This window comes from Perca fluviatilis, chromosome 14, assembly GCF_010015445.1.
Source record: "Perca fluviatilis chromosome 14, GENO_Pfluv_1.0, whole genome shotgun sequence".
Taxonomy (NCBI): domain Eukaryota; kingdom Metazoa; phylum Chordata; class Actinopteri; order Perciformes; family Percidae; genus Perca; species Perca fluviatilis.
The window spans coordinates 16,165,128-16,236,430 of record NC_053125.1 but is presented as its reverse complement, the minus strand read 5'-3'; the positions used below and the strand labels follow the sequence as shown (position 1 = coordinate 16,236,430).

Below are 71,303 nucleotides of genomic sequence, written 5' to 3'. Positions count from 1 at the left end.
TAGACATGGACAAGCAATTGTCAAAAAACGAATGGACTTGAGAGGTAGGAGACCACGGGGCTATACTGTAGCTATACAAACTCATACATTGAAAGATCTCCTGCATGCTTCCTCTTGTGTCTTCTCTGATCTCAGATTATTGTTCCCAATGGAATCACATTTCCCTCTGACAACCCTACTGACTCTGAGAGGGTGAATGCTTATGCAAACAAGTATTTTGTATTTTATATTTGAAATTAATCTAGATCACGTTTTTAAGGTCTGATTTCAATTTGACATTTTTGCGTTTATCAGTGTCAAAAAAAGCCACAGTAAATCAAATTTGATTCAAAGTTATAAGACAATAAAACATGTAAACTTCCAACAAGGGGGCGATTTAAAAAAAAAAGAAAAGAAGAAGCAATAAATATGCACAAAGCCTCGTTATTTAAGCTTCTAATCCATAAATGAATGTTTGTTTCTCTTCTTGACATTTCATCAGACTAATTTCAGCATAATAAAGAATAGAAGTAAAATGGCATTAGGAAATAGGGACTGAAGAGCACGAACATGAGCGTCACTTTCCTCACTCTCCTCTGTTCGACTATGCTGTAAACATGCCCCCAGGTTGTCAGCAAGTATTTTTCCAGCCCACTGCCGGCCAAGCATAGCTGCTTCTAAAGATCACCCGCTGGAGATGTTGATCTCATCTTACCAATATTTGGCTGTATAAGCTTTTTGAAAGGCAGAGATTGCTGCCAAGTTACTTCAAAACTTAATGTTTTCAAAATGGGACCATATTTGTATTCTTTAAGGGTTATTTTTGTAAGTTAGATCTCAACTTGCTGTTTATTACGGAGAAGTAAAAGGGGGGTGATGGCCTCTTTCAAACACGTGCTATTTTTAGTGCATTGACAAAAAGAATTGGTGGGAAATAGTTACGATTGCACTTTCTCCTTATCAATCGGCACTTTACAACATGTTCTTCCGACACCCAGGCTGTGTGAATTTATGAAAAGCAGCAGAGAAAAAACGCTGAAACCATATCCGTTGGGTTACGGTGGCGATGCCAGACAGATGATCTGGTTTCGGAAGAGAGAGTCTGGATTTGGCCTAGAGGGGCGCATTAAAAACCTCAGGGGCCTCTCTCGGATGAGCATCCATTTATCAAAGTGGTTGTAATGGGCCGATGTTTAATTAGTCATGTAATGTGACAAAGACAAGAGCAAGTGCATGTCATGGGAATGTTAAACAACCGCCCCCTTTCTCCTCTAGCCGTGTGTGTTTCACTCGTTACAACCCGCCTACGCTCACTCGTCATTCCTCATTGGGAGCGAATTCTTCCACCACTTGCCTGAATCCTCTAATAACCTTTACCCTGCTCATAATCCCTCTGACATCGTCTTCCCTTCTTATACAGCCAGAGCACTGACACCGAATGAAACCAGAGACCTAATTCATCATCCGATCAACTTATCCTCAAGTCCTGCTTTTTATCAGGGCGTTCAGGTTCCCGTGGGGCATGTCTCGACACGTCAGGAATGACCAGCCGACGCATTCTGGACCCCAGGAATGCGGCTCGGTGGCACCAGGGTCACAGTTAGACCACTCATCACTGCGCTGTTTGCTTGTAGCGTTTCCTGTAGCAACACCACAAAATCAGAATCGCCCGTTAACGCCTGATGTTGGCATTTGTCCTCAACCAGGTTTGGTCGATCCACTTTCTAGCAGGTCTCTGCTTTTGGAAGGTCGGGAGCGGAGCAGTTTGTCCGAGGCAGCCGAGTGAGTGCCAGGGCCTCCTCGCAGGCCCCTCAGAGCTGTGTGGTCCCTGAGGGAGGCCTCTTATTTCGGTCGTTGGCTAATTGAGCGGGATGACGAGGCCGGAGAGGCTCTCAGCCCCGTCTTCTCCTACGGGTTTGGTTTATGCAGCCCTGCTGACTTTGCTGTCAGTGTCAAACGCTTGTTAGGACATCATTAATCTTGCAGCAGTTAAGAATATTCCCAGAACAGAATGAAGGGGGCAGGTGATAGATGGACAGGGACAAGGAAGGGTAGAGGGAAAGTTGTTTGAAAATGTGGAAGTATTGTGGTTATTGATGAGAAAATGACAGTCCTCTTAAGAAGATAAGAAACAAGAATGACCTAAAAGTAAAAGTGGCAAGTGTTGAACTTTCTTAGCAAGAAACTAATAAAAAAAAAGGGCCCGTTGGGAATGTGCTTCTGGGCTTCATGTGAGCGGTAAAAACAATAAATCACTGCTTCCATACAAAGCTCACGCATTGTTCGTTTTGTCCACATGCCAAAATTAACGCTCTCGGGTATCAAATCTTGACAGAGGAATAAATTACACTCATCAGCAGTTGTAAGAGACGGGAAGGGATTTGTTCATGCAGTGGACGTACACAAGTCTGTGGTTGTCTTTACCACGGAAGTTTCCATGCAGGGGCTCAAGCCGAACACACATAAATCATTTCCTACCATCCTCAAGACTAATCTCCTAACTCCTCTCCTTCCCTCCTCTCATTTTATTCTGTCTCTTTTCTCATCCCCTCTTTTTCTGCTCGATAACACTTCACACCGCTCATGCTCAGGCCCCTGACTCGCCTGCAGCACTGACCGACGGTAAAGTGATTTGAAAAGGAGAGCCATAAACGTGATGGATGTGGTCCAGCTCCGGGTTTAGCCCCAGCTGTCGGGCATGTTTTTTGTCATTTCAGACAGACCCACTGGGTGTGCGCCTTCTTCACCCGCACTCATCCACTCCTCTCGGGGTTGAGGGGAGTTTTAAGACAAATATGTTCGTAAAGGCTGTCAAGGCCATGGGTTCAAACCAGTGGCTGACACTACTGTGAAGATCAGGGATTACATTTTTACGGGATGAGATCTTTACTGGTATCTACTGAAAGCCAATAAGATGCCGTTTAAGTGATGCAGTGAGCTGGTATTGTGTGTTTTCAATAAAGGCACAGGTGGCCTATCTTATATTTCCTTCTTTGGCTTCAAATGCAACTCATATAAATCAATCAGTTTGTGTGCTTTTTTTCATTTTATGATCTAGCTCCAATGGTTTTCTCTTAAAAATCTTTTTTTCTTCCACAGGCTCGATGACATGATGTTCCTGCGCTTTTCCCTTCCCCCGTCCACCTCTCTTTTCCCTGTTTTCCTTCTACTCCTCTTTTTCCTTCCTCCATCCCTCGTCTCCTCTTCCCTTTCCCACACCCCGTTGAGCTGGACATCGCCTCATGACCCCTGCTACTACCTGGACGGCCGCCCGCGACACTGCCTGTCGGAGTTTATTAACGCGGCCTATGGCATCCCAGCCAATGCTAGCCCCTCCCTACAAGGGCCTGATTATGACAGCAACATCACCACCTTGACGGACCTGCACAACCCTCACAACCTCACATGCTGGATGGCTCACAAAGGTCCTGACGCCGGAGAATGGGTCCTCACGCTAGCTCTGGGCCGCCGCTTTGAGATCACCTACATAAGTTTGCAGTTTTGCCAACAGGGGGAGCCATCGGACCCAATCTCCATCTCCATTCTCAAGTCGATGGACTTTGGGCGCACCTGGAGGCCGATGCAGCACTACTCCAGCGACTGCCAAGGAAACTTTGGGTTGCCCTCCCAGACGGTGGCCCAGACAAGGCACCAAGAGACAGAGCCCCTGTGCTCAGACCCTCGCCCCCTACAAAAGCAGAGAGGCGGCATGGTGTTGGCCTTCTCCACCCTGGACGGTCGACCATCCTCTCCTGATTTTGACCACAGCCACACCCTCCAGGACTGGGTGACGGCCACGGACATCCGTGTGGTCTTCCACCAGGTGTCCATAGAGGCCAAGGTAGGCAACTCGGACAAGAAAGAGGAAGCACGATGGCGGGATGGTGCAGAAGGGACTGGGCTTCTGAGGTGGAGATCAGGCTCCAAGGGGCACACTGGAGATCAGGTGGACAAGTTAAACACAGATAATACACTGGCTTTTTTTGAGACTGAGACAAAAAACTCAGAGATAAGGGGGAAGAACAAAGGGGAGAAAGTGGACAAACATAGAAGGAAGGGTCATTATAAAGGGTCAGGACAAGACGAAGATGGACACAATGTGACTAGCAAAGAAAGGGGGGATAGTTTTAGCACGGACACACTCGCTTCCCCAAAGAAAGGCGGGAAAGCCAGAGGGCGGGGCCGCAAGAAGGAAAACAATCATTGGCTTCCTTGCCCCAATGGAGGTTGTAATTGGACAGTTGAGGGACGGAGCAGGAACAACAAGGGGCGGGAACTGAGGAAGAGGAGAAACAATAATCTCAATACAAAACAAAGCTACAGGAATCTGCAGGTGGCCCCACCCTCTGCTGTCCGAGCTCCTCTGGCCCTCTCGGACCTGCAAGTTGGCGGCAGGTGTAAATGTAACGGACACGCTTCCAGGTGTCGCCGTGATGACACAGGCCAGGCAGTGTGCATATGTGAGCATCACACGGCCGGGCCAGACTGTGATGTGTGTGAGGATTTCTACTGCGACAGACCGTGGCATCGAGCTACACCCACGCACCCAAACCCCTGTGTTGGTGAGTCCTGCATCCTATTGCTGAATTCAATTATGGGGGAAATGTGTTCAAATAGTATCAAAAAAAAGATTCCATATTTGCCATATATTTCGTTAGACCCCCCCTGAGTGACAAACACCCATGTCTTTCTAAGACGCTGGCTTTCTGCCCCGACCCTCATGGTTCAAGTCTGGCCAGAGGCTTCTGTTGCATGTCAAATCCCCATCTCTCTCTCCCTTTATTTCCTCCTGTCATCTTTCTGCTGTCGACTCTCTAATGAAAGCACAAAATGCCCAAAAAATACAGGATGAAAAAAAGAAAGAATAAAAAGACATCAGCTCCAAAGATGGGACAGTGTTGGTGCATCTTCATTACTAACCAATGATGCCACCACATAAGCATTTCTCTTGTTTTTCCCAACCCCTGAACCTGAACGTTAACCCAATCCAAAACACTGTATGGGATCTCTTGTGATTTCCTTCATTGGTAGGCTATTTACTTTTTCTCTCCCTTGTCAAGCTTGTGAGTGTAACGGCCACTCAAACAAGTGCCGCTTCAGCATGGAGGTGTTTCAGCAGTCGGGCCGGCGGAGCGGAGGTGTGTGTCAGAAGTGTCGCCACCACACGGCCGGACGCCACTGCCAGTACTGCCAGAACGGATACACCCGGGACAACAGCAAGCCGCAGAACCACCGCAAGGCCTGCCAACGTTAGTCACGTGTGTGTGTGTGTGTGTGTGTGTGTGGTTAAGGGGAAGGAGGATGTGTATTCTTGTTTGTGTATTTGTGCATATGCATAAGTGAATAACTCAAATAACTAACTGCATTCCTGGACGATGAAAAGCAAGTCATAGTGTGAGAGACGGTGTTTATGTCTGACTGTCTGAGAGCATGTGTGTCTGCGTGTGTTTACATGCCCACTCTGTCTCTGTCCGAGCGTACAGAAGTGTTTATGGGGTGGTTACATTGTGAGAGCGACAGCTATTCGTGTTAGCGATACGCACACAAAAACACTTACAAACCCCACAGAGCTGCCACCTGTATCCCCCATCGTTACCACTGACTGGCATCTGCCGTGACCCCTGACCTTTGACTAGTCACATGTCCTAAGTGACTGTGACACTCTGGCATGCTTATGTGAAAGCTTGACCACGGGCCTAATATATCCAAAGTTAATGGGTTCTCTTTGAGCTTGACACACCTGCAGGGATGAAAAATATGAGCTATGATTAAATATCCCCATATCTTATCACTTTTCAGGCATGAAACAATAGCAAACTGCAAATTCATATCCTCAACCACACAGCCATACATCTCAGCTTTAATTTATTGATGCTATATTTCACCGAGTTACCCTTCAGAGCTCAATTACTCATTTTGTCCAGTCAGGTTGTTTGGACTCATTGTGAGGATTTGTGTAAATATTCCTAGAGGGGGAACAGAGCTGCTGAAGTGTGGCTTCCTCTCTCTATCTGTCTTCTCTCACCGGGTCTTATCCCGTAATAGTAGTGGGAAATAAAAAGCTTTGCAATATAAACTGCGGCAAATCCCGGCGGTAATCATTATAAAGCATCGCATCAGCCAACATTAAGGGACCTGAATCAGAAAATAATTTAATTTAGATACAGGATTGGTATCCATCTTTGTGGGCTAAAAGCACCTAGCGATAATGATGGAAATAACTCCAGGACCATATTGTTTAATCCCTGAGAACGTTTGACAAATATACTATAACCAAACCACCCCCACCATCGTGTTGAAAGCTCTTTGGAGGAATTTGTCTTTGTTTACCCAACAAGACAGCCCAAAAAATAGCCTTTATGGTGTTAGTAGAGGTCTTGCTCAAGGACATTCCCTCAGGACGGATGCTGTCAAGCAGGATTAAACCTGGGTCCCGTCACTGATGGATGGGCTTCTTAATCCTTTTGTCCTTTGTGTAGTAGTCACAGACTTTGACACAAGTTTGTACAGTATATCGTAATAGAACATGCTTTCTTGTTGTTACAACCTGATGCAGTCTATTTACAAAGCCAGGGCAACTCAACCAAATCCGCTTACTTGTTTCCATTCTTATTTCATTTCATACAAATGAAACATATTCGCATGAGGAAGCTCCCCAGTGCAACCACTCTTGGCCACTGAAAACCTTCACTGGGCATCTGAACCAACCACAAGACTACCATGACTGTTATGTGAAGGGGGTCGATCGTAGTGATGAACCCACAGAGAATGATCACCAAACTCCCCTGAGATCTATGGAGTGTCTTTAAGCTCATTGTTTTGGTTATACGGCCCGCAGCTTTACGTGTTGGTTCACTCTCATCAGTGTCAATTTCAGCAGGCTGCTGTTTTCAGAATAAACCACTGTACGCTATCTGCCCAGCACCAAACAGCAGACAGGTCAAGTTAGTGATTAGCTAGTCTATATCCATGACCTTCCACTTCCGGGATTACCCCGTTGCCACTGGAAATTCCGCCGTATGTCCTTTTTTTTCGACCGGATTTCCGTTGCCTAACGCTTCCTTTGTGTTGGAATTCTAAACTCCGGTGGATTCATGAGGACTATGGTTAACTGCTCCTCAGATCTCTGCAGGGTAAATCTAGACAGCTAGCGAGACGCTAGCTGTCTAGATTGCTGCTGTTGAATCTGAGTTTTCTGTTGCAAGACTAAAACAACCTCTGAAAGTAGGCTACACGTTTCACCAAAACAAGTTCCTTCCAGAGGCTATTTTCCAGTGGCACCGGGGATCCGTGCAGCGCTTAGCCAGAGCACATTTTTCTTCCATCCCGGAATGCTGTGTGGACTAGCCAGACCCTCCTCCGCAGTGTTGTGGAGGAAGGTCTGGCAAAGCGAGACTAGTTATTAGCTAATGAACACAGTGGACCTAAAGAGACAGATATTTCCCTAAAGAGCGAGAGGAGGAGAACAAAACAGAGCTCCAAGGAAGGTGGATATTGGATATACAGGTGATGGACAGAGACACAACTTCAAATAAATGCTAATATTTACTGATGTGAAAGTACACCTCTGTTTGGCATGTCTAACATGTCCACATTAACTCTAAGGTGATAATATTTCTGTTGGATCTTCAGTTTGTTTGGATGCGCCCAAGTTGCCAAAAATACATTGATGCTTTAACCTCCAGGCTACAAAACAAATCCATATCACTTCTCTAATCTTCTTCTCTTTTTTCAGCGTGTCAGTGCCATCCTTTGGGAGCAGTGGGTCGCTGGTGTAACCAGACATCAGGTCAGTGCCTGTGTCGAGAAGGGGTGACCGGCCTCAGGTGTAACCGCTGTGCCCCGGGTTACAAACAGGGCAAGTCCCCTCTGCGGCCCTGCATACGTAAGTCCGGTATTAATGTTTATTCAGAATCAGAGTCAGTTATGTACCATTAAATGGAGATCTATGTCAGTGTAACACCCCCACCCCCACCATCACTTCAAGGCCGATGAAGTGGTGAGGCACCCGAAATTTTCTAAAAAGGGATTTTTAAGAAGCAAACAGGAAGCTGGATACGTGCAAAAAATGTGGTGTTTAACATACTAGCACAGGGCACAAACTGAACCCCAAGAAATACAAAAACTAATTTAAATTAAAGCAAAATAAAAACAACCAAAACAGCAAGCTGCCAAGTCCTTTCCCCTCTCTCCCCTTCTCCTGAAGTTTTTTAACTCAGCCGCCACTAACTGGAATCTACCACATGCACAGGTGATTATAGGATGAGTTAACCTGAGAAAGCAACATTAACACTTTGTTTCTGAAAATACCATTACAATTAGATAGATCAGTTACTGCTGACTGCTGAATTGCTATTTATACATATGTGCACCCACAACACTAGGCACCCCAAGTATTATAAAAATGGCATTCACTGCAGAACTATCTTACCTATTGTTCTACACCTTAGGAGTGCCCAGCCCCTCAGGACCCAATCAGGCAAACCTGCATACCCTCTCCTTGATTAAGCTGGTGAGCAGCTGATCTACCCCCCACATCACAGGCAGAAACATAGCAAAATACTATGAACCCATAAACCAAACAGGCCTATGTCAAATAATAAAGTAGCAAATGAACTACAACATGATACTGAAATTAAGGATTAAGCAGATACAAAACGTTGTTAATTTTGGGAACAGAGGCTAGTGAAAAGGAAGAAATGCAGCATTTCCACAGTCAGAAAAATGACAGCTTTGAAACTAGTTATTTGTTCAAACATTTAAAACAACCCATTAACAAGGTTATTGGTGTTCAAATAATGGAAGTTGTCTCTGAGAACCAAAGGCAGAAGTAGCATTATGATTTAGTGCTGGAAAAAAATTTGGACAGGAGGTCCCCCCCCCCCCCATGCTGGTTTCTCTTGAAAATGACTGCAGTCTTTCCCTAACCTTGTTCAAGTCGTTTCAGTTGCCGTTGCCTAATCTTATAACCAAACCTTTGCTTTGAAGGGAGCAGAAAACATATCATCATAGGAATCTCAGATCAGATGTCCGAGGACTTGTTTAATATGGATTGTGAGTCTTAACTTATTAAATGCAAAATGTTCTCTCTGCATTCAATGCATGCCACCCTGCTCAAATAAATCACAGACTTTTATTAGTTTGTTGTCAGTCACGACAAAGTGAATTTTCTCCTTCAACCTCATTTGCTTGCGGCCTTAATAGATTAAACCTCCTATCAAGCTCGCTAAACCTTTATCAAGTAGTAGCTCAATATAAAAGGGGCCGCTGCTGTCCAGACTAATTTGGCCCAATCTCCCAGCATGTCCCCTTTTCATCATCCCTAGAGAGGGTTTCCATAGCAGCGTTAACATGAGCTGACTGCTACAGAGAAACCTAATCTCCAGCTGATGTGGGATCAGCGTCAGATCAATTGGATTGTTGCTACTCATATCTCTGTGCCTGGCCAGCACCGAACCTTAGCCATGAGCGCTAATCCACGTGCACTTCCCCGGCAAACCGCACGAGTGCTGACAACTACACAGGCACTGACGCTGTGTACTGTAAGCCCCAATCAGGTGACATAGGGAGCCAGCAGCGACGAGGTTCACACCTGTTGTGCAGCTCAAAATGCCCCCCATCACAGGGCCCAGACTCGTAACTCTTCCAGTGAAAGGACTGAGTGAAAGAAAACCTTGTTTGTTTTTACTGCCAGACCATCTCAGGCTATGTATAGCATCTCTTACCCCCTACTACCACCTCTAACTCTAACACCCCGCCTCTCATCAGACAGACCAAAAGGCATGCAGCAGCCAGGCTAAACTTAAAGTTAGCTCCCACTGAACCTTTGTATCCACACCTTGAACAGCACAGGAAGTATGCGTCTCTGCTGTCCCCCCTTACAATGGCAAAACGCATTATTTGTTGGACAGACACCTAGCAAACTTTTTTTTTTAATTCCTATTAAATAATCAAAATTAAGTTTGTTTTGTTAAACAAAGAAAAAGAAAACTAAATGTACACATTTTCTTGGTACAGCATACTGCATTTTCTCTTAAAGTGCTCATATTATACTTTTGGGCTTTTTCCCTTTCCTTTATTGTGTTATATATCTTTTTTTGTACATGTAATAAGTTTACAAAGTGAAAAAGCCCAAAGTCCACCCCAAAGGGACTTACCATCTCCAACAGAAAACGCTGTTCACAAACTGCTCCAAACAGCTCGATTGTAGTCCAGCCTTGACTTCCGTGACAAACGTGCGTCACTTTTGGCATTTTTCCATTACATGCTACCTGCTCGACTCGCCTCGACTCTACTCGCCTTTTTTGGTTTTCCATTATGAAAAAAAAGTCCCTGGTACCAAAGTCCCAAAAGGTGACGTGAAAACCTGCAGACTACTGATTGGTCGGAGAGAATAGTCACTAATCACTGTGTCATCATTGCTAGCGACAGACGGGGGTGTCCTGAGCCCCCGTCTGAGCAAAAAATTGTTTAGCCAGCGGTGTTTTTTTTTGCTGCCTCCAGCTTCTTTTGAAACAAAATTTGTCTTCTGGCTGTGGCAACAACAACACACCTTCGACGTTCTGTGTGTGTGTCGCGTTAGGTCACGGCAGTTTCCTGTAGCGTTCTTCAGGCATGAGTCAGTACTAAATCTGCAATGGAAAAAGGAGGACAGGGCAACGCGACCAAGTCGAGTCGAGCCGAGCCAAGTAGAGCTGCTACTAGCAGTGGGTAAGCGCCATTAGTAACACACGTTATAATGCTCACCTAGCTGCTAGCGTGGCACACCCTCATACTCTGCTTCTGACTGGCTAGTAGTCTATGTAAACCTATTCTGGTACAACCTCTAAATACAATTATGAACCTGAAAATGAGCATAATATGAGCACTTTTAGATCCTCCAAAGTCAGAGTGCATTTTAGGTATTAGATAGGTGATGGTCACATGTGTATTCATGTTGTTTTGTATACTTATTCTTCACTCAGATATTTAATGGTTTAATTTCCCGTTTATATACAATATATTCGTGAAGGTAAAGTTTGTGTTCAGCCACTTGTGTTTGAAGAATTGGCTTATTTTATTAAAAGAAAAAATCCTCGCAGCCAGATATCCAAAAACTTATTTAAAAAAATGTCAAACGACACCCAGCACTGCTCACTCAGGTATACTGCATTTACCTAACTTTGACCCCCTCACATATACTGTACATACAAACACACGGCACCTTTCTGTCTTTTAAAAGTGGGGGTGTAGGGTGTCACTGTCCCAGTTGTGTCAGAGAGGACAGGACATAGACGGGGGGAACTTGGTAAGATATGGCAGCACTGTCACACACACTTTTACAAGAGGTCTGGGTAATGTAATGTAATGTACAGGCCAGTTACACACAGTCACAGACACACAGTCAACTTTATTACACTCTATTTAATGTTTGAGACAAAACCATACAAGAAGTGATGGTTTGACCTTATAAATTACCGAAAGTAAAGTTTGTATCTGTGCGTGTGTGTTCAAGTGAGCAGCAGATAGTGTTTCTAGGCCATAAAAGGACCACACACACCCCAATGCCCCAAGCATAGCACACAAACCACACACTCGGTCTGTAACAACCTGACAGATCATGCGGGTATGCTGAAGCTTCTCTGTGTATCTGTTCCTGTCACCTGTCTGAAGCTGTGTTTATGTTTGCAGGAATTCAAGAGGTCGCTCCAACCCCAGTGTATCAACCTCAGTACAGCATAGGTGAGGAGATCTACAGGCTGAAATTGCACAGTTGTAATTTATTCTGGATTTGTATTGTTCATTTTAGTCAAACTTTGGGTTCATCCACTCCTATGCTTGTATCTGCAATGTATCTCTTTTTATCGTTTTATAAATCACCTGGTAACAATTAGTTTGAAAAGTCGCTATAATAAAATGTGCATTCGTAATAAATCAGATGTGTTGGAAGGCTCAGCAAATTCCACTTAAAAGGAAATAATGCCTTTGCCATAATAATAATTCACGCTCTAAACTATCATTTTAACCCTGTTGATGCCACATCATGTCCAACATACCAACGTATCATCCATCTCGTGCTCTAACTCTTCATGCAGTAGCTAACCACTCCCTCCTAGTGGCGGCTTGAGGAATGTCCCACCTGCTGCAGTTGAGGTCATCTGTTAGTCACAGGATACTGTGATGACAAATAGAAGCAGCCATATTGTAATTAGGGGAAAAGACGTGCTGATATGCTTGCTATGAAATGATACCCTCTCATTTGATGCATTCCCCCTCCCTCTGTCTCTTTCTCTCCCCTTTGATAGCGGAGGAGTGTGTTTCATACTGCCAGCCTTCTCAGGTTAAAGTCAGGATGAACTTGGAGACTTATTGTCTCAAGGACTTTGGTTAGTGTCATGTTTTTTTATTTATTTATTTATTACCTTGTCAAAAAAGAAAAATGATGTTCTCAAACTTTTCATTTTTTCCCCCCTCTGAAACAAAATTGAAATAAAAATCTAACCTACTGTAAATCTGATGAATGAAACCAAATACGTGACACTAAAATATACTTTTTTTATGATAATAATAGAAAAATGTAATTTCAAAAATATTATGTATATTGCATCTCTGTCTTTCTCAGTGTTGAAGGTGCAGGTAAGAGGGATGGAGCGTTCAGGTCCCTGGTGGCAGTTCTCCATCTTAGTCCAAACCGTCTTCCGCACGGCGTCCAACTCACGCATCCGCAGGGGCTCCCAGTCCCTCTGGGTCCCCGACCGCGACCTTGGCTGCGGCTGCCCCACCCTCCACGTGGGCCGGACCTTCCTCCTGATTGGTGCAGAGGAGGGGGAGCGGGGCTGGGGCCCAGAGGAGAGGCGGCTGGTGGCGGACCGCTCCACTCTGGCCCTCCAGTGGCGGGAACACTGGAGCCCCAAACTGAGGGGCTTCCGGGGCCAGGACAAGAGGGGCCGCTGCCCACCGAAATCCCCCAACAACCATCAGCACCCACCTCACAGAAAGCCCCAGTCTGGGTACATCCCCCCTCACCTGCTAACTGAGAAACACACCGAGCCTCACAGTGTGGACACACACTCTGTGAAAGTGGAGGACACTCCAACGTCAGTGGTGCCACACACACACTCTCACACAGACGCAGAGGTTAAAGCCACAGAGGCGACCCCCTCGCCAACTACACCCGAACCGGTGTGTTCTTCTCAAAGTTCTGGTTGAGAAACAGAAACCACAAAGAGACCAAGGAGAAGAAAAGTGCTCTTTTTTTAAAAAAAATAGTTTTTTCCTGAAGGTTTCAGGACAAACAGGCGTGACTTTGCTTCCTCAGCATGGAGAAACTCCAACACTCACAAAAAAAGCATACACACCCTTTTATGTAATATTTAAATGATTATATAAAGATGTAAAGAAACACACACGTTTCCTCATGTAAAGTAGCTGTTCGTATGTGGGTTTTTTTCGGAGGGTAAAGGTCAACTTTCTGCAGCAAAACTCACAGATGATGAAAAAATATATAAAAATTCCACCAACAAAATTGGTGCTATGAAATATTAGTTGTAGAAATTTCGAAAATTTAAGTCGGACTAAACTTTGAATGAAATGCCATGCAGTATTTTTGTCTTATAAAGACTTTTTTTTTAAATAGTTTGAATCATATTTATTCTTGAAACACTGCAAACAAGGGTAAACTGAATTAAAAAAAACAACAACATAAGATACAGAATGTGCACCAAGTCTTATTTAGACATTGATTGTCGCACATTGTTTCTTTTTTTAAATAAATAAAAATAAAGGAGAGTGGCCATGTTGTTGTTTTTTATTTGTTTATTTATTAACTGTTTTGCCACAAATACAATAGAATAAAATAAAATAATATTAAATGTATTAAATTGTACAAATGTCCAAATGAAATAGCTTCAAAACTGACAAAACGGAACCAATTTATTTACAATTTAATTTGAGTGATCAATTTAAATTTTAAACTCTGGATATTTTGCCGGTAATTTGTAAACTAATATCGGAGTCAAATTCATAAAAAAAATATGTATTATGTCCACAACTCAAATTATTTTCTTATACGGTTTTGCCTTTTTCTGTTTTTGCCCTCTTCACATGTTTTCAGTAGTTGGGATAAAATATAATAATAATAATAATATAGTAATTAAGCTCCAGTTCACTGACTCAAACATGCATGCCACCACACACGCACACACACACACACACACACACACACACACACACACACACACACACACACACACACACACACACCTTGCATTCACACTGTACATTATTTGGGGAAATTGACACTATCTACAATCTGCTCCTTCATTGGACAGCTGACACAGAGACAAAACTAACCTCAGCCTCATTTTCTAACCATATAGGAATCCTCAGATAGACTATTAGGAGCCAAGATATGGATCTAAAAAGCATCGGTCCGACCTGTCGTCATGACTTCTGTTTCCATTTGGGAGAAATGGCGTCATAGCCCAGGGGAAATTATGGTGCTGTTGGGGGGGGGGATATTAAGACAGATGGAAGAGCTCCTATTTGTTGAGCAGCCATGTTTTGGTAACGGCCTTCCTTGTCAGTGATTGGCTGTGCCACCGTGTGTTGAAGCCTGCGATTGAAAATAAAAAGAGAAAAATAGACTCGCTGACTGATGAAGTGGGACTGAACATACAGTACACTGAGTGTCTGTGGGGGATTTTATACTCATGAGGTCCAAATATCGTCACATATCGTTCTTGGGGCCCACACAATCCACACGGGTCCCTATACAAACTACACTGAAAAGATGCAGTTTTATCAGAATTTTGATTATGATTTTTTATTTCCTCAGGGCCACCAAAATTAGCTTTAACCAGCTTTGCAAGTAAAGAAATCATGAAAATCCTACAATATGAAAAGATTTTACAGAGATTTTTTTCAGCTCATTGTTTTGGTTCACTCTGATTGCTTTCCTCGCCATTTCCAGTGGAAAAAGAGATCTGATAAAGCAAGTGTAGGCTAGTACCTGTACAGCACCAAACAACAGATAGACATAGTTAGCGACGAGCTGGTAGTAGTGGAGTGGAGCAGAACATTTAGCAGCTAAAGAGATAAATATTTACTTTAGGAGTTGGTGGAGACCAAAACAGAGCTAAAAGACAGTAAATATGGGATTTACATTTGTTAGTTGGCCAGAAACCAGCTCCAAATGAATGCTAACGTTGCTGCGTTACTGTTTGCTAACAAGTTCCCCACAACTTTAAATGTGAAAATATGTCTTAAGTTTAAGATCAGCAACAAAATGCTTCGGATTCTTTCACTTTCTCAAGAGTGAATGTGGCAGTTAATATTGCATATTGTTAGGGTAAGGTTAGCATTAGCACTAGTTGTAGGTAAAGAAAGCATGTTGGGAAACCTGATATGATAGTGACAAAAACTCGTAAAAGTTCAACCAATTGAGACTCAAAATGACTCATTTTAATAACAGAGCTGACCGATGAGACAAAGAGATAAGATGTGCAAGAAAAAATAACCAAACTCATGACAATAGCAGTGACCCAGTGGCTACAACAGTTAGCTTGTACAGCAGAGTGCAGGGTTACGGCTCACATCCGCACACTTGTGTTTGAGTAAATGAGAGGACCGAGGGCCAGACAAAGTGTGTGTGCATGTCAGTTCATGCACAATCATGTCTAGGAGGCTTGTGTGTGTGTGTGTGTGTGTGTGTGTGTGTGTGTGTGTGTGTGTGTGTGTGTGTGTGTGTGTGTGTGTGTGTGTGTGTGCGTGCGAACACGAAGCACCTGCTGCGTTGCTGCAGGAAGCACCTGTCAGCGGTCGTCTCCTCGGTGCAGCCTCTGTCGACATGAGGGTTTGATCCTAAAACTCCCCAAACACACACACTTACACAGACACTAACAGACAACTTAAGCCTGCGTCTTGTTCTGCTGCAGGGGGAGCACGTCACGTTCAAACCAACAACACACACTTTTCGGAGGCGCTGTGGACAAGGGAATGCCCACTGTTTTGGTGGCATATAAGATTAACTTCTTGTTCTTCTCTGGCATGGGAGGCAGCAGTGTGTGTTTGTGAGTGTGTGGTATTATGTTTACAACCTGCTGAGGGTACATTTTACGAGAGGTGACTCCTCCTCCACTGCAGCCAGAGCCAAAGTTCAACTAGACCTCTTTCAAACACACACACTTATTTTTATCCTCTCATTTCCTTTTTCTCAAACACACACACACTTCTAATTTCACTTTACTCTCAAAGTTTGTACATCTCTTCCTCACATCAAGTCCAAGTTAAGCAGGTTTTGCCCTCTCTCTCACGCACGCACGCACACACGCACGCACACACACACACACACACACACACACACACACACACACACACACACACACACACACACACACACACACACACACACACACACACACACACACACACACACACACACACACACACAGGGCTTCTGTTAACCTGAGAGGCAGAGGGTCAATCTCTGTGATCCGCAGCCTGCATGCCTTCCATACAGACACGCCGCCGACACAGCAACCTGACTCCCAGCTAGATTAGGACTAATCAAGCATGGCACAGCTCTGGGCAGCAACAACATGACACACACACACATGCTGTATACAGTATATACTGTACTTAAAACGTGCACACAAGCAATATTTGCTGTTTTACATTTCATCCAAATAATTGACGAAAGTAATGGAGTGACATGCTGTTTTGAAGAGCAAAATCGCTGCCACCCTATTTCTCTCTTTTTACACATTTCTCTCTCTCTCACACACAAAAAAAAGAAACTTCCACTCTGCAGAGTTGAATTACACATGTAAAATGCTGTCTTCAAGTATGATAATAGTCATACCAGAGGGGATCTATCCCTTACATGTAAAAAAAAAATAAATAAAAAAATAACTACATTTGAATACTGTATGTTGGTGTTTGCATCTACAAAAAGTCTGTTGTAGATCAAATGGATCCCAAACAATCACGCAACCTGATGCAGCTTAAGTGTGTCAAAACTATGGACATGTGTTAGCATACATTGTCAATATAGCAGGAAATATACCAATGTCATAAATCCAAGAAGATAAAAAAAACATATATAAGTCAGCTCCAGCTGAGGAGGGCCATGTTTGATCTGAATCCAAAATAATTGGGCATTCACAAGTAAGAGGCTCATGCTTCTGACGATTAACATTAAGTCAAAAGTGCTGCAGACGTTTGTTAAATTGTAAATTATGATTCATGGTATATTGTCAAGCTGCAGGATTTGCATTGTTAATGGTTTCTGTTCATGGCAGTTGAAGGATTGCACACTTTTCGTTAGCTTGAGAAACTTTGGTAGCTCCTCCTTGAATTTATGAAAAACATTGGAGACTCAAAAACGCACGTGGTCAGCTGAAAACAAGCTTGTTTTTCAGTTTCTATAAGAAATAAAAATTAGGATCCACCTGACCTTAACCTAGAAAATATGGAATTTCATGCTCGTCTGTTGCGGTTTTTTTTCTTCTAATAGGTTTATAGAAATGACTCTAGCGCCATATGTAGCAAAGAATTGTAAACATAAATACCATGGCTGTACAATCTTTGTAGATGAGACAGTTGAAACTTAAACTGTACGGAACAAGTGCTTTCACAGAAACTGACTTCTCCTGTAAAAATGTTCCCAGCAGCCCCAGGTGTCGACCAGTCATCTGGGCCGGTCTGTGGTCACAAACGTCTGGGACGTGTCAGGCCTTCCTCGCCTTTGTAGTCTGTAGCCTGAACCTCACTTTGTCTTTGTAGTCGTCAAGCAGAACTTTATTTTGGCAGCCACCGTGTTAGAGGGGACAGGTGATTTATGACGCACAGGGCAGCAGGGTGAGCCACCATTTTCCTTCAGTTTGTTCTGGGTGTTGTTATGGCGTCCACACAGAGTCTATTAGTGCTAGAGAGCCGGAGTCGGGGTCCAGGATTAGCGATCAAAAGAGTGAGGGGGGTAAAAGGTTGGGGGTAACACGAGCCCGGCCTGCCCAGGTGCTGTGGTTGAAAAGAGACGCCCCATCTGTGGTGTGGATGGGTCCAACATGGGCCACGTGTGTGTGTGTGTGTGTGTATGCATGTGTTGGCTTCCAACATGGTGTACATGTGTGTGAATGACTTTTATGGGGCGTACACTTCGTGGTGAACTCCGTCTAGTTGGATTTGAACCGTAACCGATTGGTTTTCAGGCTTGGCGAGGTGACCCCTGACCTACTTTACGACATTTGCACCCCTGACCACATTTTACCTTCACATTACTCCCTGTGCCACCCAGTCAATCTGCCATGTACAAAGATCACAGCACCACAAAATATATTTAATGTTTTCACCACTTCTCCTCTACAACTTAAAAATGACCTGTTTCTCACTTTTGAATTGTTTTTAAATTCAATTTACTTTCAAAAATCAGTACATACATAAATACTGCTTTCTCTGGGGTCCAGGGTGAATATATTAGTTAGTGCAGTCTGTTGATCGTGTGTACCGTCGTCCAGATTTAGTTCTTATTCAATTCAATGACTGTACAAAAGGCTTATATTTAAATATTTCACGTTGGTTTAATTCAAACTGAAAATGTTACAACTGGGTTTGCAAAAAGTGACAAAACACACAAAAATCGCAGTTCATATTTTTATCAATAAATACTTTTGTTTTAAAGTTCAAATGCAGATATTTTTCTTTACACAGTATTTCCTGCCAGGCGTGACACTGATGGTGGTCTCACATGTGGGTGGTCTCATCTTCAGGGTCTGTGTCATGTGGCAGAGAGGTCTGGGCTTCAGGGAGGTTGTTGCACTGCAGGTAGCACAAAACCACTTGGACCTAAAGCACACACACAGAGAAGCTTGTAAAGTTGCGTTTACCTCTCTGCCTAAATAAAATCTCATTTAAAAGTCAAACTTATTTTACAGTAAACAGAATTATTTGACATGTGTTCATTGTAACATATTGTACATTACTTAAATATCTTTTACCTTTTGTGTCTTGTATTTGTTGTTTATTAATATAGTTAATTTATTTTAAGGCAGAATAAATCTGTTTTATGTATCTGAAGGGTTTCTTTTCAAAAAAGTAATTTGTTTATTATGTCATTGTGGTAATGTATTTTTATAATGGAAATTTGGAGGGGGTTGCAACCTTAAGGAGTTTACAATCAAAAACTAATTGATGGATATTTTATAAATTGACTCCAGTATTTTCTTTAACATTTTATATATTTAATTTTTTAATACTTTTTGTCAACAAAAAAGGATTCCGTATAGACCTTTTTAACAGCAGACATGTTGACATGTCATAGTAGGAAAAGCACAGGTGTATTCAAAACCATTAATGATGGCTGCATTCCACTTAGGAGAGGTCCTGGTATTGTGCATGCTGACTCACTGAAATAGCTTACTGGGACACTTGATGGAACTGAGCCATCAAGGTTATCAATTTCAGCTATGCTTTTCCTACTAGGACAAGTCAAAATGTCTGCTGTGAAAAAATTCCATTTCCTTATAAATAATTGTATTCCTGTCAGTGTGGAGAAGGCTTAAAAACAGCTGCAAGATAAACATCACAACTAACTGAATGAATAAAATATAAAACAGAAAATGAGACAATACTTTTAAAAACAACAAAAAAGTAAATGTAATTTTCGCAAATGCAACTGTTTAGAAAGCAGAGACCTTATTTTGGAATTTTGAACTGTTGCAAAACCAAACATCAATTATCTTCTCTAAGTATTCAGCTGTACTTTTTGCTGCTTCATTCCCACCTGCACCACCACCTCCTGGGAGATATCCACGGTGGGGCCGTCCTGCCCCAGTCCAACCACAGGGGGGCGTATGAGGCTCGGACCGAACACTGTAGCCAGGTTCTGCAGAGACATCCTGTTGACGTCTTGCTTTTCAGACACTCTGGAGAAAAAGGATTAAAAAGAAATATGAGGTGCAGTGAACTGGAAGCAGCATAACTTACTCTGAAAACAAGTTCAGTGGGATTAGTGCCAGAATCTACTGTCTCTCCTATCATTTCCTGACAGATAATTGTGCCAGGAGTTATTATGTTGTGTGCTGTTGTCTGATTGTTGTCAGACCGTTGGAGGTGGTGCAGGAGGTACAGGAAGGTGTGGCGGTTGGGGTCTGGACAGGAGTGCAGCAGGGACAACATGGACACAAGCCGGGAGTTTATGTCCTGGATATCTACAGGGGAGAGAAAACACATGTGAAGTTCCGAGCACTTCTAAGTTCAGTTTACTTAGCTGAGAGGCCATTTCAAGCACAAGGGGGTGGAATGTATTAGAGTTATCTTATAAAATAATACTAGAGTCATTTAGAGCTGTTGTAGCCCATTTTCTATTTTACATTTTAGGTCAACCAATCTGGAAATTAACTACTGTAGCCTTAATAAAAGAAAAAGTCTTGGCTATGACATTTACATTTCTACAGAGAAATGTTTTAGGGGATTTACAGTATTCCTGCCAGATTTCAGATGACTGACATGAAGCATGAGTTTTGTTTGTGGTCCAAACACTCAACTCCAAATGTAGGCGTCCTGTTTATTGTGTTAAATTACCTGTCTATGAATGACAGCTATTTGCCTCTGAACTCTTAACATATCAATTGAGAAAAGGGGCAACTTAAAGTGTCTAATGGCCTCAAACTTGAACAACTTAAGAAGAAACCCTCCATGTTTTTGTGACGTGTCTTACCCAGCATCCTGGCCAGGCTCTGAAACATCTCAGTGGGTATTAGAGGCTGCGGCAGCTCTCTGAAGTATAGTTTGAGAACACCAGTGACGGCATTCACTTCAGCACTTCTCAGCCTGGTTACTGCTTCACGCAGATCTGAGTGGGGCAGACACAATAAAGACAGTGGTCAATACATATGCATCTTCTTTTGGCACATACTTCCTTCCTCATAGGCACAAGAAAAAAAAAATGCCTAGTCATAGTGCTGAGAAGCAGCAGCTTACGAGTCAGAATTCTTCACAGTTGCGATATGAACAAATCTGCACGAATAACAAACATGAGCCATCCATCAGAAGTGGAAGTTTCAGAGCTGCCAGGCATTTTTAGACATGCCAGCAACAATCGCTCTCTAGGCATGGCAATGTCGGTCGCACCACCACTTCGGTCCAGATTGAAATATATATTGGATGGACTGCCGTGAAATTTTGTACAGATATTTATGGTCACCAGAGGATGAACCCTAATGACTTTGGTGATTCCCTAACATTTCCCATATAGTCACCTTGAGGTTAACATGGATCAGAGTAAAATATCTTGACAACTACTGTATGGACTGCAGTGAAATTTGGTTTTCACATTCATGGTTCCCAGAGGATGAATTGCGTGAAATGATCTAATCCTTCAAACCTTAAAATAACTGCAAAACCAATAACATTCCCATCGGCCTAAATGTCTGCATGTTTACACACTAAACTAACATGGTGCACATTATACCTGCTAAACATCAGGTTAGCATTGCCATTGTGAGCATGTTAGCATGCTGATGTGAGCAAGTAGAGCCTCACAGAGCTGCTAGCATGGCTGTGGACTCTTGTGTAACCTTTCAGGAAGCTATGGTTTTGTCAGTTTGTCAGCATGGTGACCCAGTACCAAGTTTACAAAACAACTCAAAACCTTGGATAACAAAAAAACTAAAAAGGTCTGTCTGAATGACACTTGTGCAACATGTCAACAGAAAAGCTTGCAGTGTGCTTTCTTACTGCTGTTAAATGCAGTCTTGAGCATGGCGATGTCACTGGTGGTTCCTGAAATCCTGTAGATGCCCACCTCGCCCATGCCTCTCCTCTCCACCTCATCCACGCAGCAGCGCACCACATGTGGGACCAGCACTCCCTCCTGTCTGAAAGAGAATTGAAAGTATCAGACGTTTGATACGATGGATGGGGGTGTTCCATTGTAGAGTCCACTCTTGCCACACTTCTGATTTTCTTCAGCACACTCGCCCACCAAACCAAACCGCCTCACTTCTTAAAAATAACTGTACAAAACCACACACAAGGGAAATTAAACTCGACTGAACTGCAGCTTTCAGTTTCATGTCTTTTAGACACCACTATGAGCCCAGACCCGATCAGCAACAACAATTATTGTTTTATTAGGACTTACTGTGCCACAGTTTCAATGGGGATACAGAAGACAGGTTGTTGTTGAGCTGTAGAGCTAGGTGGTTTAAGCAGGTGGGGACAGTACTTCAGGGAGAGAGTCACCTCTACCTGGCCGAGGTGTAGAGTCTGTCTCCTCCATCGCTTATTCAAGGTTTTAGATTCCAACTGATAGACAAACACAAAATATTAGAAAACAAACATGACGGCACATGTTTAGAAAAGCACAACGATTTTTATTTTGAATCCAGGCCATAACAAATTTCAGTCACTTGGGGGCAGCAGAACAAGCTAAAAACACAACATGGACACACAGAATGACCTTAACAAGTTGATACGACAAACACATTTTCTATGCAAACATCCAGCAGATACACAGCAACATTAGCATTTATTTGGAGTCCAATATTTACTCTCTCGCTTTGGTCTCCAACTCCTGAGGGAAATATCTGGCTCTTTAGAGACTAAATGCGCCACTATGTTCACTAGCTATTCGCAAACTTTATGTTAGCCATTGGCAGGCAGCATATAGTCAGTTTATCAGAGCTTTTTTTGCTGAAAACAGCTGAAAACACTGATGAGAGCTTTAAGAGTGAGTCGTGGGCCATAAAGCCAAAACAATGAGCTGAAATATATGCTAAAATGTCCTGTAGAGCTGTGGGGAAAATGCAGAGTCCAGTGATAAGTAACTGTGGCTTGTCACTACAAAGACTTTCCACATTCCATAGTCATTTGACCCATCTTTGATTCAAAGCAATAAAGCGCCGTCCTTCTTGATACCTTTACAGAAGCTTTGCCCAGGACAGTATCATCCTGTCCATCTGACTGACTCACGCAGAACACCCTTAGGTGCTTTGCCCCGTCCACCTGGAACGACAGCTCCTGTTTGACAAAGAACTTGGTGTTACCACTGACAATGACAGCAGTGTCCCAAAGCTACAACAGGAGCCTTCCTGTCTTATTTTAAGCCTTTTGATCCCGGCTACCAGTTAGTGTAGATTTTACTGCCGCTGATCATGTTTAAAGCGTTGCATTGTCTGGCCACTGTGCCGACTTTTGAAATGTCCTGAAGCCTGTCGGATGCTGTCTAGACATGAAGAAGTCATATCCCACTCTGGACTAGCTGACAAAACATCTGTCTTTAATATCAGTTTTAACTCACATTTATTTAAGTTTAAAAGGGCAATATGCGTTTAATTATTTTCGTTTAAAAAAAAAAAAACTAACCTGGTCCCAATGTGGGTTAAGGCTGTGGACAGATGAGTGTGTCTGGGCTTGTTTATCGTAAAATTCATAGCCATCCACTTCCACACACACATACACACCTGAAGGAAAACAAACAAAAATGAGGTGGCCTCTAGTTTATCATTCAGATAGAGGGTGTGATCACCTCAGGACCTATCAACCAAATAATGTATCCTCTAATTGGAGATTTAGTGTAATTAAATTATATATATATATATATATATATATATATATATATATATATATATATATATATATATATATATCTCACATACAGGCTGGTTGCTGCAGGCCGCAGGCCGAGTGGATGGCAACACTCAGAGTCCCACACAAAGACTCCTCGTTCTCTACTGGTGAGAGACAAAGACAAACATCCTGAAGCTCATTGGATTTTATCATCCTGAACAAATGAATCTTAGCAAGATGAGAAAGACATAAAAAAAAGTGTTGAAAAAGGTTTGAGGCCAGCATTAAAAGATCAAAAGGTAAAACAGAGTCACAGAGTATTGTATGTCAGATACAGGATGTGATTCTGTAGTGAGGGAAAGAGGACAGAGGTTGATATATGTAGTGGTTGTACCAGTGTTTGTGCTGTGAAGTGGTGGCTGCTGGGTCATTCTCAGTTTCACACATGCACTGGTGAGGGTGAGCAGGTCTGGAGGGACAGTTTCTATGTCTGATAAACGACACAGCAAAACAGCTTACAGAACCATAGTAACTAACTGAAAGAAAAAACACCACATTAGACTGGAGTCTTTAAGAGGCTTGTTAGTAATGCTAGTGCTCCAATACTTATATTTGACAATAGACAGACTAAAATCTATATTAGTCCTGCTGTTCATCACTGTTCATCACACCCCCAACCGGCCCCGTCAGACACCGCCTACCAAGAGTCTGGGTCTGCCGAGGTTTCTTCCTAAAAGGGAGTTTTTCCTTGCCACTGTCGCAATAGCCACTTCTAATGCTTGCTCTTGAGGGAATTACTGTAATTGTTGGGGCTTTGTAAATTATAGAGTGTGGTCTAGACCTACTCTATCTGTAAAGTGTCTCGAGATAACTCGGTTATGATTTGATACTATAAATAAAATTTCAAGTGAATTAAGTAGCGTAGCAGACAGTTGCTAAAGTCTTTGGCTTCCACTTCCATTGTTCCTATTTTCAATACAATTTAATACATGTGTTATGACGTATTTTCTGGAACTGTTTTTACAGCTATTCATTTTATAAATAAAATACATTTTAAGTGTTCATTTTTACCATAGATGTGAATCACTTTTTGTATGAGCCATATTCATTTTGTATTATTTCATGTAATTTTGTCCTGTGCCACTAGGGGGCTATATGTGCTTTGTGGCTCAGCTGACTTCGGGTCAGCCCAGGTAGGCCATTTAGCCTAGAGGAAACCCAGACACAGGTGTTGCTGATTTGGGAAGCAAACAGTTTTCGACTGTGCCTTTGTGCCTTGCCTTCGTGGTGAGCAATGCAGTTTGTTGTTTTGGTTACAATTATCTCGCACCGTTTATTTACCTCCATATATCATACAGCGGCCTACATGGAGAAGGTCACAGGATGGCCAAGTATCAAAGCTGAGGACCCCAAAGCGCTTAAAGCTTATGGACTTTTCCTCCGTGAGTGTTCCAACGCTATGGATGATCTTCAGTACTTGGAGGAACTTAACATGTCATCAAACATAAAGGTTCTGAGTCAGAAGCTTCCGTATAAACTCAGAGACAAGTGGAGAGCAAAGACATGTCAGATACTGGAGAAAACTGGTCGAAGGGCACGATTCTCAGACATTGTGAAGTACTTCGAGCACCAGGTCAGAATCATTTCAGATCCAGTCTTCGGTAACATACAGGACACTTCTCCTGTTATCAAAGGAGCTATAAAAGCAAGCAAGTCGCAGGTGAAACCACAGCTGAGAAGAAAGCTTTGCAACCCAGGTGGTCATTGAGGATGGATGCAAAGCAGACGCTCATAAGAATGAGGATGGATGTAGCAAACCAGATGGTAACAAGAAGGAAAAGGCTCAGAACAAAGTGACATCCTTTACCAAGTGTGATTCTATTTCCTGCCTGTATTGTGCTGCTGGTAATCATGTTTTGGAGCAATGTTTTAAACTGGGAAGAAAGACACACAGGGAGAAACTGGACTATCTAAAGGAGAAAGGTCTGTGTTTCAGTTGCTTGTGCACAGGACACTTGAGCTAGAATTGTGACAGGCGCATTACTTGCAACAAGTGTAACCAAACGCACCCCAGTGTTGCACATAGGAGAAAAGGAAAAGGTTACTCAGAAGGATCAGAAGGATGGTGAACAGAATACTGAGCAGTCAAATACTTCTGACAGCTGTACAACATCCTCCACTTGTAGTCTTACAGGGGCTGGCCACTGCAATGGAATTCTTCCCATTTTGCCTGTTAAGGTAAAGTGCTCAAAGGGAAACAAGGTTATTGAAACCTATTCCTTTCTGGACCCAGGGAGTACAGGAACTTTCTGCACCAGGAAGCTCATTGACAAGTTGAACATGGAAGGACGCAAATTCAAGATTCATATCCGCACCTTGGGCCATAATAATGCAGTAGAAAGCTCCGTTGTTGACAGTCTGGAGATTTCAGGTCTTTCTGGTGAGTGCTTTTATCCACTTCCCAAAGTGTGTAACCAGAAAGAGATGCCTGTCTCTACAGCCAACATAATCAGCGAAAGGGAGCTGAGAAAATGGCCTTATTTAGAGGAAGTAAATATTCCCCATATAAACACTGATGTTGACCTGTTAATTGGCACAAACGCCTCCAAGTTGATGGAGCCTTCGGTGGTGATCAACAGTCATGAAGGTGAAGACGGCCCTTACGTGATCAGAACCCTACTGGGGTGGGTAATAAATGGTCCGTTAAGAGGAAGCAGCGACTGTGGAAGTGACCACCCTTCGGTTTATGCCAACAGAATTGCCATTGACAGAATTGAAGAACTGTTAACCAGCCAGTACAACTACGACTTCAATGAGCGAGCTTCTGCAGAACAGGAAGAGATGTCAAGGGAGGAAAAGAAGTTTGTGAAGATAATGGAAGGCTCTGCACAGCTTCAGAACGGACACTACACGTTTCAACTGCCTTTCAAAGGGAAAGATCTTTCGATGCCTAAAAACCTTGGTGTTGCCATGCAACGTGTTCATGGTCTGAAAAGGAAACTTCAGAAAGATGCAAGCTTTCATGAGGAGTACAACAACTTTTTTGCTGATGTCATTAGCAATGGCTATGCCGAAGAAGTGCCGCAGCATCAGTTGGAAACGGCAACAGGGAAGGTGTGGTATATCCCGCACCACGGCGTGTACCATCCACGGAAAAGAAAGCTACGAGTGGCGTTTGACTGTGGAGCAGAGTACAAAGGGGTCTCGCTCAACAGTCACCTCTTGCAAGGACCAAACCTCACCAGCTCGTTAGTTGAAATTCTTATGAGGTTCAGACAGGAACAAGTGGCCATAATGGTGGGCATAAAGGCTATGTTCCACCAGGTTAAGGTGGCAGAGGAACACCGGGACTACTTAAGATTCTTATGGTGGCCTCAAGGTAACCTGGAGCAAGATCTTGTAGAGCATCGCATGACTGTCCATTTATTTGGAGCGGTTTCATCACCCAGTGTCGCCTGCCTTGCTCTTAGAAAGACCGCTGAAGACAACCAGGCCAACTTTCCAACAGAAGTGATTGAATCTGTCAACCGAAACTTCTATATGGACGACCTATTGAAAAGTCTGCCCTCTGAAGAGGATGCAGTCACCATGGTTAAGAACCTTATAACCATTTGTGGCAGAGGAGGGTTCACCCTCACTCAATGGATCAGTAACAGTCGAGAAGTGCTTCAAAGCCTCCCAAAGGATCTCAAGTCCAAGAACCTGCATGAGCTTGATCTGGAGAGGGATAAGCTGCCATTGGACAGAGCTTTGGGTATTCAGTGGTGTATCGAGACGGACACTTTCAACTTCAAGCTGAAAGTCATGGAGAAGCCGGCAACCAAGCGAGGCATGCTATCCATCATCAGTTCCGTCTACAATCCATTGGGATTCCTGGCACCTCTAGTACTCCCCGCCAAGCTGCTGTTGCAGGAGTTATGCAGGACAAAGTGTGATTGGGACGATCCAATACCTCCAGCTTTCCAGCAGAAGTGGAAAAAATGGCTGACAGATCTTGAGAAGGTGGCATATTTCAAGATCCACAGATGTGTGAAGCCTGAAGGATTTGGGAGGACTGTCAGTGCCCAATTGCATCACTTTGCCGACGCGAGCGAGAACGGCTATGGTACGGCTACTTACCTGAGGATGCAAAACATGGATGAGAGGATTCATGTTGCTTTTTTATCTGGCAAAGCCCGGGTGGCCCCGCTGAAGCCTGTCACCATTCCCCGTTTGGAGCTCACCGCTGCGGTTGTTGCAGTACGAGTGGACAAGATGCTTCAGTCAGAGCTCCAGCTTCCACTAAAGAAGACTTGCTTTTGGACTGACAGCACATCGGTTCTTAAGTATATAAACAATGAGGACCGAAGATTTCAAACCTTTGTAGCAAACAGGGTAACCACCATCAGGGACAACTCTGAAGTTGAGCAGTGGAGATACGTTCCCACATCCCTGAACCCTGCTGATGATGCTTCACGTGGATTGAAGGCAGAAGATCTTGTGAAGCAAAGATGGATGGAAGGCCCGGGATTCCTACGGGAACCTGAAGAAACGTGGCCAACATTTCCTGTGGATACAAGTGTCACTGCCAACGACCCAGAAGTAAAGAGAAGTCTGACGGTCAATGCAATACTTGTTGACACCATCGCCACATCGCAACTGATGACCCATTTCTCTGATTGGCAAAGATTGAAAGTTGCAGTTGCATGGCTCATTAAGCTGAAAGGAACTCTGCTCAAACCGAGGGAGAAAAGAAAAGATATGGAGTAGTATTCACTTGCATAACAAGTAGGGCCGTGCATCTGGAAGTGACCTATTCCCTTGACACAGACTCATGCATCAACGCATTTCGAAGATTCATCTGTCGAAGAGGACAAGTCTCACACTTGAGATCTGACAATGGCACCAACTTTGTGGGTGCAGAAAGGGAGCTGAGAGAAGCCTTAGCCTCTTTGGACCACGACCGCATTGAAAGAACCTTGTCCAAGAAGGGAATCAAATGGAGCTTTAACCCTCCAGCTGGGTCACATCATGGTGGCGCTTGGGAGCGCATGATACGGATGATCAGGAGGATTTTGTGCTCTGTGCTCCGTCAACAAACCTTGGATGACGAAGGGTTCCATACTGTGCTCTGTGAGGCTGAAGCTATGCTCAACGATCGCCCCATCACAAGGCTGTCCGAGGACCCCAACGACCTTGAGGCGCTGACGCCAAACCATCTGCTACTCCTCAAAGGAAAACCAGTTCTCCCACCAGGACTGTTCGACAAAAGGGATGTTTACGCAAGGAGAAGGTGGAAACAAACCCAGTACATCTCGGATATCTTTTGGAAGAGGTGGATCCGCGAGTACTTACCGCTTTTACAGGAGCGTCAAAAATGGAACCAGGAGAAGAGGAGCTTTGTTCCTGGAGACCTGGTCATGGTTGCGGACTCCACAGCACCACGTGGGTCATGGATGCTAGGAAGAGTCCTGGAAACCTTCCCTGATAAGAATGGTCTGGTACGTGTGGTTCGTTTGCAGACCAAGACAAACATCACTGAACGACCCATAACCAAAATATGCTTGTTTAATGAAGCTACAGAGTAATTGGTTCCCATTTTTTAAATGGGCTAATTTTTCGGTATTTATGGCTCTTTTGAATTTGGTGTAATTGCTCTGGCAGATGCAATTAGGGGCTGGAGTGTATGAGCCATATTCATTTTGTATTATTTCATGTAATTTTGTCCTGTGCCACTAGGGGCTGTATATGCTTTGTGGCTCAGCTGACTTTGGGTCAGTCCAGGTAGGCCATTTATGGCGCTTTTCCATTACATGGTAACTACTCGCCTCGACTTTTTTGGTTTTCCATTACGAGAAAAAGTACCTGGTACCTGCTAACAGGTACTTTTTTTTAGTAAAATGGTATTGTGTCAACAAATCACGAATAGGTCCTCAACTAATGATTATTTTCATTATTTATTAATCTGCTGATTAATTACTTGATTCGTGAACTAAATCATTTGGTTTATACAATGTCAGGAAACAAATGTCCATCACCACAGTTTCCTAAAGCTTAAGATGATGCCATTAAATTGCCTGTTTGGTCTGACCAACATTGTAAAACCCAATATATTCAGTTTACAGTAAGACTGAAGCAGGCATAGGTAAAGAAAAATAAAATAGTTTCATTTGTACTGTCCAACATTAACTTGATCCTAGACAGTTTATGCAGAATTGACCTCAAGGAGGAATATAGTGTTCCTTTTGCAGCTGCTGCGCTGTGCTGACAAGACATCTGCTTTTGAGCATACTTGTCCATATCTATCATTTCTCCTTAGTGTGTGAAGTAAAGACCCATTTTGCACACTGTAATGATGCATGTGTGACATTAGAGGAAAGTGTTTGGGTCTACAATACAGGACACTTCCAGGCTTGTGAACTTACTGTCTGTGGTGAGTTTGTGAATGGCTTCTCTCCATTCTTCAAGCTCATACAGTGAGGAGAGGAGGAGAGTGTGACTCTGTATTGAGGTGAAACAGATTGTTTGATTTTAGTAATGTATTACTCAAAACTGCGACATCACTGACCATGTGTGTATGTGTGTGTGTTAGGAGTGTCACGATTCTCCAAATCCACGATTTTATTTATTTTTTTATTTTTATTTTTTTTAATATGGATGGCATCCATTTCTCAGAGTTGAATTGAATGGACCATTAGTTTAACGAGGTGCACCTAAAGGAACCATTGAGTCCTGTCGGAGCCCACATGCTTTACATTTGTTGTTTGTTTATACAACTCACTCACGGGGAAGGCAAAATGTTGCCATACCTGTGACTTCAGGGAAGCAGAAGGATTTTCCAGATCTGTTGTTTTTCTGTTATCTCTGACTCTGGTAGTAGCCATTGTGTCTGGAAAAGTGCAGCTGCAGGCTACCGGTAAGCTAACGTTACCCTGTGTATTAAGCTGCATGCTACCAGCCTGTAAGCTACCCTGTGTCTGTTTATTTTTTTCTTTGGATGTAAGCAAAAAGGCGAGTGTGTATAGAAAAAAATAAAATACTGGGGTAACTGCAGATGCTGCTTTTGACTTTGAGAGTCGAAACTGAAAGCTAATTGTATTTGATTTAAAATTGGAAACGTGACACCCCTAGTGTGTACCTTGCAACTGGGACTGTGCAGCTCCAGTGTGTAAACAGGGGAGTGCGTGAGCAGCATCAGCTCCAATTGCTCCATTTTCTTCCTGCTACGAGCGGCTAAAGCCAAGCCCTTGGACCCCTTCTTTACACAAAACACAGTTATATTTCATTCATCTGTTAAAAACACTCATCATACTCTTCTCTGTATTTGTCACATACTGCGTGTTGCTGTAGCTGTTGACGGAGGAGGTGCATCTTGGTTCTTATGGTGTGTAAGCGAAGGTTAGTGTCTAGTGAACGTTCTTGGTCTGCAATCCAGTGAAGTTTGAGACCAGCAAGAGGCACATACCAGCAGAACCTGTACTGGTCCTGCTTCCTGGAAGAATACATGCAGTGTTGTAAACTGTGGTCTCTTAAAATGTAGACCACAATTCCCACAAGCCCCTGTGCTTTCTCTTGCTGCACTCACCCTCTGGTTGCCTGTTTGAATCTGGTGCACAGCAGGAGGTCTGTGTAAAGGAAGAGATGACGCAGGCTGCGTTCCCCCTCGCTCACATCCACCACAAAGCCGTCACGCATCAGCTGACGTCTCTGGAGTAAACACAACATGTTCTGGGGTGTAAGCAAGTACACAGCAAGTAGCAAGTATGGGTGCATATGCAACTGAGCACTTTATAATGTACATCGTGGCCAGAATTTACACAGTGTAAGCCTCACCATGCCGTGACTGAGGGTGACCTCTCGTTTGCACTGTGAACTTTCGTTGACACCAGACAGGAAGCTGCGGGACAATCGCAGAGCTTCCTGTAAAAATGTGTAATCTCCATGTTCCATTGGTGTCGTGTTCAGGAGATCCTACAAGATCACAGAGGTTGCTTTAAAAAAATGCAATGTAAATAGGAAGAAAAAGTAAAGTAGCATCCGACTCCAGGCTAAGTCCTGGTACTTTTCTCCGTTTACAGTCCATGAGAAATTATTTATTCATCAAAATCTTGATGCAATATAAAAGAAAGATGAGCATAAGAGAATAACAGCAGAAGCTATAGGTTCACGAATAGATTTATTATCTCACACGCAGCACCAGTGTGGTCTTGGTTACTCTGTCCAAAGGCTTGTATAGTAGAGCTGTAAAAACAAAGACAGCAATCAGATAGTGTCAGCCAATAAGTTATAAAAAAACACTAACTTAGAGTATGTACCTTCAAATGTGTATGTGGTCCGAGTTTTGTCTGAGCCGTTACTAGACATCATGCTCTGGAGAGATAATGTGAGACTGGTTAGGATAACCTTCTACACAACCTTTTACAGGTGCTCCTCTGGAAGTGAAAAACTAGTGGTACCTGGGCCAGGGTTCGGAAGCGAGGGTCCGAGTGTGTGCACTTGCGAACAACTTCAACAGCTTTCTCATAGTTTTCGATGAAACCACCGTACAGACCAATCTGGTTCACCTGCGAAGGCAGAATAACAGATGGATGAATGGATGGATGGATGGATGGCGGGGAGGGAGGGAAAGCACCATTTAAAGTAGGTGATTGCCAAAGTGAATTCAAAAAAAAAAGTGAAGTGCCTTTCTTCCAAAACAAGATGTCTGCCATTCAAACAAATTGAACACTATGGCTGTATTCAAAACTGCCTACTACATACTACTGACAAACGCAGCATGCAGTACGTAGCAGTATGCAGTATGGAACTGTTTAATCAAATGTTTTTGCAGTATGCCAAGCCAGGCTTAAAACAAATCTCGTGATGTTCCAAACAAAGGCATCAGTGAAATCCAACAGAAACCAATGAATGTTCTTGATAAAGGTATTTCAGTAAAATTCTACTTGACTCCTTCGGTTTCTACTGTAAATCCACAGTATTGTTAATTGATAAATGTTTTTGGGCTTCCAAAAGGCAGCGTGACACAGGTGTTGTCACTTATTTGCCCAATTAGGCCTCTTCTCAGGACTTTGGGTTTGAACAAACTGTGCTTGATTGACATCTCCCTCACTCTCCTGGTAGTTTTGTTGCAGCTTTTAGGGTAGAACAACTTACTCCTTATTCCATTCATATTAGTGAATGTCATTTGGTGAGCTTACTTAATTAGAATATCATTCCACCCAGCTTTGACCAAAGTGTAATCAGCCAAAATAACAAAACCTGTGCAGGGGTGAGGGGCCATGACAAATGGCTCTGAAAAAAGAAGAAAACACATGTATCCATTGTGAAAAAATTGTAACATTTTAAGAATGGTTTTGTCATCAAAATATTAAGGTATCTCAAAAATTATATAAAACCACAACTAAACCACAATTTGTACGCCAGAAGCAGTGTGTGATCCAACAAGCAGTGTAGGGAGCTCACTATTTTTTACTTGTAACTTGGGGGCAAATCTGTTTTCCCTGACTTCATGAAGTAAGAGTTATATCCATGGTTTATATGGTTCTATGCAAGGGGGACTTGTGCTGCTGAGAGTTCATTGTGTGTAATGTTACACCATGCACTTGCCAAAGAAACATCCGTTTGTCACAGTCAGCAATGTTTTTCATTTACGTTTGGCGTGATGCACCTGGAACGCGGTCGGAAGTTGGACATTTCCACTAGGAAATTCCGACCTCAGACTCTGACTGGAACGCAGCATGACTGTGACTCGTGTTGCAAAGAAAAATTCATAGCTGTGCAAGCATGTAGGCCCACTTGCTTTATGTCAGCACATCTGATATATAATAAATGAATGACAACATCAAACCCCCACATGGGGATCAAAACCAAATACGGCCAGGACACTCTGCAGAGTGGTGTACTAAAGTTAGTGATGGAAAAGAATAGTATGCATGCTGGTAGTCTATATCAACGGCATTTCATTTACTGGACTGTTCCGGTGCCGCCGGAGGTGCCGCCTCACCTTCCGCTTTCTTTGTGTTGGCATTCTAATCTCCGGTCGATTCGGGAAACATCCTCTGAGCTACAACCAACAACAATTTTTTTTGGAGTCAAATTCTCATCATACACTCAACAGCCATTTTAATTCCAGAGCTCGCCTCCTTATGTGCACATGTTCCACCAAAACAAGTTCCTTCCCGAGGCTATTTTGCAGAGGAACCGTACCTGTGTCCAGAGTTTAGCGCCACCCAAGACAATTGTGATTGGTTTAAAGAAATGCAAAAAGGTATCTTTAAAGAATTAATTTCAGTAGTGACGGCAATGCTACACTAAGAGCCACTAGATGGCAGAAGGGCACTTTACAACGGTTTGAGTTTCTCAGAGTTTATGAGGTGCAATTGAATGCACCATGAGTTTAACGAGGTGCACCGGAAGTCCTGTCGGAGCCCACACGCTTTTCCGTTGGTTGTTTTCATTACTCACAGGGAAGGCAAAATGTTGACACACCAGTGAGTTCAGGAAGTGAATTTTTCTAGTTCTGTTGTTTCTCAGTTATCTCCGACTCCAGTATTGGCCATGGTGTCTGGAAAAGTGCAGCTGCAGGCTAACATTACCCTGTGTCTTTACCTGTATGCTACCATCCGGTGTTGTTGTTGATTTTTTATGCTACGTTTACACGTGGCCGGCTATTTTCATAAACGGACATTTCAACCTCTCGGTTTTCAGAAAAGTGTTCGTTTATATGTACCCGTGTATATATGCCGTCAATGCAGTCAAGAGCACGCCAGACCTGTAGGTGGCAGTGTAACGAGAAGCTCAAACCACGATCTCCAGTTTGGCTGGAGTTTTTAGAAATAATCGTTTTCTGTGATAAAAACGGGGTTTTCGTGTAAATGAGAGGCCAAACTGCAGGAAACAGGGCTTAAGACATGCACAAGTGCGCGGGGGTGGAGGAAAAAAAAATACTGAGGGAATTGATAATACTGCCTTTGATTAATAATTGAGATCAAACGCTTATTCCGATCGAAATAGTGACACTCCAAGTGAGGAATCACCCTCATGCATGAATCATACATCAATAATAATAAAGAAAAAATAGAAATGCATGGCAAAAAGTGGCTGGATTTTTGTTTTAGCCTGAAACTCCCTGACGTATGTCGTGAATTATTATTACTTGAAAAATAAATCAGAGTATTGGTGCTAGGTTAAAGATTTCTTAGGGGGATTTGGACTCATGGCGCTGTTCCATTAATGTTATGCATGTTATCACTGCTTGGTTTTTTACTTCATTTATTGCCTTCATTTGGACTGCCATGTCACTGCTACTACAGGTATTTTAGCAACTGGGTGTTTACCAACCAGAGGCAGAAACATGTGCTCCCAACACACTTTATCTGCTACCTGGAATAAATATAAGTTTAGTACAGCCCCAGGAGAGAGGAATAAAACAGGGACAGGGAGCCTGATAATTTACTCTGCTTTAACCCTCCCCACACACACACACACACACACACACACACACACACACACACACACACACACACACACACACACACACACACACACACACACACACACACACACACACACACACACACACACACACACACACACACACACACACACACACACACACACACACACACACACCTATCAAGAGTCATATCCAAGCATAGGTCTCTTAAAGGCTGTTATCAGGGCGTAGCCAGGCAAGCAGGTGTGTCTTGAGCATGGAGCAAACCCACAGGTGGATTCAATAACACTAACGATGCTGCACAGTTACCAGGCTTAAAGCACAGCTTCATTTTGGAGCCCTCGTTAAAGTCATTAATTACACCTGTGCTTTTATGGTTGGAAATTTTGGTTTTGTTGTATTCATATAAAACTATATGTACTGTTATTGCAAAAAATGCACACAATACACAAACATTTATGAGATAAGGGTGTTTGAGGACTAAAAACCGAATTAAAATGATCTAAGTGTAGAAAGGCAGAAATGCAGGATATTTTAATTAATTTGTTGCACAAATGTAGTCATAAAACCATGCTCGACTGCCAAACGTTTTCCTAGTTCTAGTGGATATCTAAAAGGTTTACAAAACTACCAAATATGTCAGGGTGAGTTATGGGGATATAAGTATAAAAATCTTTTCAAAATAAATATTTCCATTTCACTCATTGTAAACATTATATAGCTTAAATGAAGAGCTGGAAGGAGCTGATACAGAATATGTATGATTTTGTCACAGTGTAAAATAAAAATGTCAACCTTAAAGCTACTGATGTGAAAATAATAATAATAATAATAATAAATGGGTAAATGTTTGCTAAAGCAGTATTAATTGATTTTTTTTGTTGGCCACTTGGGGCAACGGAACAAGCTTTAAACACAACAATGACATAAAATGACAATGTAAATGACGTGAACATGAACATTAAAGCAATGCTTGTCCAATATTCACTCTCCTGTTATGTCTGTATCAACTTCTGAGGGGAGATACGACACAAAACTGTAAAGTTGCGGGCAATAAAATCAAAACAACCAGCTGAAAGACGCTAAAATGCTCAGTAGAGACATTTTTTTTTGTAGATTCCTAATTAAAGCACGACAGTGGATACAAGCACTAGAGTTAACACAGTTAGTCCTGACATACTAGAGAACTTACCATTTTCAGAAACAGGTCCCCCACCATCAGCTCAAAGCCTGCGTAGCTCATCTCTCCTTCCGCACCAGAACCGGGCTCAGTCTGGCAGTGTGCGCTCAGCCGGGCCTTCAGGCCAGAGAAGAAGCTTTGGTGCATGTCTCTGAGCTCAGGCACCTGGTAGAAAACAGTCTGGACCTGTCGACTGGACAGAACTGGCTGGGAGGTCCCGGCTGAGGCACGCAGAGCCTTCATGGGCTACAGGAAAATAAAAAATGTTTTAAACCAAATAACAAGCAGAGATGCTAAAGGCCAGCTAACGTAGGTGAGAAGAAAAGAAAAGAAAAGAAAAGAAAAGAAAAGAAAAGAAAAGAAAAGAAAAGAAAAGAAAAGAAAATAGGCAGTGGTGAGGCGAGAACAAGAAGAATCGAGTTCACAGTTCACAGTTCACATTTCACACAACCGCCCAAGCTTCACTTGCATGTGTTTCCACAGCCTCTCAACTCTGTCACATAAACCACAGCTGAAGAACAGCATGTTCGCATTACAGTTTTTTCCCATTGCTTACACACTAAAAACAAATTCTTAGACCAAAGCCTCAAAACCTAAACTTCTTGTAGCATACCTTAAACACAGTGTAACCATAGCTTAAACATATTGTCAACTTTGCACTTTGCTTGCAATTCTTTAACACACTTATTGTGAAACACTACACACGTTTTCTTACATTAGACACTTTGTTCAAAAACGAACTCTCCTGTTGTCATTGGGAAATCTCTCTGTTCAAAATATTAAAACTCATCTGGCAATTGTAGGAACTTACATACAGACCTGAAAACACTTGCACAGAAAACAGAACACCAATCGGTCAGAGCCTTAGCACTACTGAGTGACAACAGCACAAACAACATTTTTTTTTTTTAATGAGTCACGTGTCAAAATGCAGAAACGGGGTTGATGTTGCTGTTAATAGCAGAGGAAAACGTCCTGCTTTGAATATAGTTTTACTCTTATCAGGAGTCAACCCTAATAAATTAAATACAGTTTAGCATTTATTTGCTCTCATTAACTGCCAACTGAAACGCTAATAAAAGCAAAGACAATTTTACTTTCAAAGGGAATATGTTATGCTTACGCCCTCTCTAGCAGAAGTTAAACGAGATGATTGATACCACTCTCATATCTGTACAGTTAATAAGACGCTACAGCTAGCAGTTGGTTAGCTTTGTTGGCTCATGTTGTACCCCTACATAAGGGAGTTGACAAAAACAATCTCAACAACTATAGACCAATATCTAAACCGGCATGTCTGTCAAAGGTCCTGGAATCTTTGATAAATGATTAATTAAAGGTGTTTCTGTCTGGAGCCTCCATTTTGAGCCTATTTCATTCCAGCTTTAGAGCAGGGCACAGCACTACAACTACTGTTACTTTGGTCGTAAATGACATTGTATCAGCCTTTTTTTATTTTTTTTTAAGCACTGTGCTGTACTATTTGTTGATCTTTCCAAAGCTTATGACACAGTAGATCATTGCCTGCTCTTACAGATGTTACATAATATTGGCTTTGATATTAATGCTTGTAATTGGTTTAAGAACTATACTATCAGAAAGACAACAATCTGTTCAATTGGGAAGCTACAATTTTGAGTTTTTAACAGTAACAAAATATGTTCCACAGGGCTCAATCTTAAGTCCAGTTCTCTTCACCATTTATATCAATAATATAATTTTATCTTTGGTAAACTGTCATGCTCATCTGTATGCGGATGACACAGTGCTGTATTATGTTGCTGATTTTTCATTTCATTGTTCATTCAGCAATTGAAAACTTACAACTGTCCACTGGTATCTTTTTATCTATAAGGCTCTTGTTGGAAAACTGCCATCTTACCTTACATAACTTCTCTGTCACTCAGAGGGACATTATCAGACTCGCTCTGCTGACTGGCTTTTGCTTCATGTTCCATGAGCTCGCTCTGAACTTGGAAAAACTGCTTTTAACTTTAGTTCCCCTGACAAATAACAGTACTTTCTTAAAATCAACTCACTTGTGCCTTTTGGACAATTTAGAATCTGGTTTTAAACTTGCAAACTTCTACTTGTACTTGCTTTACATACAGTAACTGTACTGTATTTTGTATCCATATTATGGTACCTTATTTATCAAATTGTATTAATCAATTCTTCAATTCAGAAAGTTTTACAGTTTTATTGTGTTTTATCTTTCTCATGATGGTGTATTCTTTTCTGTGTTATTGTTTTGTTTAGTTTTTTCCAACTACTCAATGTCATTGTAAATGAGGGCCGCCCCTCAATGATCTTTTGAGTTTAAATAAAGTTTGAATTAATAAATGAGTGAATGAATGAGCTCATGAACAGGGAATAGCCTGGTTCTGTTCAAACATAACAAAATCTACTTACCGCCATCTCTGAAGCTCACTCATTAACATACTGCTGGTTTAGTAGGGGTTTAGCGTTAGCTAGCATTAGCTATATTCCTAGGCAACCAGCAGATACTTCAGGAAGTTACTGGTCCAAGCTAAGATATAGTGTGGCACATTGTCCCATAAAACAGTAAATTGTTGTTTTTTGTTTGGATTAAACAACTGAGATACAACATGTTAATTTGTGAGGTTTAGAGATGTGTGTATGTGGATTTTGTTAGCTTTGGAAAGAGCCAAGTTACCTGTCTCCCACTGTTTGCAGTCTTTGCTCTAACCTAAGCTAACTGGCTGCTAGCTGTAGCTTCATATCAACAGACATGAGAGTGGTATCAATCTTCTGAGAGACAAAAAGGGGAACCTCATCTCTGAAGGAGAAAAATCCATTTGTGGTTTAACAAGGAAGCTGAACAATAAAGACATTGGATGTGCGTTCTGCACATAATCTTGTATTACACAAAGCACATGAAGCGACAGCTGCTCATACTCAGTTAAACACATAGCAAACAAAGAAATTACCTCCTTTACATTCATGTAAAGTAAAAATAATGCATGTCTTTTTTGTGTTGTGACAGCAGAACAGCGGGTAATACAAATTATTATATCAACAGGGATGTTCCCTTTTTTTGCAATATGCAATAGAGAGATTAGAAAATGAGCTGACGCCTCAGTTTTTATGTTAAAATAAGAGAACCTATTTGTGCGTGTGTGTGTTTGTGTGTGTGTGTGTGTGTGTGTGTGTGTGTGTCTGTCTGTCTGTCTGTCTGCATGTGTGTGTGTGTGTGTGTGTGTGTGTGTGTGTGTGTGTGTGTGTGTGTGTGTATGGTACCATCAGCAGGGCCTCCAGCTCTCTGAGATAAACCTCCTCACTCTCCAGGATGCCTTTCAGGACCACCAGCCTCCTCTCCAGCATTTCCTCAGGGCTGCTAAACGTCTGAAGTCACAGACAATCAATAAATTCACTAAAATCCGTGTTCTGCCAATTCATTCAGTCAGTGACATTGCAAATGGTGCAATAGTTTTGAAACGCCAATAAGGACAAGTCAAAGAAAATGCATTCAAGAGTTAAGCTATTCTACAAAGTCAGAATTCTTTATAGGAGTGAATTAAAAAAAAGATGTTCTGAAGACAAATTTTAATTGGACAAACACTGATGACAGTCATGTTATCACACACTAAATAATTTCTCTGTGAATGACTTTGGCAAACAAAAGGAATTTGCTTATGCATATATAACACATAAAACATTAAATATGTCCTTATTTAGTGTAATAAAACTGTCACTTCTTCAATGCTTCTCTACATACTGGGGTCACAAGAAAACAAGGAGGGAAAGTCAATGTCAACAAAACCCAATGTTTAAATGTAGGCCTATTGATTTTAGTTTTTTTAGTTATTAAAGGTATGAAGTCAGTTGGACATTGAGGTATAAATGACTCCATGTACTTGCTGTACTTAGTGGTATTCTTCAAAATGCACTCAAATATAAGTCAATGATTAGCTGGTAGATAGGAGAGCTTTGAAGTATTCTTTTGCCAAATCAAAGCTATAACTCAAGGACCTGCTAATATCTTTTTTATAGTATTGAAATGTTTTAGGGTGCATCTGTACATAAAGTTCCATGTATTCCTCTCTACCTTACAACTGGTATCATAAAAATAAAAACCTTTTTACATCTGTAACGGGAAAGAATGCAAACTCACGGGGGTGTCGGGGAAGTCTAAGCTCTTAGGGAGGAGAGGAGAGAGCAAACAGGACACTGCCTCCTCCTGGAACACATCCTCCTCCAGGACTTCAGTCTCTGCTTCAACTACACCCAAACACACACAATACATAACATGTAGTACTAGTATGGAGGAATATTAAATAAGTTCCTCTATCTGCTCCCCTCCCTCCGTTAAATGTGTAAACATTAATGTTAACAAAAAGATCTTTGAATGAGGCGGTTTTTACACTTTTACACCAAAATATCACAATTTTAAACAGATAACGTATTTTCAACAAACTAAATAAGTAAATTAATACATTTTCCAGATTGGATTCTTTCCTTTTTTTTCTAGAAAAAGAGAGTGACAAAACACAAAGTCTCCTTGGCTCACCTGGTACATGCTGCGACTCCAGATAACACACAGCCTCCTGGTAGACGTCCATCGGGTTCTCGGAGGTCCTCTACTCACACTGCAAGCTGAGCTGTGTAGATGCAGCATGTGAACACACTGAAAACTTCCTCTTTCTGTTAAGGATGTGCAAAAGGGGAAAATCAAGCTTCCTGTATGTCTGGTAAAAGCCAATAAGAACTGGCACTTTCAATATTCCCATAGTTGCACTTCACTTCCTGTAAATGTGTAGATTTCAACATACTGGCTGCAGAGTATATACTATCAAAACTTCACAACTGCATATTCCTTCATCAGTTACTGAAATCATGAATCTGAAATCAATTTTAGCTAGGTGCTATTACACCGTATTTTAATTTTGATTACAGCTCTCCATTATGATCAGGATGTAGGTGTTACGATCAGTTAACAAGCTGTAAAAGTGTACACATATCTGGTGATAACAATGTAAAACATAAGGCATATCAAAATGCAATTGTCAGAGTTTAACTGCAACAACTGACAGTAGAGCAACATTCAGCCTCTGCTCATAAACACCAAAATCATATCAATTATATTATTTGATAAATTAAACAGAGAGGTTTACTTAGGGAAAAGAAAGAAGTCTGGCTGTATATTCCTGCATTGGTGTGTCCATTAAACATAAATGATAGTCACCAATAAATGGAGATAAGAGGCTTTTTATAGTCCAATGCTGCCCTCTATTGTAAAACAGATGTTAACACAGCTTTGTTTCTGCTCCTTTCATTCTTGTGTTCCAGTCCAATCTGTAGTTGTTGCTATTTAGTTTTCTTTCAGATCCTTCTTTTTACTTTTACTCGACTGATGTGACAAATGTTAAAACCACCACACCACTACTTCATCTAGGCGCATGGTAGCAATTGCTATTGTTGCTTGTGGTTTGTGGTATCATGAAACCATATCTACAGTTAACCTTGAAATTCTTTTTAAACAGCAATACATACAATTTGCTTGCAGTGTTAGCATTGTTTTAAAGTTCAAATGAGCAATATGTAATATCTGACCACATAGATTTGAGATTTATATTCCCATATTTGGTTGGTGTGTTTATATATATATATATATATATATATATATATATATATTGCCTACTACAGGAAGTGTGTGTGTGTGTGGTTTCTCCGCCTACACACCTCCCTCTGCCTTTCTCTCATTCACACACACCCGTTTCTCCTCAACCAACCCTAACTCTGACTCTGACTTTCTCCTTTCTCCACACTTCTCCAGACACAGGAAACTGAAACTTAACTGGATACTGGAGGAGAACAGCTCAATGTTTGTGATGAGCAGAAAAGAGGAGAGCTGTCCGGAAATGGCCTTGATAACTGGGTCCTTGAAAACAATAAAACAATAAGTAACTAGTGACACACAAACCAAGATACTCAGTAAAACATCAAGTACTGTACAGATAGAGAGAATAAAACAGCAGCTACATGCCAAGCAATATGTGATGAAATAGGGAAACTTCAAACGGTATATCAATAAAAACAGTGCCAGGAAACATATCCTTAGTAGTAGTACTATTAAACTATATAGGAAGTCATGAAGAGTAGCTAATGTTTAAGCTGCATTTTGCAACAAGTCAACATAAGGAATAATGTGATACATAAATTATTTATCGTGAGCCATCGCTTGATAGAACGGACATTACGGTAACTTGGAAATGTTTACTGGATGAATTAAACAAGACTGAGGAACCAAAAGGTCAGAGGAAACTAATACACCCAGATTTTTGGCAAACAATATTACATTTGCTGCCAACTTCCCTTTTCATTGTGGAGATAAGAAAAAGAAGAAGGAACAATTCAACAAGATTATTCTTTACCAAAAGATAATAAAAATAATATTGGTAGTATGTGTAAATGAATATGTTAAACTTTCTACATCTTACCAGTGCTCAGATCTCCCTACTTACAGGCCAGCAGATGAACTCTAAAGTGACACAAAATGTTCAAAACGTTCTTTGGAGCCGCTCCAGAATTTATACTTGATGCGTCACAAGTTTGAGACTTTTACTCCTCTGGTTCCTATCTTTGAGAAAGAAAAGCTCATGTTCACAAATATTGATTGAACTTTCCCAGGCCATGGAAATAACATATTGGAATTCTTAATTTAGGTGGTGTTTGTCTTATTTTGACTTTATTTTAGTTTGCATGGAAACCCCTCTATCTGTGCAGATCCTAGCATATCAGAGCAGTTGATGTTGTTTCACTACTGAAAACTCTTCTGCACAGATGTGTGGTGGTGACAGTTACAAAATACCACAAGACACTCTGTTTTTCTTGGCTTCATGGGGAATGTTTTCATTTGTGCCACCACCGATCTTATATTAATAAAATGACTATTAAATAAAAGCTAGGACTCTCTTTTATAGGTTATGAAACAAAACTGGATTTTAATATCCCTAAGGTATGGTAATTTAACAGGATCCTAACCCTAATCCATACAGAGAAATCCAACAAACTATTAGATTACAATAATCTGTGATTAACTGGAACTGTTTTTCCTGAGTGTTTTTTTCTTTTGATTACGTGGTTTACTCAAGACACTCAACTTTCCCTTTGAACTTTGGCCCCCGCATACAAAAGGAATAATTGCATGAAACATCCGTAGCTTTATTGCTCACACACACACACACACAGATTTAGCCTTTATTAGATAGCGCCAGTGGAGAGATATCAAGTTACGAGAAACTGGATTCAAATGGGGTCATTGGTGTTCATGGTAAGCTCCTTTATCTCTAAAAACGCCCCTGGTATTTTTTTTAAGATAATTTTTTTCCCTTTATTATTGACAGTGGATAGACAGGAAAGGTGGGAGAGAGATGCAGCAAAGGGCCACAGGTTGGACTCGAACCCGGGCCGCTGCAAAGGACTCAGCCTACATGGGGGCGCACGCTCTTACTGGGTGAGCTAGAGGTCACCCCGGTTCTTTGCATTTTAATCAATATAAATTGCATCCTGAGCTAACGTAACTTATTGACTTGGTTATGACTTTATCACAAGATTTGTTTGTGTAATGTATAACTCCACAAAGAGACTTCTTTAACTTTAATAAATCACCACTGTAAACACTACAAAGTTTGATAATATTGGGACACCCAACAAACACTATTTGTGAAACTTCTTTTACTCTATATCCACAATATCCCTGTTTGGTCGTTTCAACCTGTGTTCCTCTTTGTCGATTCTCTCTTTTTCATAGGTTAGCATCATTTGAAAGACTGTTCCCCCTCAAAATATTAAATCATTTTGTATTTTAACTACTGGCTTTAGAACTTAAGAGTTTCTCGATTATTTTAAAAACGTACGTATCAGTAAGTGTTCCAGACTCTCTATTACTATATCAGGTACATTCTTTTTGCCATTTAAACTACTTTAAAGTGTTTTTTTTTTTAAGTATTTACACATTGAATTTCAAGAGTTTGACCATGTGGGTTTTTAAATTACCGTTGTCTAACTTCCCCTTTCTATGTGTCTATTTCTGATGTTGTGCCAAAGCATTACTCTTTAACTGATACGTTGACCTCACTGCCTTTTATTATGTTTGGCTCAGTTGATTGATTGAATTGAATATTGATTCAATATTTAATCATTCAACAACTATGGATCGTCACACCTAATTATCAATGATGTACAAATATAGTGCACTCTCACTGACAAACTGATTTTTGATCAAATATCTCATATATCAAATCAAAATTTGTGATCTGTCATGTGTGTTGAAGGCAGGAGTCAAACCAGGAAATGACTCAGTAACCGACAGCTACAATCAAACCTTTCACTTTCCATGTATCTGAAACAGTTTGGCCAACTTTCACATCATTAGAAAAGAGAGAAGCGAGTGTGTCTCACTTCAGTATGAAGACTTCATACTGGAGTTTTAGCCGGTTGACAAAATAATAATAATAATAATAATAGTGTGATGTTGTTGTGGTAAAGATGCTAGATGGAGCTGGTTAACTGAAATAGCAATATCTTATTAGCCAGAGTGTAGCAACCAGACCTGAAGGCTATTTCACAAAACCAAGATAAGGGATTAAGCCAGGATTTCCAAGTTATCTTATCGCAATTTAGCCTTGACTCGGTTTCACAAAAGCAGACGCACCTAAGTTACCATGGAGATTTATTCACTACAGTTAGCCTGGTCCGGACCAGGCCAGGATTTATTAATCCTGGAGCCTTTTCTGTTCACTCAGCAGTGCTTTTACCTTATTGTTATCAGCCTGCATTAAAATACAATATGTGCATATTGCTGTTCATTTAAGTACTGTTATTATTTAAAGTTGTGACCATTATTTTTTATAATTATTCTTGTGACATTGTTACTGTTATATTGCTGTATGAAGACTGCTGTTCATATTGTTGTTAGAAGTTTGATGAATATATTACTGCAGATGTTGAGAGATTTATAAATTCTGCTTTTGTGAAACAGCCCCCAGACATCATACAGTATCAGAAGCTCCAAATGTTAAAATGCTAACATTAAACTCAAAACATCTGGTTTTAACAGTGAATATCAGGCTTTGAAAAGCAAAGCTAATTCTAAAAAAGAAAGAAGCTAAATCTCCTGTACGCACTACAAACGGTACATCACTACTACACAATGTGAAGGTGCTCAGTGCTAACTGCTAAAAGTTGGTGTACATGTTATGTTGTTTTGCAAAAGTACACAGTTGGAGTTGTAGGCATTATGACATTAAGGGTAACAGTCGGCAAACATGCCCTATGCCTCTTCTCAGCGCTATCCCCTGAAGACCTGTGTGGTGACCACAGCGGTGTTGCCTGGATGATTGTCCCTGATCTTCAGCTCACGATTCATCTGGCACCAGACACACGGGTAACACCAGTACAACTTGCAGCAGTCATCACAGCATGAGCCCTGCAGCAGGAGAAAGGAGAGAGAGAGAAAAAAAAAAAAAAAAAAAAAAAAAAAAAAAAAAAAAAAAAAAAAAAGGATACATCCAACAGTCGGTGAAATGAATGACAGTCTCATTTTTATTTAATCAGAATAATTACTCAGCCTATTTAAAATAGTCAGCACATTTTGTTTTAATATAGCAGGACATTTACTGACAGTATAGTGTGAGGGAGTTGGGCTGTAGTCGAGTTGATTTAAAGCAGTATTAATCTAATCTTTTGAATTGGAGGTGGTGGAAACACCCGCTTCACTATGTTCACTTGCCAACTGTGTCTGTCTGCTGTTTGGTGCTGGCCAGATAGTGTACCCAGCTTTTTTGCTGAACACGGAAACAAGGTTAATGAGCAGTGACCAGTGAACCAGAACAGGCATTATTTGCATTTTACACTGAACTCTACATGAAAACTATGAAAATGAAAACACAATTTTTTTTAAATGTTCTGCCTAGAACAGAATACATTAGCAATTCTATTCAAATAATTAATCCAGTCAAACTTTGTTAAATGTATTGAATCAAGAGCTTCGATCAAACCAAATTGTGAGCTTATTGTTTCATTGCACATCTAGGTGTTGTGACAATGATATCACATCACAAACAATCTGCTACTAACAAAGATCTCAAAATGGTTGAGAGTTCAGAGGGCGGCAGGGCAAGGCTATTAACGGTTGGATAAAACAATTTTTTTTTTTTGTTAAACCATGACTACTTCATTGTTTGCGTAGCTTTACCAATGTTTAAATGTCCTGAATGCACATCTATTGTGCATATAATGTACAGCACACAGTTGCTCATTAAAAAAGGAGTGGCCCTTAAAAAAACAGTGATTTTAAATTAAATTGCATCCCACTATGCAAATATCGTCCTCCACAACAGAAGCGAGTCTGTGTCTGTCCAACATGTAAAACTATCTTTGATGATATTGAATGAATGAAAATATCAGGGAATGGTATTATTTCTCTCTCCTTCACATTTAGAATTCAGTGCAAAATCTTAGTTATGTAGATCTATCACGTACTACACGGTGAGGAACCTGAGAACATGGTGTTGTAACGTGTTGCATCTCACAGCTGCACTCACACAATGTGCAAAGGTAACCACAACTTCAGCTTTTGTTACTGGATGTCCTTAGGAAGTTTCTTACTTGCGTGTATGTACGTTATGTTGCATTTTAAATCAACTACAGCTATTAATCTACCATACTCTTTGCCATGTTTCTTAGAGTAAGAACACTCAATCTCTCCACGTATTTACTGTATATGTAGAGGCAGAAAGGATGGATTAACCTATACCTAAACCTCAAGAACTCATGAACAAATAAAAAACTAAATCTGTCCCTCTCACCAAAGCCAGCTAGCCATCCTGAGTCACAACCGTCCTGTCGTGAAAACATGGTAGCTAACATAATCGTTATTATTAAAAGGGTGTGCTCTGTTGCACCTATAACCACACCAAACAGGGATTTTCTGGAGTACACCTGTATGTCACTGCAGCAAGGTAAGATGTTCAACCACTAAACGTCAGCAAATAAATAAAAGATTTACGTTACGTTACTATTGAAGAAACAATATTGGATCATTCACCTGATAATAAGAATTTATCAGAGGTGTTTTTACCCATCCCTAGCCAACACTAAGTGTGCACCCACTCCCCACATGTATACCCTGTATACCATGTATAATATGTGTAATGCTTCTTGCGTTCAGTGTGCTGCGGACGGCTGGTCTTTCATACTGATTGCTTCTTCTCTCCTGTAGCCAATCATTGCAACGCGGTCTGTGCGACCGCATCCGCATTGTTACAAAAATCTTGGAGGTGCGCAGCTCGGCGGTCAGGCCGCGTTTACGTCACATCGCCGTCCGCACCGCGCCGACCACGCTGAACGCAAGAAGCATGAAAGAGCTTTAAGACAGCCTTACAGGGATGCCGTGGCGTTCTCTAATGGACGAGCGGAGTAGGCATGACACCACACAACAGACGTCCAGTAGTGGCATGCAGCAGCACCAGCCATGGGCACTGGCTGTCTGACACTGCATGCAGGGGAAGCACCAAAAACCACAGCAACCTTGAGGGCAGAAGAGGAAAAGAAGAATATATAAACTCTGTCTTTATTAAGACATAACAATAAGGATATATCTCACACTTAATTTGGGTGTCCTCTTAGAGCACAGTTGTGCTGAATATTGTGTAGAAATCTTGAAATTCACGTAAATTTCATATTGATATTTCCAAGAATACTGCAACCAACCCAGTGAACCTGACTTACCTTTCTTTAACCCAACTTAAAGATGAACTTTACCAGTTTTACATTATGTAAAATGTTGATTTACTGGGTATTCAGAGTACTATTCATCTCTGGAAAGTTATCATGGCGTGAGTTTCCTGATACTTTGACAGATAATGCTGAATTTGCATCTTTCCATAAGGACCACTGTACTTGCTCTCTTGTCTTTGACCTTAAAGTGCTCAGAAAAATAGAAATTTGAACATTGAAAAACTCCTACTAACTGGATCTTATGGTGAGATTGTTTTCCTACCAGAGTTGAAATAGTTTATCCAAGGAGAGGAAAGAGTTTCTGTTGGTGGTGGAATTTCTTCCTTTTTTTTACTGGATCACTGATCATATTTGCATAGCTGTCCAAATGTTTACATTACCCACAGCGATAACGATATTAACGTCCCCACTAATGTGTGTAGTGGAACAATTAAGTGCTTACAGTAGGCTGGAAACAACATCTGTGGTGATGAATGACAGAAATTGGTGAGCAGCATAATTAAAGGTTTGTTGGGTTAACTTACAGGTGCCCATATCACTGCAGCAATCGCAGAGGCCGGTGCTCCATGTCCCAGGGCCCTGGGTAGTAGTGGTCGTCACTGACACCACATGGGCTGGCTGCTGGTAGACAGCCATGCCTGGAGGATACAAGACAGAAATGGAGAAACTGGGAAGGGGCACAGGGGACTGCTCCATTCACAAGGATTGCTGGATTTTCTAGGGTTCGGTTAAACCAGGAAAAAGGTCACAGACTGATTTGAACTCTGGTTTTCAAAAAAGTAGGCACAAAATGCTCATTTATTTCACCTCTCTCTTTGACAAAAAGTATGTGGACACTAGGTCTGCTAGATTATGAAAAGAATCATAATCCCGATTATTTTAGTCAATATTGAAATCACGATTATTTTACACAATTACTCAAAACACCATGGACTGGAAATTTCCCCTTTGCAAAAGTAATGTGCAAAATAATCGTTTTTCTCGATTATTCTGTTTTTGGGATCGTTAGGAGTAGAAATTTTAATCATGATTACGAATTACCAGATTACATAAGAAGAGCAAATTATAATTCTATATACATATGAAGAACACAGACACGGTTTTACAAGCAAAACGCAATACAGTCGCTGCTTCCTAAAACAGGAAGGAAAGCTGGCAAAAAAATAGCCGACGCTGTAGATGCATGAATCACAACGGTTATCAATATCACTTCCCCATCAGTCAGGCACAAGATCTGACCATAATTACGCTTGTGCTTTCCATAAACTGACGTTACTTTAGCCTATTATTTAAAAAATAGCCTATACGTAATTCTCTCCGTTGAAAATCTATATTTTTCATAAAAAATACCCATCAGGGAATGTTAACGGGGTTGTCGTCTCTTTAATGAGCGCACCTCTCTCTCTCCGCGCACCGAGCTCCACCTGATCTTCTAAGAACGGTGACGCCATTATCAATTGAGTATTGATTGGTCAGTAGGTGTTGCTTTTACAACGGTTGATCTCTAATCTCCAATTTAACCTGCTCCCGACCAGGTTAGGTGGTCAGTGTAAGTTACCATGGCGATTGAACCCGCCAAATCTTGCTTCGTAGTACAGGCCTCTGGCCAGAGGATTTCTAATAAGGGGAGAACTTCCACTCTTTGGAAACTTCAGCTTCTGAACTGGTTGCAGTTCCACTCTGGTTCCATATGAGGGCGCTCACGGGCAAGTGCAGAATGAATGGAGGTCTATGGAGCTATACCCCTCAAAATCCACTTTTCTCAGGATATAATTTTTTGTCTAGTAATTTGAATGTTGCATTCGAAAGGGGAGGCAAAGAAAATACACACTGCTGGGTGTAAGATTGTTTTAAAGTCGCTTTTTTTGTTCTAAAAAGCCTTTTAAAATGTCAATGACATCATACTCATTGTTCGGCCAGAGATACTGCTTTACGGCAAGCCCTGAGTCACTTCCTTTTTTCTCTCGAGGCATCGACCATATTGGACAGGTTAGGCTCTCCCTGTCAATACACGTGCTAGAAAGAGGTTTGCTAATGTTTTAAAGACCACGCCGAAATAATCACTCTGACATTCTGGTTCTGCTTCGGATGCCGTCAAGCGGGATCTCTGGTCGTAATCAGTCCTTCACTGACCAATCAGCATGCATTAGCAGAATGCTAGTGTGTTATGGGATTCAACGACTCAACCTGTACAAAATGGTCAATGGTGTTTTAAGCCCCCAACGTCTCCTTCCAGGCAACGCTGCGACCGTTGACTTCAAGGCACCTAACCCTAACCATAACCATTGCCTAATCCTAGTTAAGCCTAGGCTTAAAACACTGATAAATGTAAGAATCGAAAGGACATCAGTACTCGTTCATTCAACTTTCAACCTATAATCCATGTTGAACTTGCAAAAACTACAATCAAATCTGAGATTTCTCAACGACAATCAGGCGAAAGAGACAAATTTTGCCGTCTAGCTCCATAGAGTCCCATTCATTTTGCAATCGCCTGCGATCACCCCCAGTGGAACTCTGGTGGAACTGCAACCAAATTCGGTACAATGGAGCTTAATAGGGAGTGAACAGGCTCTCCATAGACGGGCTCTGGCCAGGCTGAAGTTGGAAGTCCCTCTAGTGGACAGAACGTGTAACAACAACCAAGTGCTTATAGTGGCATTGACAATGCATTAGCCTGAGAAGTGTAATACAAATTAATAACAGGCTGCATTTCAGCATTAAATATTCGAATATTATTCGAATATGAAAAAAAAAATTAAATTCAAATGGTATTATAGAGGAAGAGTGACACCCTTGGATTAACCCTACTAACAACTTTAAAAAAAAAAAAAAAAAAACTTTTCGCGATGCAGTGTTTTTAAGCCTATACCTTAAAATGCATTAAACAGTACTGTAATAATCAAACAAAAAAATTTAAATTGTATCTAATAGGTACGGTGGCCCTGAGAGGCCACAGCATCGCTATCAAGACAACACGCTGCAAATAGCGCAACTAATAAGACAACACGTGCGAAATAAGACAACAGTGCAGAAACACACACGCAATAAGACAACAACATCGACAATGTAAGATTATTACATGAACACGCAAGATAACACGGCGATTAAGAATATCGTGCAAATAAACAACGCAATACATACAACACGCGACTAATAAAACAACGTGCAAATAAGAAACGCGAAATAAGAAACACGCACTAATAAGACAATACGCGCAAATAAGACAACATGGCAATAAAGATAACACTATCAAGACAACACGTGCAAATAAACCACAGCACTATCATTACAACACGTAATAACAACAACACGCTAATAAGACAACACGCGAATTAAGACAACACGCTACTAAGACACCACGCGCAGCAACGAGCTACGCCCGGCAGGCGTAGCTGGCTGTTCCGCCCACTTTATGGAGCTACTCAATTCTGAAAACTTAGAAACAAATTGACAATCGGTAACGATTTTCGTAAGACTGCCTATATTCGAAATCTAAAGGAGTTCATTTCGCCCAAAACGTATTCAGAAGTGAATTTAGTGATGAATAAAATGGCAAAAATTGTTAAAATTGTCCTGTTGTTGGTCTGTCTATAACCGGAAAGCCAATGGTTGTGGCACGTGTGCATCACTTAAAAAGTGTCCCCTGGAAACACTTCCGTTGTGGTGTGGGCTATTTGCATTTGTTGTCTTATTAGTGTGTGCTGTGGTTTATTTGCATACGTGTTGTCTTATTAGCGGTTTTGTCTTATTTTAACGTGTTGTCTTATTTGCACGCTGCCGTTCTTATTTGCTACGTAGCATCTTTAATTTGCACGTGTTGTCTTATTTGCACGCGTGTTGTCTTATTAGTGCGTGTTGTCTTATTAGTGCGTCTTTTTATTATTACGCGTGTTGTCTTATTAGTGCGTGTTGTCTTTATTAGTACATGTTGTCTTATTAGTGCGGTTTGTCTTATTTGCACGGTTAGTCTTATTTGCACGTGATGTCTTATTTGCACGTGTTGTCTTATTTGCACGCGGTTGTCTTATTTGCACGTGTTGTCTTATTAGTGCGTGGTTGTGTTTTATTTGCACGCGGTTGTCTTATTTGCACGTGTTGTCTTATTAGTGCGTGCTGTGGTTTATTTGTAACGTGTTGTCTTATTAGTGCGTGCTGTGGTTTTATTTGCAGGCGCGTATTGTCTTGTAACGTGTTGTCTTATTAGTGCGTGCTGTGGTTTATTTGCACGCGTGTCGTCTTCGCGTTGGTCTTATTAGTGCGTGTTATCTTATTTGCACGTGTTGTCTTATTAGTGCGTGTTGTCTTATTAGTGCATGTTGTCTTATTAGTGCGTGTTGTCTTATTTGCACGCGTGTTGTCTTATTAGTGCGCGTGTTGTCTTATTTGCACGCCTGTTAATTGCGCGCGTTGTCTAATTTGCACGTGTGTTCTTATTAGTGCGTGCTGTGGTTTATTTGCAACGCGTTGTCTTATTTGCACGTGGTTGTCTTATTTGCACGCGTGTTGTCTTATTAGTGCGTGCTGGTTTTATTTGCAAGCGCTTGTCTTATTTGACGTGGTCTTTATTAGCGTGTTGTCTTTATTGCACGCGGTTGTCTTATTAGTGCGTGTTGTCTTATTAGTGCATGTTGTCTTATTAGTGCGTGTTGTCTTATTTGCATGTGTTGTCTTATTAGGCGTGTGTTGTCTTATTTGCACGTGGTTGTCTTATTTGCACGCGGTTGTCTTATTAGTCGTCGGTGGTTTATTTTCACGCCGTTTGTCTTATTTGCACGTGTTGTCTTATTTGCGCGTGTTGTCTTATTAGGTGCGGTGTTGTCTTATTTGCACGTGTTGTCTTATTTGCACGTGTTGTCTTATTTGCACGTGTTGTCTTATTATAGGTGCTTTGGTTTATTTGCACGTGTTGTCTTATTTGCACATGTTGTCTTATTAGTGCGTGCTTTGGTTTATTTGCACGTGTTGTCTTATTTGCATGTGTTGTCTTATTTGCACATGTTATCTTATTAGTGCATGCTGTGGTTTATTTGCACGTGTTGTCTTATTGTTGCGTGCTGTGGCCTCTCAGGGCCACCGTAAATAGGCCACCACAAACTAAGATGGCATCCTATGCATATACAGTCTAACGAAATGTAATCCAAAAACACAATTTAAATGTGACTTTTAAAAGTACACAAAACAAAAACTTGAATTTATGCTTGAATTAATTTTAATTTTAAAATTAACATACATTTTTAAATTACAATGGCTAGCTTGCACGACATGTGGTCCTGCAAGCTAGGCATCGTGGGCTATGACAAACTGACAGCATATCTTGTTCTTTCTACTTTTAGGTATCGTTAACGTTACAAGTTTTTTTAGCTGTTTTTATCACTGCAACTAGCAAGTGAATTAGCTAAAATAAAAGAAACAAATGTATCTAACTGAAATAAACGACGCTGAAGTTGGCATCCGAGTCGCAGCTTCTGATTCGGCAGTTAAGGGGAAATTTAAGGGGAACCTAAAACTGTCCGCGTTCAGCAGGGAAACTTAATTTACATTGCTAAGTGACTGATCCTACGTTTTTTTAACCTCTTATATTGTATTGAATGAGCGTTAGCCATTAAGGTAAATTATAAATTATGTCTAAAACACAATTTTGGATTTGTGAAAGCTGTATTGCAATAAATTAAATTTCCCCTTAACTGCCGACTCGGAAGCTGCGAATCGAATGCCAACTTCAGCGTCGTCTGAAATAATGTATCTATAGGCCTATGGACTATGGGCTCAGCATCGATTAACGACTTGTAATTGTCCAATTTAGTCTTATACACAAACGTATTTCTTACCTTTTCTCTGGTTCTGTAAGCTGTGGAAACTCAGAATAAAGTTTGGTCCATTCAGCACTCGACGCTGCAAGTGAGTGAATTAATGTCCGGTGTAGTGAAGATGAGCTGCACCCAGCAATCTCAACATGTTCTCACCGGCAGTCTCTGCCGCGCAGTTTCTGTTTCTCAGGAAAGCCTGTCCCCTTTTCTCGCTAACAAACACGTATAGGGGAGAGTGGGGGCGGTTGCAACACTTTTTACATTTTCTTCAGTTTCTCAGCAACCGTTTGTATTAAAAAGACAAAAAAATGATATATTAAACCCACATATGTCACCTACTTGCCCATACTGCTGCAACATGTGTACATATGATAATATGAAAGTAATTTGTACTTAAATGGATCCTGAAAAATTACAGTTGCAACAGTACCGAGGGGCAGTTGCAACAGTCATTTAGATGTAGTAAAAGTATGAAGGTAAATATGGTGCAAAACGTGAGAGCTTGTAGAATACGATGTGAGAACTTGCAGAACAAAAAATCTGAACTTGTATGTTAAAATTTGCACTGGTAAAACTAAAATTTGCACTTGTAAAAAATATTCACACACGTGATCTGAATTTGAAGTCACAAAAAGAAAAAACGAGAGCTTGTAAAAAAAATCTGAACTTGTAAATTTAAATTTGCACTTGTAGAAAATATTCACACACCTGTATTCTGAATGTGAAGTCGCAGAAAAAATATTTACAAATGTGTCGATTGATATTTGTATGAACACAATGACACCTGCAAACTTGTAATGCAACATTTACTCGTGTACTTTTTTTTTAACTCAGGTTCATTTTCCATCACAACCACAACTCAGTGATTACAACCTCTCGAATCAGTCACTGCAACTTCACATATGTTGCTCTCTCGCATCACAAAGTGGCGAATCTGCGCTTCGACTTTTGCAACACTTCTTGCGATACATTTGGTGCAAAACTAATTTGTACCTGTGGACTTAGGCTGTGGAGCTCTGAGCCAACAGAACGGGGAAAGCAGGGTTTCTATCGCCAGATGAGGGACAACTCTGTCCGGCTTATTTAGCTATGTAGCATGGAAGCCTGGTGGAATAGCAAGCTAGCGTTAGCTAACTAACCAACCAGCCTCGTTGCTGCCGAGAATTGCACCCAGGTAGCAAGGAAATGATAGTCTGATAAAACAATAACATTGATGTCTCTAAACGTACTAAAATTATAATCATCATTGATGATGCAAATTGTGCAAATTTCAATTTACAAGTTCAGATTTTTTTTACAAGCTCTGTTTTTTTTCTTTTTCTGACTTCAAATTCAGATCACGTGTGTGAATATTTTTTACTAGTGCAAATTTTAGTTTTACAAGTGCAAATTTTAATTTTACAAGTGCAAATTTTAACATACACGTTCAGATTTTTTGTTCTGCAAGTTCTCACATCGTATTCTACAAGCTCTCACGTTTTGCACCATATTTACCTTCATACAGTTCACGGCACTGCAACTGGACGAGACGGTGTATCATTGTTTGGCGCAGCTCCGTGCTGCCTTCACGGAAACGGGACGTCAGAGCATCGTCTTAAATGAGCTCCGTATTTCAGCGTGAAGCTGCGTTCAGAAAAAATAGCAATCGTATAATAGTATAGTAAAACTTTCTTGTTGAAGCAATAGAGGCAGTGATGTTACTGTTTACTGTACGGGACTCTCACACCTCCTCAAAACGCAGCACGATGTGGGGTTGCTATTTACTCGCAAGACAGGCGATAGCAAACCTCTTCTAACCTAGCATAGACTATTTTTTTTTTTTATTTACTATTTATTTACTATTTATACCAAAGAATTTCTAATATAGACCGGCTTTGCTTATACTTTGCTTATACTCTTCTAAGCATCAACAAAGGGCTCTCACTAACTTTCAAAGGTTGTAAACTTATTTCCATTCGGCAGTAGGTGTCGTTCTTCAAGTCGTTTGTCATCACCAAAATGAAAACCTTTTTTCTGTGTCTGTGCGTGTGCGTGCGTGTAATCCTGCTTTTACCCCTTGATAAGTGCAAGCTTGTTTTCCATTGGAACAATTCGATTAGAGATTTAGATTTGAATGTTAAATTGCTAGATGTTTCTGATTGGCTACTGTTAGTGTTTGTTGTAATAATAATAATAATAATAATACATTTTATTTAAAGCGCCTTTCATGACACCCAAGGTCACTTCACAACCAAAAAAGGACATTCAAATTATAGTCATCTTCTAAAGGTGCTGAGGTTCACACCATGCAGCAGGCCTTTTGATAATACCTAATTATAGTTTGAATGTTACATATCTAGTAGTTCTGATTGGCTGCTGTTATTTAATTTGAATGTCAAATGGTTGCATTTTAAAAAAAGAAAACTGTAAATATTGCTATTCACATGGCTTTTTTGATACCTGGGAAACTAATACATGTGTTGTTTGTCATTCAATGATTTGATTTATTGATTATTTTTGATAACAATAGTAACAACAATAATAAGCCTTTAATAGGGTGTAATCATTAATATTCGGGGCAATTAGCCTACATAATATTTGATGGGGGGCGTTAGGGACCTGGATAATGGATAGGGGGGCGCTGGCACAAAAAAGGTTGAGAACCACTGCTTTAACACATGGTACCTAAGTCTGTTAAGAGCTAAGAAACTGCACATTCAAACTATATAACGATAAAGATCAATACTTAAACAGTTTAGACAGTATGACAAAAAATCTGGTCTTAAAAAAAGTTACTTTTTCACCTTGAATTTCAGTTCTCCCATAAGGAACAATGGCATGTGGCTGTTCCAGAAAGATGGAGGGGACCTACTGAGCATGTGCATTAGGAGTTTCATGACTCTAGCTCATTCCTGATTGGAGAAATCAGCAATGTTGCAATGTTGAATCCCATTAAGGGAAAGTTTCGAAAAAGACCCAAATATAGCCTATTCATACGCCTATTCATTCTTTTTCTCACTTGAATAGGGTAAAGATTTTAACCTTTAGATATCGATTACTTACATCAAGACAAACAAAAAATGCATTACAAGTTTTTTTAAATGGTTTGTTAATATGGGCAAACGGTGCATAATCTAATTAGTATGTGCTAATTTGCATAAATACCACAATAGAACTAAACATGGTGTATAGCCAGGTGAAAATGTCTTGTTGAACCTTGTTGACATATAACAGCAAAAGACTTAATGTTAAGGTCGGAATGGAACCCATTTAGGCTACCCATGAGCAATACGTAAAGGCAGGATGAAGTACTTTAAACCAGCCATTCTCTAGTGGTGTACATAATTTGATTGTTTGATCCAGCCACTTTTTATTTTACCTACCTTTTGCATTCTCCTTGCCCTTGTCTCCTGTTCTTCCCTCACACTTATCCCCTAGAAACAGTCCCACAGACCCAGACCCAAACCCCATCTCTGCAATAATAATGAATAAAGGCTGGTTTAAAGTACTTCTTCCTGCCTCTATGTATTAATAGTACTTAACTCAAATATATCAGTAATTGTCTGGAATTATGGAGCAAAGTCTTTTAAATGACCTCCAGTTTCATATTTTTAGCCATTTAACAGTAGAGGTATGGGACTTTACTTTGAAAAATCTCCAAATTTGTAAAGAAAAATTGTTTGATTTTCAGTAAGGATGTAGTCAATGATGCTTTTCACTCAAATATATCAGTAATTGTCTGGAATTATGGAGCAAAGTCTTTTTAAAGCACCTCAAGTTTCAGATTTAAGGTCATTTTCCAATAGAAATGTGGGACTTTACTTCATAAAATCTCCAAATTTATATCGTAAAATGACTTGATTTTTAGTATGGGTGTAGTCAGAGGTGTCCACTGAAATAAATCAGTCATTGTCTGGAATTATTAATGTTATATTCTTGTTAAATCCAACAATACATTCCTTTCACAATTTAGTGTATTTTTATATGTATTGTATAGGGGACACAGGTTACATATATTTTACTTCTGGTGACTATAATCCATTAAGCTTGTTTTTTTATATGTACTTAGTATTAACACCTTATTTTGAGGTGGCCCGCGGGCCTTTTCCAGCCCGTTGCAGATTTAGATCCGGCCCGTATATCAATTTGGGTTGAAAATAAATTTTGGCCCTCCTAGTTGTGCGCCAAACCAAAAACACAGGAAAGTGTTTTTTAAACTGCAATTACCTGACATTCAAAGCAGAATATGGCAGATATTGCCGACTCTGAGAGTTTTCATATTCAGGCTGTGAAACAGGTCGTTGTAAAAAAAAAAAAAAAAAAAATCATTGTTTTGCTTGATTTGCTTAATTCTATGATGGCTAAGGAACTCTTTTGATGACTTTTGTAGGGCTTCATGTCAACAACAATTAGACAAAAAGCGTACAAAAATGTCGGAAAAAGCTCTCTCTTTCCATTGTGGCCCTAAGTGAAAATGAGTTTGACACCCCTGGCTTAATGCCAGTATATGAGTGAACTACAATTTTAGTGTCAGCTGATTTGACCACGGATATCCAAGTGGCTGGCTTGACCGCAGTTGGATTGTGGAGAGGCAAAAAAAAGTTGGACTGAAACTATAGTGGCACACTAACAAATCTATGAGGCACTGGTGATAATTACACATCAGACTTTTATTTAGATGAAAACATGCTGCTGCATTGGACAAAAATAGAGTTTGGGCTGACAATGGTGCCAGGTAAAGGTCGTGATATAGATAGGTCTACATTACCAAACAGGTTGAGGCCCAGGGGTCCAAGGGGTCAGGCAGAGAGGGCCCTGAGTCAGCGCCCGGCTTCTGTTAGAGGCCAGGCTGCACACCCATGGGAAACCCTACCCAGGTGATTGTAATTAGTTTGCTTGATGGACTGTTATGGAGCCACGACAGTGACAGTAACCTGTAGTATTGAAAATAAAAATTGGCATTGAAACAACAAATATTGGAACTGAAAAATGTTGAACTGAAATATAAAACACAAACATCAAAAAGTATTAATCTCACAATGCTATTATTTTATTTCACTTTGACATTTGTTTGGATTATGATAGGTTTTTCAATGCCAATCTACATTTTTTCTTTATGTCTGACTTTTTTCAGTGACGTTTTCTTTTTACGCTGTCAGGATTTTTACAATGTCACTGGTTTTCAGTTTCAACTTTCTGTCACTGTTTTGGCGTAGGGAGGAGGGGCCTGAGAGGAGGGACAAAGGGGCGTGGTTTACAGGTAATTTGCATAGGCTACTGGGAGAGACCGCAGCTCCACAGGCATCCTCACCGATCCATGTGTTATAACCACACACCACCGCAATGGCTTCCACAAGTTCACCTGGAACCTCCAAATCTATGTAAGTCTGTTTATTTCTGCCATTTTATTTCACGCAGAAGCAGGCTGGTTTACTGTTAACTTTAAATGTAGGCCTAATCTGTGCTGTTTTGACAGAGGTTAGAACTGTTCTCTTAATACATCCATGGTTAGCACACGTCAGCTAACGTGTGGCTAATTATAGATAAATCTCCCGCCGGGGATGTCAATCTATCTTTTATAATCTAGTATTTATAATAACAGTAATTCCTGTCCTTTAGGAGTCCTAAGGCCAGTGTTACTGCTGGTGCACGAGGCTTGACTCGCTTGCATCTCTCATTAGCTCCGTCATGGATGTCTTAAGAGAACGAGCTCAGCTCTCTCTACCTGTCGCTAACACTGGCACGGAGCGTTAACGCCCCTCCCCCCATAACTATCCTCCAATCACAAGTTAGCACACGTCAGCTAACTTGTGGCTAATTGTAGTAAGTCTCCCGTTGAACAAGCGCTAACGCTAGCTAATACCACATCAGCTAGCCCACTTGGGGGTTTAAAGTGATATTAATAGTGCACTGATGAGTCAGTCTTTAAGAGGGTCGCCTGCTAAATCCCTCCAACAGTCTGCATTTATTTTGTACCCACTATATATTTGTACCACGCCTCCAGAGGGACCTTGACACTTTACCAGACTTCTCCAGGACCCTGTGCAGCTTCAAAATGTTCAATTAAACCTTTTTTTTCAATTTTGTTTTGGATGTTTATTATGGCCATATGTGCATAACCAATTAAATGCACACCTAAAGTGTGCATTTAATTTACAAAAAAAGTAATTGTTTAGTGAAGTATTCTAAAAGCAACTTCAGTCTTTTAACATTACTTGTCAATTACAGGATATACAAGATCTTTTCTTGGAGGGGGACCATGACAGAGTGACAGAAGAGTCTGCCAGTGGAGTACTTTTACCACCCATCCAGTGCCCTCTGAGGCCGCAGACTGTGGCAGAACTGAGGGCAGCCAATGGCGGATAGCTTTGCATGACTGCACTTAACTATGTGATTCTTTACATAAACACATGGCAGGACAACACAGGAAAAACATTTTGTTTGTTATTTTAAAATGACAAATACCACTACTACTTTATATGTAGTACTGATTTTAATCCTTAACAGTTTTTGAAATGACATGCATTTACAGTATGGACTCCAGCAAAACAGTTAAATCTATACATTTTCAGTGAATAATAAATAAATATATTCAAGTAAGAATTTGACTCTATTTCATAACAAATTACAGTAAATGCAATGATAATGCATATGAGGGTTAATGTGTACTGGCCTATGCGAAGCGGGTACAAGTCCCATTTCATGACTAAAAACAGTGTAAGTGTAAATAGTCAAAATCCACAGGCTGACGTTGCAGAACTTCCTGGAAGCCTTTTCAGCAGTCTCTCCATAAGCTGCCTCCCAGTCAAGAAGTGCCTGTAATTATACACAACTTAGTGAAATCGGATGATAAATGTAAAGGTTATGCCTTTAAGCCAGAAATACTACAGACATACTAGTTTTTGTTTACAAACAAGTTTATACATGTATGTCCAAGTAAAACCTTTAACCGATAATATCAGTTTAACAGTTATAAAATATTGTACTGGACTGTTTACATGATAATGTTAACTTATGTTCAGCTAAGGCGGTTTTCAGTAACTGTGTTTTCCCAGTTTTAAGAGGAGATGTCGCAGTAAACGCGTTCTGCCTGTGTGATTTGCCTAGAAACCTGTCAGTCAGCAGCTATACTTGTGATTGGAGGATAGTTATGGGGGGAGGGGCGTTAACGCTCCGTGCCAGTGTTAGCGACAGGTAGAGAGAGCTGAGCTCGTTCTCTTAAGACATCCATGACGGAGCTAATGAGAGATGCAAGCGAGTCAAGCCTCGTGCACCAGCAGTAACACTGGCCTTAGGACTCCTAAAGGACAGGAATTACTGTTATTATAAATACTAGATTATAAAAGATAGATTGACATCCCCGGCGGGAGATTTATCTATAATTAGCCACACGTTAGCTGACGTGTGCTAACCATGGATGTATTAAGAGAACAGTTCTAACCTCTGTCAAAACAGCACAGATTAGGCCTACATTTAAAGTTAACAGTAAACCAGCCTGCTTCTGCGTGAAATAAAATGGCAGAAATAAACAGACTTACATAGATTTGGAGGTTCCAGGTGAACTTGTGGAAGCCATTGCGGTGGTGTGTGGTTATAACACATGGATCGGTGAGGATGCCTGTGGAGGTGCGGTCTCTCCCAGTAGCCTATGCAAATTACCTGTAAACCACGCCCCTTTGTCCCTCCCCTCAGGCCCCTCCTCCCTACGCCAAAACAGTGACAGAAAGTTGAAACTGAAAACCAGTGACATTGTAAAAATCCTGACAGCGTAAAAAAAAAAACGTCACTGAAAAAAGTCAGACATCAAGAAAAAATGTAGATTGGCATTGAAAAACCTATCATAATCCAAACAAATGTCAAAGTGAAATAAAATAATAGCATTGTGAGATTAATACTTTTTGATGTTTGTGTTTTATATTTCAGTTCAACATTTTTCAGTTCCAATATTTGTTGTTTCAATGCCAATTTTTATTTTCAATACTACAGGTTACTGTCACTGTCCTGGCTCCATAGACTGTGTGTGGGTGTCACAGACACTTCTTGATTGATGTCTCCCTCTACTGTTAGCTTCTGTTGGAGCATTGCAGGTGACACCTTTAGATTTCTTAAAGGTCCCGTGACATGGTGCTCTTTGGATGCTTTTATATAGGCCTTAGTGTTCCCCTAATACTGTATCTGAAGTCTCTTTTCCGAAATTCAGCCTTGGTGTAGAATTACAGCCACTAGAGCCAGTCCCACAATGAGCTTTCCTTAGGATGTGCCTTTTCTGTGTCTGTAGCTATTGAGGAGGAGGGGGGCAAGGGGGAGGGTGGGGGTATGGCCTTGACCAACTGCCACTTTGCTCGTTTGAAAGCCATGATGTCTCTCTCTCATGGGTGGGCCAAATTCTCTGGGCGGGCAAAGCAGAGAAAGGGGAGGTAACCTTGCTCCTTATGACCTCATAAGATCGGTCCATCTGAGCTTTCATTTTCTCAAAGGCAGAGCAGGATACCCAGGGCTCGGTTTACACCTATCACCATTTCTAGCTACTGGGGGACCATAGGCAGGCTGGGGGAACGCATACTAATGTTAAAAAACCTCATAAAGTGACATTTTCATGCCATGGGACCTTTAACGGTAGTAGATGGAGTCCTGAGGCCTCAACTAATCATAGCTACAACCTGTCTGAGCATTTCCTCTTGATTCCCAATCATTTCTATTGATATACATGCAGCCCAGAGAGCAGCAACAGCACCTCTGAGTGGCCAGCTGTTCCTGCTCTCAGCAGAAGGTGGCAGCAACATAGTATAACATCTATCAAACATCCTACTGCTCTGTGTGTATGGCTGCACTATTTCAAATAGAATGGAGCCCAAACATGAAATGTAAAAAGTAAGGCAAGGGATAAATCAACTGTAAAAGTAAATATGATATAACACCGTAGGTGAACACTTAGAGTACATTTGTAGGACCATTTTGTAATTCCATTTTAAGAATAAATTGCCTTTTCAGTCCAAATATAAAATAAGACAGAAAAATACATTCTTTTTGAGTTGATTATAATTTAACGCTCAAAAAGTCAAAAATAAGTTACAGTATGAGGTGTGTGTATGTGTGCGAGCGTGCTTGCATGTGAGAGAGAGAGAGAGAGAGAGGGAGAGAGAGAGAGGGAGAGAGAGAGGAGAGAGAGAGAGAGAGAGAGAGAGAGAGAGAGAGAGAGAGAGAGAGTAGAGTGAGAGAGTAGAGTGAGTGTGCGGTTGATCGTCTTCTATTGAGTCAGTCTTCAGTGAGACGGCAGTGAGTGAGTGAGGATCATGCGGCGGACAAACTCTCTTCCCCATCAACTCCACTGCTATCATCATCATCATCATCTTCATCGTTACAATTATCCAATAAATCCAACCGAACCGAAGCCGAGGAATAATGTCAGCAAACAACAGCACGGGGTCAACAACACAGATGAGGGACTACACCTGCGTGCGTTTTTACGTGTCCACCGTGTCCTTCTCGGTGCTGCTCTTCTTCAACCTCATCATCAACTGGACCATAGTTCGCGTGAAGCAGCTCCGGAATCAGACCCGCTTTGTGCTGATTTTCCACCTGCTGGTATCCGCCCTGCTTTACCTGGGGATGAGCAGTGTCTTCTACTACCAGATCCACCTGGACGCACGGCCGGTCCGCTCCGCCTGCCTGGCCATGATCACCGTTTTGATCAGCAGCGCCTCCAACATCCTCCTGACGCTCACGGTGATGGCTTTGGACCGCTACTGCGCAGTGTGCCACCCGATGCGCTACACCTCCACCTGCACCGCGGGGCGCTGGCCCTGGCTACTGGGTGCGTTCACATGGCTCGTGGCTTTGACTATTCCCATCAGTCTGCTCCCCCTTCACCCGGACTCTCAGGACACAAGGGCCGGCTATAAGTGTGGCCCGGAGCAGCTGAGAAAAGGCCAGCTGCAGAAGGTGCTGTTCATAGCTTTGTGCGCGCTGCTCATACTGTACAGCTACGCGAGGATACTGATGGAGGGGCGGCGGTTAGGGGTGCTGAATCGGCGCAACAGGGCCTGGTGCAGGACAATCGCCTTGCACGGCAGCCAGCTGGCGGTTTACATCCTTCCTAACTTTGTAAACTTCTTTCTCACGGTTTTGTTCAACCGGGAGCTCATTCAGCCAGAGACTAAAGCGCTGGCAGCCGTGGTCATCTTTGCTTTCTTCAGCTTAGCGCAGTGTGTTGCGCCTGTTGTTTACGGTTTGCGTAAAGAGGAACTTATGGAGCAGTTGAGTCACAGGTTCCCCTGCTGTTCCCGATACCTGAAGAGTGCCCTCGGCTGGACTGTGCACGCCAACTGGCCACACACACAACACATAACACGGTATGTCCCAAAGATGCATCCATTAGAATTGATTATTCATACGGGTACCAGGTTATGAGCAACTTTTCGGTTGCGAGCTGTGCAAAATCCTTCATGCTGGTGAGTCATACATGCTCACGAGTTCTCACTTTCTAATAGCCTAAGGTCATCATGTCTGCAGCTACACAGCCATTTAGTCATTAATAAAGATGACAGTCATGTTTATTAATAAAGCTAGAGATACTGTATTTTCACAACCTGGCAACCCTAAATTAGTTTTGGCTTATAACTTAAAAAAGTCAATTATTTTTGAATCATTAATAAAGCTATATCAGAAAGCGGTATCATAGTGGAATGGACATTTGCCTATGGAAACAAATCTCCATTTCTAAAATAAACACTGTCACATGAAGTCACATGAAATGAAATGTGGAAAAAAGTTCACAGTTGACAGCTCATCCAAAACAAACGTGTTAGGTCTATATGTTTTTTTTTCCTTATAGGCGATATGCAATAAACCACATATGGGGCCAGTAGCTATACAGCAATATATCACTTTCTTATGCCCGTTATATTTAGTAATTACTGTTTGATAAAACTGCATATCTGTTTGCCACAACCATTCAGTTTCATTCATTCAGTTTCTTGCCCACGTTAGGTGACAAGATGGATACCACTCTAGCCTACAATAAGATAGTTAGACTCCAGCAGATGGTAATCTTAGTTTAGCATAAAGACTGGAAATAGGGAAACAGCTAAATCTGAAAGAGTGTTACCAAACAAAGCAGCCAACAATGTTTCTAAAAATATCAAACCATTTCCTAAACAGAGGACACAGGAAACCCAGCAGTATTTGCTTCTACGGTATCTGTTAACTTTAAAAGACCATTTTAGTCCAGGCACTTAAGTACGGCTACACTACTGCCTTTTGTTATGGGGTCACAACAGTTAATCAGACTGAATACAAATATTACTTTTATAGACCTGAAGCAACTCATCAGGAGAGCATTGATTTCAGCTTAATTTGATTGGCTTGTCCTTTAATTTAGAAAATTATAAATAATAAACATTTGATAACCAGAAAGAGGATATAAGTGTTAAATGCAACAGATACAATATCATATATATATATATATATATATATATCGACTGTTGTAGAAAGAAGTGGCTGATCTTTAATGCAATCTCTACATAGCCCATTATCAGCAACCATTCATCCAATGTTCCAAAGGCCCATTCTGTTTACTAATCTGATATCATGTTAAAAGGCTAACTGAGAAAACACTGGAGAACACTTTTGCAATTATGTAAGAACATAATGTAATCTGAAAACTGCTGCCCTGGTTAAAACTTATCTCAACTGGTATTCTGTCTGTAATGGAGTGGAATGGAAATGTATAAGTGACCCCAAACTTTTGACCGGTAGTATATGTGTGTGTGTGTGTGTGTGTGTGTGTGTGTGTGTGTATATATATAGAAGGGTGATTAATAGATGGGGGAACTTGATTGAAAGAAACGTGTGAAACTAGTTGATTTGCATGTTGTTTGATATCACTATGACTCCTGCTACTACTATGACTAATTAAAATGGACATTTGTTGCATGATTTGACGATGAAACCACCATATATTTCTTTGTGTTTGAAAATTTCAACGTGTTAGACATTTCACCACAAGACCACAAAAGGTGCACATGAGGTAATTGCTGAACCTATGGTGTTATTTCAGTTTCTTTTTACTCTCTTTTTCCCCTCAGGGAGCGATCACTTACAGCACAGACGATCATCTCCCTACAGGTCCCGCAGAGCAGTCAAGTCCTAGAGCAGGAGGAAACAAGGCCAATGTCAGTCAGGAGTTCCTCACATGATTTAGACTCATGTCCAGGTGATACAGACAATGCCTGATGGGGAAAAAGCAGGTACATTTCAGGATCCTGACCGTCACAGGAATAAATGGAAAAAGGGGATCAGCACAGGCCTAAAGGGAAATAAGGAAGCTTCCTATAAGGTTGTTTACCTCACCGGAAAATGATCATCATTGTCACATCAGCACAAGACATCAGCATGTTGCACTTGACCTATGGTCAGGGGAGCGCACATGCTGATTCACATTGGAGCTGCTCAGTGGCCAACAGCAAAAGACTGTATGGTTTCAGAATCAGTGGTCAGGTTGCTTATTGTGCATTTTCCCGGTTGGTCCAGAGATTTAAGCCTCAAGTCTTCAGGCCAGAAAGCTGACTTCTCTGACCCTAAGACCATTAACAGCCCTGCACCTCCATTTGGGATTTAAGTGATTGGGGTGGAGGATATACTTTGAACAAATCACTGGTGAATGGTGTTTCCTTGTGTTCTCAATCCTGTGGATATTAAGAAATGTGAGTTTAATGGCCACTTGAATGTTTCCAGCACCCTTTAAATCAAGAGAGGGGAGGTCACACGCATCGCTTTCTTGCTGAGAAGATGAGACAAGGAGAAACTGTGGACAGATAACCAGTGTTGTTTTAAGTATCAAAATGAGCGATAGAAGTGTTGATACAAAAAAATGAATCCATCCAACGTAATCTCATGTTTGCGCAGTCATCTCTAATTCATTTCAACACAATAAACATTTGTTATTTACCACTGAAGGCTCTTTTTACATTTTAACATGCATCAACAGAATAGTAAAAAGAAACGACTAATATTTTACTAATGATTTGGTGACAATTGAATACATTCAGAAATAAATAAATCAAGACACATTTCTGTCCTCTACATGACAATATATTAGTATTAACAGTGGGTTCAACACTGGTGATGCTGGTGCTGGTATGACAGTTATGTAAGATCAAAACTAAGCTAGCTTCTTTTAGTTTAGCTTAAATAAGTGGGAACCAGCTAGCCTTTTCAAGGTATAAAAAAAAAAACACTTAACTGGCACTAAAGTTACATAATATCCTAATATTTTATATACTGTCTATGGTAATATCGCATCATCTTTACATTTTACGCTTTGTGTATGTAGTAACACCCAAGATATAATGTATTCATTGGTAAACTTTACAGCTGCAGGGAAGGAAGATTTTGTTAGCTTAGCTGTTTTCCCGTTTCTTTGTCATTACGCTAAGCTAAACAAACCGTATCATGGCTTTAACTTTACATTTAATTGAGTGAGAATATTATCAATCTTCTCAACTAGCTAACTCTGAGCATTAGAGCAAATAAACATATTACGCAAAGCGTTTCCTTTTGAGGCAAGTTAGCTTAAGTTTTACATAACTCGGAGCTCTCCTTATTCAGAAATGAGCTTTAAAAATCCTTTGCTGCCTCTGAATGCTTACCGCTGCTAAAAAAAGTAAATATTGGTGACAAGTGCTTACAAGAAAAGTGGATATGCCAAGTCGACCTGTGGCATGGTTGCTGCTGAGCTTGTCAGATAAGGCCACACATGGCGGGGAAATTCTCAACGTTTTAACCACAGGGCTTGAAGCGCTGGAACAGCCCTCATAATCTCTCTGTCTCGCACCCACAGCAGCAACAAGCGAGTGTGTATATATGAGCAGGAGGGGGTTCCTGTTTTTATTTCACAGCGGCACATAAGCAGCAGCAGCTACTATCTGATGGCAAAGCACTTACTGCCATTCCTGTAAAGTGTTAATACCCTAGAAGAACCTGGGCCGCAGAAGTGAAAGCAAAGTTGCAGGTTGTTATGAATACAACAGAACAGGAAGTGAGTGAGTTTGGCGGGAAGGGGAGTTAAAATGCGTTGGGTTTTTTTTTTTTCTTCTTTTTTGCTGACAGGTTACAAAAGCTTGTATAAGAAGAAACTGAAAAAAAAAAAAAAAGTCTGCGTAATTTGGCCTATTAAAGTCCACATTCATAGAACATGGGGGAAGAATCTGGACTTTACAGAGGCAACAGTTGTAATGCAACTCTATTTGGGCAAAGGCCGAACAAAAGGTACAGGGCACAAAAATGTCAGCACAAATAAAGCGATTGGGAAATTCATCACTCTCACCGGTGCAAGCCAAGACAGTTAAATGGATAGACAGATGAATGGATACTTTATTAATTGATCAAAATAATAATCCAACGTGTTGTTAAACCAAAAAGCTCAAAGTAGATCTGTACAAATACTGTGACTCCAACAGTTGAGGCATTATTTTTTAGATAACAAAAGAAGCATATGATCATATTAAATCCACACAATGAACAATAAGTGATCAAACAGATTCCTGACTGAAAAGCAGCATGGTGTGTCACAGTACGAGTTATAGAAAGGCGAGAATGTGCAGTCCAAACTTAACTTTAATGAATGCTTTGAAACGGCAGATTAACAAACCATTAAGTGCATTTTAGTGTACAAGCAATGATTTCTTAAAAGTCCAGGTATGCAGACTGACGGTTAATTAGCTATATTTACAGTTAATGATGCCTGCTACCTTTAGCTAAGAAAATTACCACTTGCACTTTGGACGTTAATGTGACGACCATTAGTAAATAGTAAGGTTGACCTGCACATATGTTTTTTTTTTTTTTTTTTTTAAAGCTCTCTGTTTGACTCAAGTCACAACAGGAACTTCCAACAGCATCTGTGGACCGGTTTCTAAGGCAAAGGTGTTGCTCCTCCTGACATTAATGTTTCTGTGATGAGCACTGCTGAGCTCACCATGCAGAAAGGCATTCAAGTACATAAACACCACACCATTATATACATTTGAACACTATGCCAAACACATCTAATAAAGCGAGACGTATCCGTATGTATGTATGTATGTATGTATGTATGTATGTATGTATGTATGTGTTTGGGGGTAAGGTAACCTGCAAGTCACACATGCAGAACCCTGTACGGGGGTGGGGGGTGGAGTGGGGGTTTACCACCTTTGACTCTTTTCCTGCTTCCAACGTTAGCTACATGTTTGCTGGATATAAGCCAGACACTATATAGTATGAAGTTGCTGTGAGGTGTAGCCTACAGTCGCTTATGAACACAAAACGTAATCTCGGCGAGCTGAACTGGGGCAGACACAGCCGTTTTCATCAGACTCACCCTGGGTCGGGTTAATTAAGTCCACATTTTCATTGTGATATTTTGTGATTACATTCTGAATCTGCAACGTTCTCTGTCAGGTAAATATAGAAGTACAATGTCTTCCTCTGATGTAGAAGTAGCCTACACTGTAAGTCAGTAATAGGCTATACAGTGGAGTTGCGTAATAAGTGGTTTGGGGTCCTTCTGTAAGTCATTTTGGGGTACAACTTGGTTTTGAAGAAGTCTACAAGCAGGAATACCACAGGCCAAGCAATCGGCCTGTTCCAAACAGACACATTTTCAATGGGCACTATACTAGTTTCTGTATGAATTATAAACCAATTAAGTTTAAAGCTTCCTCTGTTAACTGGCCTCTATCTCAAAGTTGCATTGACGTATTTATTTGTCAGCTGGTAGTAGGGCTGAATCATTTGTGGAAATAGTAATTTTTCTGTCCTATTGACCCATCTGTCTCGGGCCAATTTTAAGTAATCCTTATTTCATATAGATTAAAACTCCAGCTCAAATCCCAGAATGAGTCAGAATGAAGTAAATACGTGACAGAAAAACAGGTTCACACGGACACTATAATTGATTGCAATCAAGATAACCAAACAACGAAACAAAAAGTTTCAAACTGTGATTTCTGTGTAAAACCAATGATTCATTTGGCCCAAAGTTGTGCAACTCACTATATGAGCTTATTAACACAAAGAACACACTAGGGTACCGATGTGTGATGGAGCAAATGTGGCTATAATAAATCTGTAAAGTTTGAGAGGACTTGGCATAGATGACCCTGAACCTGGTTAGAGATGCAGAAAAAAAAGAAAGAAAACAAGACATGAAGATATGTGAAGAGCGTGGTGCGTTTAGAAACCCAGAGGGTGAGGAGCCACCACTCCTCCGTTCTCCACCACGGCTGAAGAGATGGCCCGCAAGTTCTTGAAGAGCTGTCTGGACTGACTGGAGCGCAGACTCTTGATGTCTTGCATGATCCTATCATGGGCCTGAGGGAAGAAGGGAGCATTAAATGAATGTTTAACTTTTCATCTCAAATTGAATACATCTCAAAATAACTGATCAAATAACTTGTTGGGCAGTGAGGCCTAAGACAAACATTGACAGGGTCACCCAAATAAAAACAAACAAAAAGTGAAATCCAGGGAACTAGTGAGTCATGCAGCAAGCCATTTGAGAAGTTAAGTGTGGAAGTACTTTTGATTCAAGACTAGCCGAAATATCATGGATAAGGTGAAGCCGTTTGCTGACTTTGCAAAATGAAATAGCTTATTTTTTGTTTTACATTTACTATACAATACTCAGTTTCTTAATTATAACTTATAATACCTCATTATCAAAACATCTTTGTCAGTGATTCTGGCTTTGACAAGATCTTACCTCCACACACCAGGTCTCACACAGCATCTTCTCATGCTGAGCTGAGGCATTGCCCTGACTGAGAGAGCGTGAAGCCCTGCAGAGAGGGGGGAAAGACACACACACACACACACACACACACACACACACACACACACACACACACACACACACACACACACACACACACACACACACACACACACACACACACACACACACACACACACACACACACACACACACACACACACACACACACACACACACACACAAATGTCACTTTAGGCTGCGTAGGAGTTTGTAGATGGAATATGAGTAGACCAGAAAGAAGGCGAGTGGGAGTGTGAAGCACGAAAGGGAGTGAGAGAGTGAAAGAGGGACAGAGAGAGACAGAGTGGTTGGTAAAAGACAAAGACAGCGCCTGATGAGGTTTATTCTCGTTTGAATGTTTGCGTACCTGGACAGGACCACCACCATGGCGTAGAGGTCGATGGCAGTGTCTGCGACTCTCTTCAGGACAAATTGTTCATCTGCAACAGAAGAAGTCAACTTTAAGAATATGTTTTTGTTTCTAGAGGAAGCATTCCCAATGTCTAAAATGAATACCTACAGCCGAAATGCCAAGCCTGTACCAGTTGGGGATTTCTTTTCTAACACCCACAGGGTTTTCACACATACGCACCAATGATCTTCTTGCCGTGTTTGATCAGCAGCTCCTCGATGACCGCTCCAAACTGTTCGATGGCTTTAGTGGTCTAGAAATCAAATTTAAAAATCAATCAATTATGTAAAACATAATTAAAAAGGCGACAAGGCAGAAAACTCCCATATCATATCATTAGCGGAAAAAATAAGTCATGCTGTCACTTGGACAGCCACTCACTC

The 71,303-nt window shown here is 41.1% G+C and overlaps 5 protein-coding genes across 10 annotated transcripts in view; 2 read left to right on the top strand and 3 right to left on the bottom strand.

Moving 5' to 3' along the window:
- ntn5 (netrin 5) overlaps positions 1–13,747 on the top strand; it is an 18,516-nt gene extending 4,769 nt beyond the window's left edge. The window contains exons 3-8 of one of the 2 annotated variants that reach the window (XM_039821321.1): positions 3,079–4,541; positions 5,040–5,228; positions 7,715–7,768; positions 11,650–11,700; positions 12,264–12,344; positions 12,581–13,747. In XM_039821321.1, the coding sequence (XP_039677255.1) occupies positions 3,089–4,541; positions 5,040–5,228; positions 7,715–7,768; positions 11,650–11,700; positions 12,264–12,344; positions 12,581–13,167 (2,415 nt within the window). In that variant the 5' untranslated portion in view covers positions 3,079–3,088 and the 3' untranslated portion in view covers positions 13,168–13,747. Of the gene's footprint in view, positions 1–3,078; positions 4,542–5,039; positions 5,229–7,714; positions 7,865–11,649; positions 11,701–12,263; positions 12,345–12,580 lie in introns of both variants that reach the window. The other variant, XM_039821320.1, reaches the window with a different exon arrangement.
- Positions 13,748–18,595: 4,848 nt separating this feature from the next.
- si:dkey-33c9.6 (active breakpoint cluster region-related protein) lies at positions 18,596–44,995 on the bottom strand. Of its 5 annotated transcripts, XM_039821315.1 has the most exons (23): positions 41,960–44,995; positions 40,672–40,805; positions 40,276–40,382; positions 39,402–39,506; positions 36,153–36,386; positions 31,962–32,069; positions 31,821–31,875; positions 31,694–31,746; positions 31,339–31,476; positions 31,091–31,212; positions 30,841–30,997; positions 30,644–30,763; positions 29,931–30,006; positions 23,921–24,016; positions 23,616–23,690; positions 23,323–23,420; positions 22,876–22,977; positions 22,100–22,263; positions 21,694–21,833; positions 20,675–20,809; positions 20,060–20,165; positions 19,739–19,880; positions 18,596–18,801 (listed from the first exon to the last, which is right to left on the bottom strand). In XM_039821315.1, the coding sequence occupies exons 2-23, from the start codon at positions 40,721–40,723 to the stop codon at positions 18,700–18,702; spliced, it is 2,487 nt and encodes an 828-aa protein (XP_039677249.1). In that variant the 5' UTR covers positions 40,724–40,805; positions 41,960–44,995; the 3' UTR covers positions 18,596–18,699. The 5 variants fall into 5 exon arrangements, with proteins under 5 accessions (XP_039677249.1, XP_039677252.1, XP_039677251.1 ...); XM_039821318.1 differs by lacking the exon at positions 41,960–44,995 and having other exon boundaries at positions 23,616–23,687; positions 40,672–41,729; XM_039821317.1 differs by lacking the exon at positions 41,960–44,995 and having other exon boundaries at positions 30,644–30,760; positions 40,672–41,729.
- Positions 44,996–45,022: 27 nt separating this feature from the next.
- On the bottom strand, positions 45,023–53,906 carry ponzr1 (plac8 onzin related protein 1). The gene is made up of 4 exons (XM_039821313.1): positions 53,735–53,906; positions 48,428–48,541; positions 47,548–47,693; positions 45,023–45,591 (listed from the first exon to the last, which is right to left on the bottom strand). Exons 2-4 carry the CDS (start codon positions 48,537–48,539, stop codon positions 45,454–45,456), a joined length of 396 nt encoding a protein of 131 aa, XP_039677247.1. The 5' UTR covers positions 48,540–48,541; positions 53,735–53,906; the 3' UTR covers positions 45,023–45,453.
- Positions 53,907–62,869: 8,963 nt separating this feature from the next.
- Positions 62,870–66,643, top strand: zgc:194312 (uncharacterized protein LOC794943 homolog). Its single transcript, XM_039821312.1, has 2 exons — positions 62,870–64,044; positions 65,779–66,643. The coding sequence occupies exons 1-2, from the start codon at positions 63,095–63,097 to the stop codon at positions 65,924–65,926; spliced, it is 1,098 nt and encodes a 365-aa protein (XP_039677246.1). The 5' UTR covers positions 62,870–63,094; the 3' UTR covers positions 65,927–66,643.
- A 1,404-nt stretch (positions 66,644–68,047) lies between these two features.
- The window catches only part of acadvl (acyl-CoA dehydrogenase very long chain), a 17,716-nt gene continuing 14,460 nt past the window's right edge, over positions 68,048–71,303 (bottom strand). The window contains exons 18-21 of the mRNA XM_039821311.1: positions 71,101–71,173; positions 70,876–70,948; positions 70,437–70,512; positions 68,048–70,045 (exon numbers count right to left, since the gene is read on the bottom strand). Coding sequence (XP_039677245.1) covers positions 69,908–70,045; positions 70,437–70,512; positions 70,876–70,948; positions 71,101–71,173 — 360 coding nt within the window. The 3' untranslated portion in view covers positions 68,048–69,907. The remainder of the gene's footprint in view (positions 70,046–70,436; positions 70,513–70,875; positions 70,949–71,100; positions 71,174–71,303) is intronic.

Excerpts from the sequence above, each read along its gene's own strand:
- si:dkey-33c9.6 (XM_039821315.1), bottom strand. The coding sequence starts at position 40,723 with ATGGACGTCTACCAGGAGGCTGTGTGTTATCTGGAGTCGCAGCATGTA. Across the intron at positions 31,477-31,693 it reads AGACCACACTGGTGCTGCGT|GATCTCCTGAACACGACACC; the intron begins GTGAGATAATAA and ends GTGATCTTGTAG. Across the intron at positions 18,802-19,738 it reads CCCAGGAGGTGGTGGTGCAG|GTCCAAGTGGTTTTGTGCTA; the intron begins GTGGGAATGAAG and ends TGTGTGCTTTAG.
- ponzr1 (XM_039821313.1), bottom strand. The coding sequence starts at position 48,539 with ATGGCTGTCTACCAGCAGCCAGCCCATGTGGTGTCAGTGACGACCACT. Across the intron at positions 47,694-48,427 it reads CTGCAGTGATATGGGCACCT|GTTGCTGTGGTTTTTGGTGC; the intron begins GTAAGTTAACCC and ends TCTGCCCTCAAG. Across the intron at positions 45,592-47,547 it reads GAGAACGCCACGGCATCCCT|GGCTCATGCTGTGATGACTG; the intron begins GTAAGGCTGTCT and ends CTCCTGCTGCAG.
- zgc:194312 (XM_039821312.1), top strand. The coding sequence starts at position 63,095 with ATGTCAGCAAACAACAGCACGGGGTCAACAACACAGATGAGGGACTAC. Across the intron at positions 64,045-65,778 it reads CACACACAACACATAACACG|GGAGCGATCACTTACAGCAC; the intron begins GTATGTCCCAAA and ends TTTTCCCCTCAG.